Source organism: Hydractinia symbiolongicarpus, chromosome 11 (genome assembly GCF_029227915.1).
Source record: "Hydractinia symbiolongicarpus strain clone_291-10 chromosome 11, HSymV2.1, whole genome shotgun sequence".
NCBI lineage: Eukaryota > Metazoa > Cnidaria > Hydrozoa > Anthoathecata > Hydractiniidae > Hydractinia > Hydractinia symbiolongicarpus.
Window position 1 is genome coordinate 1442317 of NC_079885.1, and position 72089 is coordinate 1514405.

Genomic DNA, 72089 nt, shown 5'->3' on the forward strand with positions numbered 1-72089 from the left:
TTTTCACCACTAAAACGCATGAGACTTGTAGTTTTCAAAAATATTTTCATATTTGATGGGACGCTGAATAAAAGAAGTTTAATCGCCGGCAAACGCAAATCCGCGATTTTCCGTAAATCCCGGACTCGGCCCGTATAGTCAAAAGTATACAAAGAAAGTACCCAGGGAGTAAACTCATTTCCCGAACGATTTTTTAAATTATTTTTTCACCACTAAAACGCATAAGACTTGTAGTTTTTCAAAATGTTTTCATTTTTGATGAGACGCTGATTAAAAGAAGTTTAATCGCCGGCAAACGAAAACCCGCGATTTCCCGTAAATCCCGGGCTTGGCCCGTATAGTCAAAAGTATAAAAAGAAAGTATCCAGGGAGTAAACTCATTTCCCGAACGATTTTTTATATTATTTTTTTACCACTAAACGCATGAGACTTGTAGTTTTCAAAAATATTTTCATATTTGATGGGACGCTGAATAAAAGAAGTTTAATCGCCGGCAAACGAAAATCCGCGATTTTCCGTAAATCCCGGACTCGGCCCGTATAGTCAAAAGTATATAAAGAAAGTACCCAGGGAGTAAACTCATTTCCCGAACGATTTTTTAAATTTATTTTTTCACCACTAAAACGCATGAGACTTGTAGTTTTCAAAAATGTTTTCATTTTTGATGAGACGCTTAATGAAAGAGGTTTAATCGCCGGCAAACGAAATCCTGCGTTTTCCCGTAAATCCGGGGCTTGGCCCGTATAGTCGAATGTATGCAAAGAAAGTACCCTGTGAGTAAACTCATTTCCAGAACGATTTTTTAAATTATTTTTTCACCACTAAAACGCATAAGACTTGTAGTTTTTAAAAATGTTTTCATTTTTGATGAGACTCTGAATAAAAGAAGTTTAATCGCCGGCAAACGAAAACCCGCGATTTCCCGTAAATCCCGGCTTGGCCCGTATAGTCAAAAGTATACAAAGAAAGTACCCAGGGAGTAAACTCATTTCCCGAACGATTTTTTAAATTATTTTTCACCACTAAAACGCATAAGACTTGTAGTTTTTAAAAATGTTTTCATTTTTGATGAGACGCTGAATAAAAGAAGTTTAATCGCCGGCAAACGAAAACCCGCGATTTCCCGTAAATCCCGGGCTTGGCCCGTATAGTCAAAAGTATATAAAAAAAGTACCCAGGGAGTAAACTCATTTCCCGAACGATTTTTTATATTATTTTTTTACCACTAAACGCATGAGACTTGTAGTTTTCAAAAATATTTTCATATTTGATGGGACGCTGAATAAAAGAAGTTTAATCGCCGGCAAACGAAAATCCGCAATTTTCCGTAAATCCCGGACTCGGTCCGTATAGTCAAAAGTATACAAAGAAAGTACCCAGGGAGTAAACTCATTTCCCAAACGATTTTTTAAATTTATTTTTTCACCACTAAAACGCATGAGACTTGTAGTTTTCAAAAATGTTTTCATTTTTGATGAGACGCTTAATGAAAGAGGTTTAATCGCCGGCAAACGAAATCCCGCGTTTTCCCGTAAATCCGGGGCTTGGCCCGTATAGTCGAATGTATACAAAGAAAGTACCCTGTGAGTAAACTCATTTCCAGAACGATTTTTTAAATTATTTTTTCACCACTAAAACGCATAAGACTTGTAGTTTTTAAAAATGTTTTCATTTTTGATGAGACGCTGAATAAAAGAAGTTTAATCGCCGGCAAACGAAAACCCGCGATTTCCCGTAAATCCCGGGCTTGGCCCGTATAGTCAAAAGTATATAAAAAAAGTACCCAGGGAGTAAACTCATTTCCCGAACGATTTTTTATATTATTTTTTTACCACTAAACGCATGAGACTTGTAGTTTTCAAAAATATTTTCATATTTGATGGGACGCTGAATAAAAGAAGTTTAATCGCCGGCAAACGAAAATCCGCAATTTTCCGTAAATCCCGGACTCGGCCCGTATAGTCAAAAGTATACAAAAAAGTACCCAGGGAGTAAACTCATTTCCCAAACGATTTTTTAAATTTATTTTTTCACCACTAAAACGCATGAGACTTGTAGTTTTCAAAAATGTTTTCATTTTTGATGAGACGCTTAATGAAAGAGGCTTAATCGCCGGCAAACGAAATCCCGCGTTGTCCCGTAAATCCGGGGCTTGGCCCGTATAGTCGAATGTATACAAAGAAAGTACCCTGTGAGTAAACTCATTTCCAGAACGATTTTTTAAATTATTTTTTCACCACTAAAACGCATAAAACTTGTAGTTTTTAAAATTGTTTTCATTTTTGATGAGACTCTGAATAAAAGAAGTTTAATCGCCGGCAAACGAAAACCCGCGATTTCCCGTAAATCCCGGCTTGGCCCGTATAGTCAAAAGTATAAAAAGAAAGTACCCAGGGAGTAAACTCATTTCCCGAACGATTTTTTATATTATTTTTTCACCACAAAACGCATGAGACTTGTAGTTTTCAAAAATATTTTCATATTTGATGGGACGCTGAATAAAAGAAGTTTAATCGCCGGCAAACGAAAATCCGCGATTTTCCGTAAATCCCGGACTCGGCCCGTATAGTCAAAAGTATACAAAGAAAGTACCTAGGGAGTAAATTCATTTCCCGAACGATTTTTTAAATTATATTTTCACCACTAAAACGCATGAGACTTGTAGTTTTCAAAAATGTTTTCATTTTTGATGAGACGCTAAATGAAAGAAGTTTAATCGCCACAAACGAAAACCTGCGATTTCCCGTAAATCCCGGACTCGGCCCGTACAGTCAAAAGTATAATAAGAAAGTACCCAGGGTGTAAACTCATTTACAGAACGATTTTTTAAATTATTATTTCACCACTAAAGCCCATGAGACTTGTAGTTTTTAAAAATGTTTTCATTTTTGATGAGACGCTGAATAAAAGAAGTTTAATCGCCGGCAAACGAAAACCCGCCATTTCCCGTAAACCCTGGACTCGGCCCGTATAATCAAAAGTATACAAAGAAAGTACCCATGGAGTAAACTCATTTCCCGAACGATTTTTTAAATTATTTTTTCAGCACTAAAACGCATGAGACTTGTAGTTTTTAAAAATGTTTTCATTTTCGATGAGACGGTGAATAAAAGAAGTTTAATCGCCGGCAAACGAAAACCAGCGATTTCCCGTAAATCCTGGACTCGGCCCGTATAGTCAAAAGTATACAAAGAAAGTACCCAGGGAGTAAACTCATTTCCCGAACGATTTTTTAAATTTTTTTTTCACCACTAAAACGCATGAGACTTGTAGGTTTCAAAAATGTTTTCATTTTTGATGAGACGCTTAATGAAAGAGGTTTAATCGCCGGAAAACGAAAACCCGCGATTTCCCGTAAATCCCGGGCTTGGCTCGTATAGTCGAATGTATACAAAGAAAGTACCCTGTGAGTAAACTCATTTCCAGAACGATTTTTTAAATTATTTTTTCACCACTAAAACGCATAAGACTTGTAGTTTTTAAAAATGTTTTCATTTTTGATGAGACGTTGAATAAAAGAAGTTTAATCGCCGGCAAACGAAAACCCGCGATTTCCCGTAAATCCCGGCTTGGCCCGTATAGTCAAAAGAATACAAAGAAAGTATCTAAGGAATAAACTCATTTCCCGAACGATTTTTTAAATTATTTTTTCACCACTAAAACGCATGAGACTTGTAGTTTTTAAAAATGTTTTCATTTTTGCTGAGACGCTGAATAAAAGAAGTTTAATCGCCGGCAAACGAAAACCCGCGACTTCCCGTAAATCCCGGACTCGGCCCGTATAGTCAAAAGTATACAAAGAAAGTACCCAGGGAGTAAACTCATTTCCCGAACGATTTTTTAAATTATATTTTCACCACTAAAACGCATGAGACTTGTAGTTTTCAAAAATGTTTTCATTTTTGATGAGACGCTAAATGAAAGAAGTTTAATCGCCGCAAACGAAAATCTGCGATTTCCCGTAAATCCCGGACTCAGCCCGTATAGTCAAAAGTATAATAAGAAAGTACCCAGGGTGTAAACTCATTTCCCGAACGATTTTTTAAATTATTATTTCACCACTAAAGCCCATGAGACTTGTAGTTTTTAAAAATGTTTTCATTTTTGATGAGACGCTGAATAAAAGAAGTTTAATCGCCGGCAAACGAAAACCCGCCATTTCCCGTAAACCCTGGACTCGGCCCGTATAATCAAAAGTATACAAAGAAAGTACCCATGGAGTAAACTCATTTCCCGAACGATTTTTTAAATTATTTTTTCAGCACTAAAACGCATGAGACTTGTAGTTTTTAAAAATGTTTTCATTTTCGATGAGACGGTGAATAAAAGAAGTTTAATCGCCGGCAAACGAAAACCTGCGATTTCCCGTAAATACTGGACTCGGCCCGTATAGTCAAAAGTATACAAAGAAAGTACCCAGGGAGTAAACTCATTTGCCAAACGATTTTTTAAATTATTATTTCACCACTAAAACGCATAAGACTTGTAGTTTTTAAAAATGTTTTCATTTTTGATGAGACGCTGAATAAGAGAAGTTTAATCGCCGGCAAACGAAAACCTGCGATTTCCCGTAAATACTGGACTCGGCCCGTATAGTCAAAAGTATACAAAGAAAGTACCCAGGGAGTAAACTCATTTGCCAAACGATTTTTTAAATTATTATTTCACCACTAAAACGCATAAGACTTGTAGTTTTTAAAAATGATTTCATTTTTGATGAGACGCTGAATAAAAGAAGTTTAATCGCCGGCAAACGAAAACCCGCCATTTCCCGTAAACCCTGGACTCGGCCCGTATAATCAAAAGTATACAAAGAAAGTACCCATGGAGTAAACTCATTTCCCGAACGATTTTTTAAATTATTTTTTCAGCACTAAAACGCATGAGACTTGTAGTTTTTAAAAATGTTTTCATTTTCGATGAGACGGTGAATAAAAGAAGTTTAATCGCCGGCAAACGAAAACCTGCGATTTCCCGTAAATACTGGACTCGGCCCGTATAGTCAAAAGTATACAAAGAAAGTACCCAGGGAGTAAACTCATTTGCCAAACGATTTTTTAACTTATTATTTCACCACTAAAACGCATAAGACTTGTAGTTTTTAAAAATGTTTTCATTTTTGATGAGACGCTGAATAAAAGAAGTTTAATCGCCGGCAAACGAAAACCCGCGATTTCCCGTAAATCCCGGGCTTGGCCCGTATAGTCAAAAGTATAACAAGAAAGTACCCAGGGAGTAAACTCATTTCCCGAACGATTTTTTATATTATTTTTTTACCACTAAACGCATGAGACTTGTAGTTTTTAAAAATGTTTTCATTTTTGATGAGACGCTGAATAAAAGAAGTTTAATCGCCGGCAAACGAAAACCTGCGATTTCCCGTAAATCCCGGACTCGGCCCGTATAGTCAAAAGTATACAAAGAAAGTATCCAGGGAATAAACTCTTTTCCCGAACGATTTTTTAAATTATTTTTTCACCACTAAAACGCATGAGACTTGTAGTTTTTAAAAATGTTTTCATTTTTGCTGAGACGCTGAATAAAAGAAGTTTAATCGCCGGGAAACGAAAACCCGCGACTTCCCGTAAATCCCGGACTCGGCCCGTATAGTCAAAAGTATACAAAGAAAGTACCCAGGGAGTAAACTCATTTCCCGAACGATTTTTTAAATTATATTTTCACCACTAAAACGCATGAGACTTGTAGTTTTCAAAAATGTTTTCATTTTTGATGAGACGCTGAATGAAAGAAGTTTAATCGCCGGCAAACGAAAACCTGCGATTTCCCGTAAATCCCGGACTCGGCCCGTATAGTCAAAAGTATAATAAAAAAGTACCCAGGGTGTAAACTCATTTCCGAACGATTTTTTAAATTATTATTTCACCACTAAAGCCCATGAGACTTGTATTTTTTAAAAATGATTTCATTTTTGATGAGACGCTGAATAAAAGAAGTTTAATCGCCGGCAAACGAAAACCCGCCATTTCCCGTAAACCCTGGACTCGGCCCGTATAATCAAAAGTATACAAAGAATGTACCCAGGGAGTAAACTCATTTCCCGAACGATTTTTTAAATTATTTTTTCACCACTAAAACGCATGACACTTGTAGTTTTCAAAATTGTTTTCATTTTTGATGAGACGCTGAATAAAAGACGTTTAATCGCCGGCAAACGAAAACCCGCCATTTCCCGTAAACCCCAGACTCGGCCCGCATAGTCAAAAGTATACAAAGAAAGTACCCATGGAGTAAACTCATTTCCCGAACGATTTTTTAAATTATTTTTTCAGCACTAAAACGCATGAGACTTGTAGTTTTTAAAAATGTTTTCATTTTTGATGAGACGGTGAATAAAAGAAGTTTAATCGCCGGCAAACGAAAACCTGCAATTTCCCGTAAATCCTGGACTCGGCCCGTATAGTCAAAAGTATACAAAGAAAGTACCCAGGGAGTAAACTCATTTCCCAAACGATTTTTTAAATTATTATTTCACCACTAAAGCGCATGAGACTTGTAGTTTTCAAGAATGTTTTCATTTTTGATGAGACGCTGAATAAAAGCAGTTTAATCGCCGGCAAACGAAAACCTGCGATTTCCCGTAAATCCCGGACTCGGCCCGTATAGTCAAAAGTATACAAAGAAAGTACCCAGGGAGTAAACTCATTTCCAGAACGATTTTTTAAATTATTTTTTCATCACTAAAACGCATAAGACTTGTAGTTTTTAAAAATGTTTTCATTTTTGATGAAACGCTGAATAAAAGAAAACCCGCAATTTCCCGTAAATCCCGGCTTGGCCCGTATAGTCAAAAGTATACAAAAAAAGTACCCAGGAAGTAAACTCATTTCCCAAACGATTTTTTAAATTACTTTTTCACCACTAAAACGCATGAGACTTGTAGTTTTTAAAAATGTTTTCATTTTTGATGAAACGCTGAATAAAAGACGTTTAATCGCCGGCAAACGAAAACCTGCGATTTCCTGTAAATCCTGGACTCGGCCCGTATAGTCAAAAGTATACAAAGAAAGTACCCAGGGTGTAAACTCATTTCCCAAACGATTTTTTAAATTAATATTTCACCACTAAAACGCATGAGACTTGTAGTTTTCAAAAATGTTTTCATTTTTGATGAGACGCTGAATAAAAGACGTTTAATCGCCGGCAAACGAAAACCCGCCATTTCCCGTAAACCCCAGACTCGGCCCGCATAGTCAAAAGTATACAAAGAAAGTACCCATGGAGTAAACTCATTTCCCGAACGATTTTTTAAATTATTTTTTCAGCACTAAAACGCATGAGACTTGTAGTTTTTAAAAATGTTTTCATTTTTGATGAGACGGTGAATAAAAGAAGTTTAATGTCCGGCAAACGAAAACCTGCGATTTCCCGTAAATCCTGGACTCGGCCCGTATAGTCAAAAGTATACAAAGAAAGTACCCAGGGAGTAAACTCATTACCCAAACGATTTTTTAAATTATTATTTCACCACTAAAACGCATGAGACTTGTAGTTTTCAAGAATGTTTTCATTTTTGATGAGACTCTGAATAAAAGCAGTTTAATCGCCGGCAAACGAAAACCTGCGATTTCCTGTAAATCCCGGACTCGGCCCGTATAGTCAAAAGTATACAAAGAAAGTACCCAGGGAGTAAACTCATTTCCCGAACGATTTTTTAAATTATTTTTTCACCACTAAAACGCATGACACTTGTAGTTTTCAAAATTGTTTTCATTTTTGATGAGACGCTGAATAAAAGACGTTTAATCGCCGGCAAACGAAAACCTGCAATTTCCCGTAAATCCTGGACTCGGCCCGTATAGTCAAAAGTATACAAAGAAAGTACCCAGGGAGTAAACTCATTTCCCAAACGATTTTTTAAATTATTATTTCACCACTAAAGCGCATGAGACTTGTAGTTTTCAAGAATGTTTTCATTTTTGATGAGACGCTGAATAAAAGCAGTTTAATCGCCGGCAAACGAAAACCTGCGATTTCCCGTAAATCCCGGACTCGGCCCGTATAGTCAAAAGTATACAAAGAAAGTACCGAGGGAGTAAACTCATTTCCAGAATGATTTTTTAAATTATTTTTTCACCACTAAAACGCATAAGACTTGTAGTTTTTAAAAATGTTTTCATTTTTGATGAAACGCTGAATAAAAGAAAACCCGCAATTTCCCGTAAATCCCGGCTTGGCCCGTATAGTCAAAAGTATACAAAGAAAGTACCCAGGAAGTAAACTCATTTCCCAAACGATTTTTTAAATTACTTTTTCATCACTAAAACGCATGAGACTTGTAGTTTTTAAAAATGTTTTTATTTTCGATGAGACGCTGAATAAAAGAAGTTTAATCGCCGGCAAACGAAAACCTGCGATTTCCTGTAAATCCTGGACTCGGCCCGTATAGTCAAAAGTATACAAAGAAAGTACCCAGGGTGTAAACTCATTTCCCAAACGATTTTTTAAATTAATATTTCACCACTAAAACGCATGAGACTTGTAGTTTTCAAAAATGTTTTCATTTTTGATGAGACGCTGAATAAAAGACGTTTAATCGCCGGCAAACGAAAACCCGCCATTTCCCGTAAACCCCAGACTCGGCCCGCATAGTCAAAAGTATACAAAGAAAGTACCCATGGAGTAAACTTATTTCCCGAACGATTTTTTAAATTATTTTTTCAGCACTAAAACGCATGAGACTTGTAGTTTTTAAAAATGTTTTCATTTTTGATGAGACGGTGAATAAAAGAAGTTTAATGGCCGGCAAACGAAAACCTGCGATTTCCCGTAAATCCTGGACTCGGCCCGTATAGTCAAAAGTATACAAAGAAAGTACCCAGGGAGTAAACTCATTACCCAAACGATTTTTTAAATTATTATTTCACCACTAAAACGCATGAGACTTGTATTTTCAAGAATGTTTTCATTTTCGATGAGACGCTGAATAAAAGAAGTTTAATCGCCGGCAAACGAAAACCTGCGATTTCCTGTAAATCCTGGACTCGGCCCGTATAGTCAAAAGTATACAAAGAAAGTACCCAGGGTGTAAACTCATTTCCCAAACGATTTTTTAAATTAATATTTCACCACTAAAACGCATGAGACTTGTAGTTTTCAAAAATGTTTTCATTTTTGATGAGACGCTGAATAAAAGACGTTTAATCACCGGCAAACGAAAACCCGCCATTTCCCGTAAACCCCAGACTCGGCCCGCATAGTCAAAAGTATACAAAGAAAGTACCCATGGCGTAAACTCATTTCCCGAACGATTTTTTAAATTATTTTTTCAGCACTAAAACGCATGAGACTTGTAGTTTTTAAAAATGTTTTCATTTTTGATGAGACGGTGAATAAAAGAAGTTTAATGGCCGGCAAACGAAAACCTGCGACTTCCAGTAAATCCTGGACTCGGCCCGTATAGTCAAAAGTATACAAAGAAAGTACCCAGGGAGTAAACTCATTACCCAAACGATTTTTTAAATTATTATTTCACCACTAAAACGCATGAGACTTGTAGTTTTCAAGAATGTTTTCATTTTTGATGAGACGCTGAATAAAAGCAGTTTAATCGCCGGCAAACGAAAACCTGCGATTTCCTGTAAATCCCGGACTCGGCCCGTATAGTCAAAAGTATACAAAGAAAGTACCCAGGGAGTAAACTCATTTCCCGAACGATTTTTTAAATTATTTTTTCACCACTAAAACGCATGACACTTGTAGTTTTCAAAATTGTTTTCATTTTTGATGAAACGCTGAATAAAAGACGTTTAATCGCCGGCAAACGAAAACCCGCCATTTCCCGTAAACCCCAGACTCGGCCCGCATAGTCAAAAGTATACAAAGAAAGTACCCATGGAGTAAACTCATTTCCCGAACGATTTTTTAAATTATTTTTTCAGCACTAAAACGCATGAGACTTGTAGTTTTTAAAAATGTTTTCATTTTTGATGAGACGGTGAATAAAAGAAGTTTAATCGCCGGCAAACGAAAACCTGCAATTTCCCGTAAATCCTGGACTCGGCCCGTATAGTCAAAAGTATACAAAGAAAGTACCCAGGGAGTAAACTCATTTCCCAAACGATTTTTTAAATTATTATTTCACCACTAAAGCGCATGAGACTTGTAGTTTTCAAGAATGTTTTCATTTTTGATGAGACGCTGAATAAAAGCAGTTTAATCGCCGGCAAACGAAAACCTGCGATTTCCCGTAAATCCCGGACTCGGCCCGTATAGTCAAAAGTATACAAAGAAAGTACCCAGGGAGTAAACTCATTTCCAGAACGATTTTTTAAATTATTTTTTCACCACTAAAACGCATAAGACTTGTAGTTTTTAAAAATGTTTTCATTTTTGATGAAACGCTGAATAAAAGAAAACCAGCAATTTCCCGTAAATCCCGGCTTGGCCCGTATAGTCAAAAGTATACAAAGAATGTACCCAGGAAGTAAACTCATTTCCCAAACGATTTTTTAAATTACTTTTTCACCACTAAAACGCATGAGACTTGTAGTTTTTAAAAATGTTTTCATTTTCGATGAGACGCTGAATAAAAGAAGTTTAATCGCCGGCAAACGAAAACCTGCGATTTCCTGTAAATCCTGGACTCGGCCCGTATAGTCAAAAGTATACAAAGAAAGTACCCAGGGTGTAAACTCATTTCCCAAACGATTTTTTAAATTAATATTTCACCACTAAAACGCATGAGACTTGTAGTTTTTAAAAATGTTTTCATTTTTGATGAGACGCTGAATAAAAGAAGTTTAATCGCCGGCAAACGAAAACCCGCGATTTCCCGTAAATCCCGGGCTTGGCCCGTATAGTCAAAAGTATAAAAAAAAAAGTACCCATGGAGTAAACTCATTTCCCGAACGATTTTTTAAATTATTTTTTCAGCACTAAAACGCATGAGACTTGTAGTTTTTAAAAATGTTTTCATTTTTGATGAGACGGTGAATAAAAGAAGTTTAATGGCCGGCAAACGAAAACCTGCGATTTCCCGTAAATCCTGGACTCGGCCCGTATAGTCAAAAGTATACAAAGAAAGTACCCAGGGAGTAAACTCATTACCCAAACGATTTTTTAAATTATTATTTCACCACTAAAACGCATGAGACTTGTAGTTTTCAAGAATGTTTTCATTTTCGATGAGACGCTGAATAAAAGAAGTTTAATCGCCGGCAAACGAAAACCTGCGATTTCCTGTAAATCCTGGACTCGGCCCGTATAGTCAAAAGTATACAAAGAAAGTACCCAGGGAGTAAACTCATTACCCAAACGATTTTTTAAATTATTATTTCACCACTAAAACGCATGAGACTTGTAGTTTTCAAGAATGTTTTCATTTTCGATGAGACGCTGAATAAAAGAAGTTTAATCGCCGGCAAACGAAAACCTGCGATTTCCTGTAAATCCTGGACTCGGCCCGTATAGTCAAAAGTATACAAAGAAAGTACCCAGGGTGTAAACTCATTTCCCAAACGATTTTTTAAATTAATATTTCACCACTAAAACGCATGAGACTTGTAGTTTTCAAAAATGTTTTCATTTTTGATGAGACGCTGAATAAAAGACGTTTAATCACCGGCAAACGAAAACCCGCCATTTCCCGTAAACCCCAGACTCGGCCCGCATAGTCAAAAGTATACAAAGAAAGTACCCATGGCGTAAACTCATTTCCCGAACGATTTTTTAAATTATTTTTTCAGCACTAAAACGCATGAGACTTGTAGTTTTTAAAAATGTTTTCATTTTTGATGAGACGGTGAATAAAAGAAGTTTAATGGCCGGCAAACGAAAACCTGCGACTTCCAGTAAATCCTGGACTCGGCCCGTATAGTCAAAAGTATACAAAGAAAGTACCCAGGGAGTAAACTCATTACCCAAACGATTTTTTAAATTATTATTTCACCACTAAAACGCATGAGACTTGTAGTTTTCAAGAATGTTTTCATTTTTGATGAGACGCTGAATAAAAGCAGTTTAATCGCCGGCAAACGAAAACCTGCGATTTCCTGTAAATCCCGGACTCGGCCCGTATAGTCAAAAGTATACAAAGAAAGTACCCAGGGAGTAAACTCATTTCCCGAACGATTTTTTAAATTATTTTTTCACCACTAAAACGCATGACACTTGTAGTTTTCAAAATTGTTTTCATTTTTGATGAGACGCTGAATAAAAGACGTTTAATCGCCGGCAAACGAAAACCCGCCATTTCCCGTAAACCCCAGACTCGGCCCGCATAGTCAAAAGTATACAAAGAAAGTACCCATGGAGTAAACTCATTTCCCGAACGATTTTTTAAATTATTTTTTCAGCACTAAAACGCATGAGACTTGTAGTTTTTAAAAATGTTTTCATTTTTGATGAGACGGTGAATAAAAGCAGTTTAATCGCCGGCAAACGAAAACCTGCGATTTCCCGTAAGTCCCGGACTCGGCCCGTATAGTCAAAAGTATACAAAGAAAGTACCCAGGGAGTAAACTCATTTCCAGAACGATTTTTTAAATTATTTTTTCACCACTAAAACGCATAAGACTTGTAGTTTTTAAAAATGTTTTCATTTTTGATGAAACGCTGAATAAAAGAAAACCAGCAATTTCCCGTAAATCCCGGCTTGGCCCGTATAGTCAAAAGTATACAAAGAATGTACCCAGGAAGTAAACTCATTTCCCAAACGATTTTTTAAATTACTTTTTCACCACTAAAACGCATGAGACTTGTAGTTTTTAAAAATGTTTTCATTTTCGATGAGACGCTGAATAAAAGAAGTTTAATCGCCGGCAAACGAAAACCTGCGATTTCCTGTAAATCCTGGACTCGGCCCGTATAGTCAAAAGTATACAAAGAAAGTACCCAGGGTGTAAACTCATTTCCCAAACGATTTTTTAAATTAATATTTCACCACTAAAACGCATGAGACTTGTAGTTTTTAAAAATGTTTTCATTTTTGATGAGACGCTGAATAAAAGAAGTTTAATCGCCGGCAAACGAAAACCCGCGATTTCCCGTAAATCCCGGGCTTGGCCCGTATAGTCAAAAGTATAAAAAAAAAAGTACCCATGGAGTAAACTCATTTCCCGAACGATTTTTTAAATTATTTTTTCAGCACTAAAACGCATGAGACTTGTAGTTTTTAAAAATGTTTTCATTTTTGATGAGACGGTGAATAAAAGAAGTTTAATGGCCGGCAAACGAAAACCTGCGATTTCCCGTAAATCCTGGACTCGGCCCGTATAGTCAAAAGTATGCAAAGAAAGTACCCAGGGAGTAAACTCATTACCCAAACGATTTTTTAAATTATTATTTCACCACTAAAACGCATGAGACTTGTAGTTTTCAAGAATGTTTTCATTTTCGATGAGACGCTGAATAAAAGAAGTTTAATCGCCGGCAAACGAAAACCTGCGATTTCCTGTAAATCCTGGACTCGGCCCGTATAGTCAAAAGTATACAAAGAAAGTACCCAGGGAGTAAACTCATTACCCAAACGATTTTTTAAATTATTATTTCACCACTAAAACGCATGAGACTTGTAGTTTTCAAGAATGTTTTCATTTTCGATGAGACGCTGAATAAAAGAAGTTTAATCGCCGGCAAACGAAAACCTGCGATTTCCTGTAAATCCTGGACTCGGCCCGTATAGTCAAAAGTATACAAAGAAAGTACCCAGGGTGTAAACTCATTTCCCAAACGATTTTTTAAATTAATATTTCACCACTAAAACGCATGAGACTTGTAGTTTTCAAAAATGTTTTCATTTTTGATGAGACGCTGAATAAAAGACGTTTAATCACCGGCAAACGAAAACCCGCCATTTCCCGTAAACCCCAGACTCGGCCCGCATAGTCAAAAGTATACAAAGAAAGTACCCATGGCGTAAACTCATTTCCCGAACGATTTTTTAAATTATTTTTTCAGCACTAAAACGCATGAGACTTGTAGTTTTTAAAAATGTTTTCATTTTTGATGAGACGGTGAATAAAAGAAGTTTAATGGCCGGCAAACGAAAACCTGCGACTTCCAGTAAATCCTGGACTCGGCCCGTATAGTCAAAAGTATACAAAGAAAGTACCCAGGGAGTAAACTCATTACCCAAACGATTTTTTAAATTATTATTTCACCACTAAAACGCATGAGACTTGTAGTTTTCAAGAATGTTTTCATTTTTGATGAGACGCTGAATAAAAGCAGTTTAATCGCCGGCAAACGAAAACCTGCGATTTCCTGTAAATCCCGGACTCGGCCCGTATAGTCAAAAGTATACAAAGAAAGTACCCAGGGAGTAAACTCATTTCCCGAACGATTTTTTAAATTATTTTTTCACCACTAAAACGCATGACACTTGTAGTTTTCAAAATTGTTTTCATTTTTGATGAGACGCTGAATAAAAGACGTTTAATCACCGGCAAACGAAAACCCGCCATTTCCCGTAAACCCCAGACTCGGCCCGCATAGTCAAAAGTATACAAAGAAAGTACCCATGGCGTAAACTCATTTCCCGAACGATTTTTTAAATTATTTTTTCAGCACTAAAACGCATGAGACTTGTAGTTTTTAAAAATGTTTTCATTTTTGATGAGACGGTGAATAAAAGAAGTTTAATGGCCGGCAAACGAAAACCTGCGACTTCCAGTAAATCCTGGACTCGGCCCGTATAGTCAAAAGTATACAAAGAAAGTACCCAGGGAGTAAACTCATTACCCAAACGATTTTTTAAATTATTATTTCACCACTAAAACGCATGAGACTTGTAGTTTTCAAGAATGTTTTCATTTTTGATGAGACGCTGAATAAAAGCAGTTTAATCGCCGGCAAACGAAAACCTGCGATTTCCTGTAAATCCCGGACTCGGCCCGTATAGTCAAAAGTATACAAAGAAAGTACCCAGGGAGTAAACTCATTTCCCGAACGATTTTTTAAATTATTTTTTCACCACTAAAACGCATGACACTTGTAGTTTTCAAAATTGTTTTCATTTTTGATGAGACGCTGAATAAAAGACGTTTAATCGCCGGCAAACGAAAACCCGCCATTTCCCGTAAACCCCAGACTCGGCCCGCATAGTCAAAAGTATACAAAGAAAGTACCCATGGAGTAAACTCATTTCCCGAACGATTTTTTAAATTATTTTTTCAGCACTAAAACGCATGAGATTTGTAGTTTTTAAAAATGTTTTCATTTTTGATGAGACGGTGAATAAAAGAAGTTTAATCGCCGGCAAACGAAAACCTGCAATTTCCCGTAAATCCTGGACTCGGCCCGTATAGTCAAAAGTATACAAAGAAAGTACCCAGGGAGTAAACTCATTTCCCAAACGATTTTTTAAATTATTATTTCACCACTAAAGCGCATGAGACTTGTAGTTTTCAAGAATGTTTTCATTTTTGATGAGACGCTGAATAAAAGCAGTTTAATCGCCGGCAAACGAAAACCTGCGATTTCCCGTAAATCCCGGACTCGGCCCGTATAGTCAAAAGTATACAAAGAAAGTACCCAGGGAGTAAACTCATTTCCAGAACGATTTTTTAAATTATTTTTTCACCACTAAAACGCATAAGACTTGTAGTTTTTAAAAATGTTTTCATTTTTGATGAAACGCTGAATAAAAGAAAACCAGCAATTTCCCGTAAATCCCGGCTTGGCCCGTATAGTCAAAAGTATACAAAGAATGTACCCAGGAAGTAAACTCATTTCCCAAACGATTTTTTAAATTACTTTTTCACCACTAAAACGCATGAGACTTGTAGTTTTTAAAAATGTTTTCATTTTCGATGAGACGCTGAATAAAAGAAGTTTAATCGCCGGCAAACGAAAACCTGCGATTTCCTGTAAATCCTGGACTCGGCCCGTATAGTCAAAAGTATACAAAGAAAGTACCCAGGGTGTAAACTCATTTCCCAAACGATTTTTTAAATTAATATTTCACCACTAAAACGCATGAGACTTGTAGTTTTCAAAAATGTTTTCATTTTTGATGAGACGCTGAATAAAAGACGTTTAATCGCCGGCAAACGAAAACCCGCCATTTCCCGTAAACCCCAGACTCGGCCCGCATAGTCAAAAGTATACAAAGAAAGTACCCATGGAGTAAACTCATTTCCCGAACGATTTTTTAAATTATTTTTTCAGCACTAAAACGCATGAGACTTGTAGTTTTTAAAAATGTTTTCATTTTTGATGAGACGGTGAATAAAAGAAGTTTAATGGCCGGCAAACGAAAACCTGCGATTTCCCCGTAAATCCTGGACTCGGCCCGTATAGTCAAAAGTATACAAAGAAAGTACCCAGGGAGTAAACTCATTACCCAAACGATTTTTTAAATTATTATTTCACCACTAAAACGCATGAGACTTGTAGTTTTCAAGAATGTTTTCATTTTTGATGAGACGCTGAATAAAAGACGTTTAATCGCCGGCAAACGAAAACCCGCCATTTCCCGTAAACCCCAGACTCGGCCCGCATAGTCAAAAGTATACAAAGAAAGTACCCATGGAGTAAACTCATTTCCCGAACGATTTTTTAAATTATTTTTTCAGCACTAAAACGCATGAGACTTGTAGTTTTTAAAAATGTTTTCATTTTTGATGAGACGGTGAATAAAAGAAGTTTAATGGCCGGCAAACGAAAACCTGCGATTTCCCCGTAAATCCTGGACTCGGCCCGTATAGTCAAAAGTATACAAAGAAAGTACCCAGGGAGTAAACTCATTACCCAAACGATTTTTTAAATTATTATTTCACCACTAAAACGCATGAGACTTGTAGTTTTCAAGAATGTTTTCATTTTCGATGAGACGCTGAATAAAAGAAGTTTAATCGCCGGCAAACGAAAACCTGCGATTTCCTGTAAATCCTGGACTCGGCCCGTATAGTCAAAAGTATACAAAGAAAGTACCCAGGGTGTAAACTCATTTCCCAAACGATTTTTTAAATTAATATTTCACCACTAAAACGCATGAGACTTGTAGTTTTCAAAAATGTTTTCATTTTTGATGAGACGCTGAATAAAAGACGTTTAATCACCGGCAAACGAAAACCCGCCATTTCCCGTAAACCCCAGACTCGGCCCGCATAGTCAAAAGTATACAAAGAAAGTACCCATGGCGTAAACTCATTTCCCGAACGATTTTTTAAATTATTTTTTCAGCACTAAAACGCATGAGACTTGTAGTTTTTAAAAATGTTTTCATTTTTGATGAGACGGTGAATAAAAGAAGTTTAATGGCCGGCAAACGAAAACCTGCGACTTCCAGTAAATCCTGGACTCGGCCCGTATAGTCAAAAGTATACAAAGAAAGTACCCAGGGAGTAAACTTATTACCCAAACGATTTTTTAAATTATTATTTCACCACTAAAACGCATGAGACTTGTAGTTTTCAAGAATGTTTTCATTTTTGATGAGACGCTGAATAAAAGCAGTTTAATCGCCGGCAAACGAAAACCTGCGATTTCCTGTAAATCCCGGACTCGGCCCGTATAGTCAAAAGTATACAAAGAAAGTACCCAGGGAGTAAACTCATTTCCCGAACGATTTTTTAAATTATTTTTTCACCACTAAAACGCATGACACTTGTAGTTTTCAAAATTGTTTTCATTTTTGATGAGACGCTGAATAAAAGACGTTTAATCACCGGCAAACGAAAACCCGCCATTTCCCGTAAACCCCAGACTCGGCCCGCATAGTCAAAAGTATACAAAGAAAGTACCCATGGCGTAAACTCATTTCCCGAACGATTTTTTAAATTATTTTTTCAGCACTAAAACGCATGAGACTTGTAGTTTTTAAAAATGTTTTCATTTTTGATGAGACGGTGAATAAAAGAAGTTTAATGGCCGGCAAACGAAAACCTGCGACTTCCAGTAAATCCTGGACTCGGCCCGTATAGTCAAAAGTATACAAAGAAAGTACCCAGGGAGTAAACTCATTACCCAAACGATTTTTTAAATTATTATTTCACCACTAAAACGCATGAGACTTGTAGTTTTCAAGAATGTTTTCATTTTTGATGAGACGCTGAATAAAAGCAGTTTAATCGCCGGCAAACGAAAACCTGCGATTTCCTGTAAATCCCGGACTCGGCCCGTATAGTCAAAAGTATACAAAGAAAGTACCCAGGGAGTAAACTCATTTCCCGAACGATTTTTTAAATTATTTTTTCACCACTAAAACGCATGACACTTGTAGTTTTCAAAATTGTTTTCATTTTTGATGAGACGCTGAATAAAAGACGTTTAATCGCCGGCAAACGAAAACCCGCCATTTCCCGTAAACCCCAGACTCGGCCCGCATAGTCAAAAGTATACAAAGAAAGTACCCATGGAGTAAACTCATTTCCCGAACGTTTTTTTAAATTATTTTTTCAGCACTAAAACGCATGAGATTTGTAGTTTTTAAAAATGTTTTCATTTTTGATGAGACGGTGAATAAAAGAAGTTTAATCGCCGGCAAACGAAAACCTGCAATTTCCCGTAAATCCTGGACTCGGCCCGTATAGTCAAAAGTATACAAAGAAAGTACCCAGGGAGTAAACTCATTTCCCAAACGATTTTTTAAATTATTATTTCACCACTAAAGCGCATAAGACTTGTAGTTTTCAAGAATGTTTTCATTTTTGATGAGACGCTGAATAAAAGCAGTTTAATCGCCGGCAAACGAAAACCTGCGATTTCCCGTAAATCCCGGACTCGGCCCGTATAGTCAAAAGTATACAAAGAAAGTACCCAGGGAGTAAACTCATTTCCAGAACGATTTTTTAAATTATTTTTTCACCACTAAAACGCATAAGACTTGTAGTTTTTAAAAATGTTTTCATTTTTGATGAAACGCTGAATAAAAGAAAACCAGCAATTTCCCGTAAATCCTGGCTTGGCCCGTATAGTCAAAAGTATACAAAGAATGTACCCAGGAAGTAAACTCATTTCCCAAACGATTTTTTAAATTACTTTTTCACCACTAAAACGCATGAGACTTGTAGTTTTTAAAAATGTTTTCATTTTCGATGAGACGCTGAATAAAAGAAGTTTAATCGCCGGCAAACGAAAACCTGCGATTTCCTGTAAATCCTGGACTCGGCCCGTATAGTCAAAAGTATACAAAGAAAGTACCCAGGGTGTAAACTCATTTCCCAAACGATTTTTTAAATTAATATTTCACCACTAAAACGCATGAGACTTGTAGTTTTCAAAAATGTTTTCATTTTTGATGAGACGCTGAATAAAAGACGTTTAATCGCCGGCAAACGAAAACCCGCCATTTCCCGTAAACCCCAGACTCGGCCCGCATAGTCAAAAGTATACAAAGAAAGTACCCATGGAGTAAACTCATTTCCCGAACGATTTTTTAAATTATTTTTTCAGCACTAAAACGCATGAGACTTGTAGTTTTTAAAAATGTTTTCATTTTTGATGAGACGGTGAATAAAAGAAGTTTAATGGCCGGCAAACGAAAACCTGCGATTTCCCCGTAAATCCTGGACTCGGCCCGTATAGTCAAAAGTATACAAAGAAAGTACCCAGGGAGTAAACTCATTACCCAAACGATTTTTTAAATTATTATTTCACCACTAAAACGCATGAGACTTGTAGTTTTCAAGAATGTTTTCATTTTTGATGAGACGCTGAATAAAAGCAGTTTAATCGCCGGCAAACGAAAACCTGCGATTTCCTGTAAATCCCGGACTCGGCCCGTATAGTCAAAAGTATACAAAGAAAGTACCCAGGGAGTAAACTCATTTCCAGAACGATTTTTTAAATTATTTTTTCACCACTAAAACGCATAAGACTTGTATTTTTTAAAAATGTTTTCATTTTTGATGAGACGCTGAATAAAAGAAAACCCGTGATTTCCCGTAAATCCCGGCTTGGCCCGTATAGTCAAAAGTATACAAAGAAAGTACCCAGGGAGTAAACTGATTTCCCGAACGATTTTTTAAATTACTTTTTCACCACTAAAACGCATGAGACTTGTAGTTTTTAAAAATGTTTTCATTTTCGATGAGACGCTGAATAAAAGAAGTTTAATCGCCGGCAAACGAAAACCTGCGATTTCCCGTAAATCCCGGACTCGGCCCGTATAGTCAAAAGTATACAAAGAAAGTACCCAGGGTGTAAACTCATTTCCCGAACGATTTTTTAAATTATTATTTCACCACTAAAGCCCATGAGACTTGTAGTTTTTAAAAATGATTTCATTTTTGATGAGACGCTGAATAAAAGAAGTTTAATCGCCGGCAAACGAAAACCCGCCATTTCCCGTAAACCCTGGACTCGGCCCGTATAATCAAAAGTATACAAAGAATGTACCCAGGGAGTAAACTCATTTCCCGAACGATTTTTTAAATTATTTTTTCACCACTAAAACGCATGACACTTGTAGTTTTCAAAATTGTTTTCATTTTTGATGAGACGCTGAATAAAAGACGTTTAATCGCCGGCAAACGAAAACCCGCCATTTCCCGTAAACCCCAGACTCGGCCCGCATAGTCAAAAGTATACAAAGAAAGTACCCATGGAGTAAACTCATTTCCCGAACGATTTTTTAAATTATTTTTTCAGCACTAAAACGCATGAGACTTGTAGTTTTCAAGAATGTTTTCATTTTTGATGAGACGCTGAATAAAAGCAGTTTAATCGCCGGCAAACGAAAACCTGCGATTTCCCGTAAATCCCGGACTCGGCCCGTATAGTCAAAAGTATACAAAGAAAGTACCCAGGGAGTAAACTCATTTCCAGAACGATTTTTTAAATTATTTTTTCATCACTAAAACGCATAAGACTTGTAGTTTTTAAAAATGTTTTCATTTTTGATGAAACGCTGAATAAAAGAAAACCCGCAATTTCCCGTAAATCCCGGCTTGGCCCGTATAGTCAAAAGTATACAAAGAAAGTACCCAGGAAGTAAACTCATTTCCCAAACGATTTTTTAAATTACTTTTTCACCACTAAAATGCATGAGACTTGTAGTTTTTAAAAATGTTTTCATTTTCGATGAGACGCTGAATAAAAGAAGTTTAATCGCCGGCAAACGAAAACCTGCGATTTCCTGTAAATCCTGGACTCGGCCCGTATAGTCAAAAGTATACAAAGAAAGTACCCAGGGTGTAAACTCATTTCCCAAACGATTTTTTAAATTAATATTTCACCACTAAAACGCATGAGACTTGTAGTTTTCAAAAATGTTTTCATTTTTGATGAGACGCTGAATAAAAGACGTTTAATCGCCGGCAAACGAAAACCCGCCATTTCCCGTAAACCCCAGACTCGGCCCGCATAGTCAAAAGTATACAAAGAAAGTACCCATGGAGTAAACTCATTTCCCGAACGATTTTTTAAATTATTTTTTCAGCACTAAAACGCATGAGACTTGTAGTTTTTAAAAATGTTTTCATTTTTGATGAGACGCTGAATAAAAGCAGTTTAATCGCCGGCAAACGAAAACCTGCGATTTCCTGTAAATCCCGGACTCGGCCCGTATAGTCAAAAGTATACAAAGAAAGTACCCAGGGAGTAAACTCATTTCCAGAACGATTTTTTAAATTATTTTTTCACCACTAAATCGCATAAGACTTGTATTTTTTAAAAATGTTTTCATTTTTGATGAGACGCTGAATAAAAGAAAACCCGCGATTTCCCGTAAATCCCGGCTTGGCCCGTATAGTCAAAAGTATACCAAGAAAGTACCCAGGGAGTAAACTGATTTCCCGAACGATTTTTTAAATTACTTTTTCACCACTAAAACGCATGAGACTTGTAGTTTTTAAAAATGTTTTCATTTTCGATGAGACGCTGAATAAAAGAAGTTTAATCGCCGGCAAACGAAAACGTGCGATTTCCCGTAAATCCCGGACTCGGCCCGTATAGTCAAAAGTATACAAAGAAAGTACCCAGGGTGTAAACTCATTTCCCAAACGATTTTTTAAATTATTATTTCACCACTAAAACGCATGAGACTTGTAGTTTTTAAAAATGTTTTCATTTTCGATGAGACGCTGAATAAAAGAAGTTTAATCGCCGGCAAACGAAAACCCGCCATTTCCCGTAAACCCCAGACTCGGCCCGCATAGTCAAAAGTATACAAAGAAAGAACCCATGGAGTAAACTCATTTCCCGAACGATTTTTTAAATTATTTTTTCAGCACTAAAACGCATGAGACTTGTAGTTTTTAAAAATGTTTTCATTTTTGATGAGACGCTGAATAAAAGCAGTTTAATCGCCGGCAAACGAAAACCTGCGATTTCCTGTAAATCCCGGACTCGGCCCGTATAGTCAAAAGTATACAAAGAAAGTACCCAGGGAGTAAACTCATTTCCAGAACGATTTTTTAAATTATTTTTTCACCACTAAATCGCATAAGACTTGTATTTTTTAAAAATGTTTTCATTTTTGATGAGACGCTGAATAAAAGAAAACCCGCGATTTCCCGTAAATCCCGGCTTGGCCCGTATAGTCAAAAGTATACCAAGAAAGTACCCAGGGAGTAAACTGATTTCCCGAACGATTTTTTAAATTACTTTTTCACCACTAAAACGCATGAGACTTGTAGTTTTTAAAAATGTTTTCATTTTCGATGAGACGCTGAATAAAAGAAGTTTAATCGCCGGCAAACGAAAACGTGCGATTTCCCGTAAATCCCGGACTCGGCCCGTATAGTCAAAAGTATACAAAGAAAGTACCCAGGGTGTAAACTCATTTCCCAAACGATTTTTTAAATTATTATTTCACCACTAAAACGCATGAGACTTGTAGTTTTTAAAAATGTTTTCATTTTCGATGAGACGCTGAATAAAAGAAGTTTAATCGCCGGCAAACGAAAACCTGCGATTTCCCGTAAATCCCGGACTCGGCCCGTATAGTCAAAAGTATACAAAGAAAGTACCCAGGGTGTAAACTCATTTCCCGAACGATTTTTTAAATTATTATTTCACCACTAAAGCCCATGAGACTTGTAGTTTTTAAAAATGATTTCATTTTTGATGAGACGCTGAATAAAAGAAGTTTAATCGCCGGCAAACGAAAACCCGCCATTTCCCGTAAACCCTGGACTCGGCCCGTATAATCAAAAGTATACAAAGAATGTACCCAGGGAGTAAACTCATTTCCCGAACGATTTTTTAAATTATTTTTTCACCACTAAAACGCATGACACTTGTAGTTTTCAAAATTGTTTTCATTTTTGATGAGACGCTGAATAAAAGACGTTTAATCGCCGGCAAACGAAAACCCGCCATTTCCCGTAAACCCCAGACTCGGCCCGCATAGTCAAAAGTATACAAAGAAAGTACCCATGGAGTAAACTCATTTCCCGAACGATTTTTTAAATTATTTTTTCAGCACTAAAACGCATGAGACTTGTAGTTTTCAAGAATGTTTTCATTTTTGATGAGACGCTGAATAAAAGCAGTTTAATCGCCGGCAAACGAAAACCTGCGATTTCCCGTAAATCCCGGACTTGGCCCGTATAGTCAAAAGTATACAAAGAAAGTACCCAGGGAGTAAACTCATTTCCAGAACGATTTTTTAAATTATTTTTTCATCACTAAAACGCATAAGACTTGTAGTTTTTAAAAATGTTTTCATTTTTGATGAAACGCTGAATAAAAGAAAACCCGCAATTTCCCGTAAATCCCGGCTTGGCCCGTATAGTCAAAAGTATACAAAGAAAGTACCCAGGAAGTAAACTCATTTCCCAAACGATTTTTTAAATTACTTTTTCACCACTAAAATGCATGAGACTTGTAGTTTTTAAAAATGTTTTCATTTTCGATGAGACGCTGAATAAAAGAAGTTTAATCGCCGGCAAACGAAAACCTGCGATTTCCTGTAAATCCTGGACTCAACCTGTATAGTCAAAAGTATACAAAGAAAGTACCCAGGGTGTAAACTCATTTCCCAAACGATTTTTTAAATTAATATTTCACCACTAAAACGCATGAGACTTGTAGTTTTCAAAAATGTTTTCATTTTTGATGAGACGCTGAATAAAAGACGTTTAATCGCCGGCAAACGAAAACCCGCCATTTCCCGTAAACCCCAGACTCGGCCCGCATAGTCAAAAGTATACAAAGAAAGTACCCATGGAGTAAACTCATTTCCCGAACGATTTTTTAAATTATTTTTTCAGCACTAAAACGCATGAGACTTGTAGTTTTTAAAAATGTTTTCATTTTTGATGAGACGGTGAATAAAAGAAGTTTAATGGCCGGCAAACGAAAACCTGCGATTTCCCGTAAATCCTGGACTCGGCCCGTATAGTCAAAAGTATACAAAGAAAGTACCCAGGGAGTAAACTCATTTCCCAAACGATTTTTTAAATTATTATTTCACCACTAAAACGCATGAGACTTGTAGTTTTCAAGAATGTTTTCATTTTTGATGAGACGCTGAATAAAAGCAGTTTAATCGCCGGCAAACGAAAACCTGCGATTTCCTGTAAATCCCGGACTCGGCCCGTATAGTCAAAAGTATACAAAGAAAGTACCCAGGGAGTAAACTCATTTCCAGAACGATTTTTTAAATTATTTTTTCACCACTAAAACGCATAAGACTTGTATTTTTTAAAAATGTTTTCATTTTTGATGAGACGCTGAATAAAAGAAAACCCGCGATTTCCCGTAAATCCCGGCTTGGCCCGTATAGTCAAAAGTATACCAAGAAAGTACCCAGGGAGTAAACTGATTTCCCGAACGATTTTCTAAATTACTTTTTCACCACTAAAACGCATGAGACTTGTAGTTTTTAAAAATGTTTTCATTTTCGATGAGACGCTGAATAAAAGAAGTTTAATCGCCGGCAAACGAAAACGTGCGATTTCCCGTAAATCCCGGACTCGGCCCGTATAGTCAAAAGTATACAAAGAAAGTACCCAGGGTGTAAACTCTTTTCCCAAACGATTTTTTAAATTATTATTTCACCACTAAAACGCATGAGACTTGCAGTTTTCAAGAATGTTTTCATTTTTGATGAGACGCTGAATAAAAGAAGTTTTATCGCCGGCAAACGAAAACCTGCGATTTCCCGTAAATCCCGGACTCGGCCCGTTTAGTCAAAAGTATACAAAGAAAGTACCCAGGGAGTAAACTCATTTCCCGAACGATTTTTTAAATTTTTTTTTCACCACTAAAACGCATGAGACTTGTAGTTTTCAAAAATGTTTTCATTTTTGATGAGACGCTTAATGAAAGAGGTTTAATCGCCGGCGAACGAAATCCCGAGTTTTCCCGTAAATCCGGGTCTTGGCCCGTATAGTCGAATGTATAGAAAGAAAGTACCCTGTGAGTAAACTCATTTCCAGAACGATTTTTTAAATTATTTTTTCACCACTAAAACGCATAAGACTTGTAGTGTTTAAAAATGTTTTCATTTTTGATGAGACGCTGAATAAAAGAAGTTTTATCGCCGGCAAACGAAAACCTGCGATTTCCCGTAAATCCCGGACTCGGCCCGTATAGTCAAAAGTAAACAAAGAAAGTACCCAGGGAGTAAACTCATTTCCCGAACGATTTTTTAAATTTTTTTTTCACCACTAAAACGCATGAGACTTGTAGTTTTCAAAAATGTTTTCATTTTTGATGAGACGCTTAATGAAAGAGGTTTAATCGCCGGCAAACGAAATCCCGCGTTTTCCCGTAAATCCGGGGCTTGGCCCGTATAGTCGAATGTATAGAAAGAAAGTACCCTGTGAGTAAACTCATTTCCAGAACGATTTTTTAAATTATTTTTTCACCACTAAAACGCATAAGACTTGTAGTTTTTAAAAATGTTTTCATTCTTGATGAGACGCTGAATAAAAGAAGTTTAATCGCCGGCAAACGAAAACCCGCGATTTCCCGTAAATCCCGGCTTGGCCCGTATAGTCAAAAGTATACAAATAAAGTACCCAGGAAGTAAACTCATTTCCCGAACGATTTTTTAAATTATTTTTTCACCACTAAAACGCAAAAGACTTGTAGTTTTTAAAAATGTTTTCATTTTTGATGAGACGCTGAATAAAAGAAGTTTAATCGCCGGCAAACAAAAACCCGCGATTTCCCGTAAATCCCGGCTTGGCCCGTATAGTCAAAAGTATACAAAGAAAGTATCCAGGGAATAAACTCATTTCCCGAACGATTTTTTAAATTATTTTTTCAGCACTAAAACGCATGAGACTTGTAGTTTTTAAAAATGTTTTCATTTTTGCTGAGACGCTGAATAAAAGAAGTTTAATCGCCGGCAAACGAAAACCCGCGACTTCCCGTAAATCCCGGACTCGGCCCGTATAGTCAAAAGTATACAAAGAAAGTACCCAGGGAGTAAACTCATTTTCCGAACGATTTTTTAAATTATATTTTCACCACTAAAACGCATGAGACTTGTAGTTTTCAAAAATGTTTTCATTTTTGATGAGACGCTGAATGAAAGAAGTTTAATCGCCGGCAAACGAAAACCTGCGATTTTCCGTAAATCCCGGACTCGGCCCGTATAGTCAAAAGTATAATAAGAAAGTACCCAGGGTGTAAACTCATTTCCCGAACGATTTTTTAAATTATTATTTCACCACTAAAGCCCATGAGACTTGTAGTTTTTAAAAATGTTTTCATTTTTGATGAGACGCTGAATAAAAGAAGTTTAATCGCCGGCAAACGAAAACCCGCCATTTCCCGTAAACCCTGGACTCGGACCATATAGTCAAAAGTATACAAAGAAAGTACCCAGGGAGTAAACACATTTCCCGAACGATTTTTTAAATTATATTTTCACCACTAAAACGCATGAGACTTGTAGTTTTCAAAAATGTTTTCATTTTTGATGAGACGCTGAATGAAAGAAGTTTAATCGCCGGCAAACGAAAACCTGCGATTTCCCGTAAATCCTGGACTCGGCCCGTATAGTCAAAAGTATATTAAGAAAGTACCCAGGGTGTAAACTCATTTCCCGAACGATTTTTTAAATTATTATTTCACCACTAAAGCCCATGAGACTTGTAGTTTTTAAAAATATTTTCATTTTTGATGAGACGCTGAATAAAAGAAGTTTAATCGCCGGCACACGAAAACCCGCCATTTCCCGTAAACCTCAGACTCGGCCCGCATAGTCAAAAGTATACAAAGAAAGTACCCATGGAGTAAACTCATTTCCCGAACGATTTTTTAAATTATTTTTTCAGCACTATAACGCATGAGACTTGTAGTTTTTAAAAATGTTTTCATTTTTGATGAGACGGTGAATAAAAGAAGTTTAATCGCCGGCAAACGAAAACCTGCGATTTCCCGTAAATCCTGGACTCGGCCCGTATAGTCAAAAGTATACAAAGAAAGTACCCAGGGAGTACACTCATTTCCCAAACGATTTTTTAAATTATTATTTCACCACTAAAACGCATGAGACTTGTAGTTTTCAAGAATGTTTTCATTTTTGATGAGACGCTGAATAAAAGCAGTTTCATCGCCGGCAAACGAAAACCTGCGATTTCCCGTAAATCCCGGACTCGGCCCGTATAGTCAAAAGTATACAAAGAAAGTACCCAGGGAGTAAACTCATTTCCAGAAAGATTTTTTAAATTATTTTTTCACCACTAAAACGCATAAGACTTGTAGTTTTTAAAAATGTTTTCATTTTTGATGAGACGCTGATAAAAAGAAAACCCGCGATTTCCCGTAAATCCCGGCTTGGCCCGTATAGTCAAAAGTATACAAAGAAAGTACCCACGAAGTAAACTCATTTCCCGAACGATTTTTTAAATTACTTTTTCACCACTAAAACGCATGAGACTTGTAGTTTTTAAAAATGTTTTCATTTTCGATGAGACGCTGAATAAAAGAAGTTTAATCGCCGGCAAACGAAAACCTGCGATTTCTTGTAAATCCTGGACTCGGCCCGTATAGTCAAAAGTATACAAAGAAAGTACCCAGGGTGTAAACTCATTTCCCAAACGATTTTTTAAATTATTATTTCACCACTAAAACGCATGAGACTTGTAGTTTTTAAAAATGTTTTCATTTTTGATGAGACGCTGAATAAAAGAAGTTTAATCGCCGGCAAACGAAAACCCGCCATTTCCCGTAAACCTTGGACTCGGTCCGTATAATCAAAAGTATACAAAGAAAGTACCCAGGGAGTAAACTCATTTCCCGAACGATTTTTTAAATTATTTTTTCAGCACTAAAACGCATGAGACTTGTAGTTTTTAAAAATGTTTTCATTTTTGATGAGACGGTGAATAAAGGAAGTTTAATCGCCGGCAAACGAAAACCTGCGATTTCCCGTAAATCCTGGACTCGCCCCGTATAGTCAAAAGTATACAGAGAAAGTACCCAGGGAGTAAACTCATTTCCCAAACGATTTTTTAAATTATTATTTCACCACTAAAACGCACGAGACTTGTAGTTTTCAAGAATGTTTTCATTTTTGATGAGACGCTGAATAAAAGCAGTTTAATCGTCGGCAAACGAAAACCCGCGATTTCCTGTAAATCCCGGACTCGGCCCGTATAGTCAAAAGTATACAAAGAAAGTACCCAGGGAGTAAACTCATTTCCAGAACGATTTTTTAAATTATTTTTTCACCACTAAAACGCATAAGACTTGTAGTTTTTAAAAATGTTTTCATTTTTGATGAGACGCTGAATAAAAGAAGTTTAATCGCCGGTAAACGAAAACCTGCGATTTCCCGTAAATCCTGGACTCGGCCCGTATAGTCAAAAGTATACAAAGAAAGTACCAAGGGTGTAAACTCATTTCCCAAACGATTTTTTAAATTATTATTTCACCACTAAAACGCATGAGACTTGTAGTTTTCAAGAATGTTTTCATTTTTGATGAGACGCTGAATAAAAGCAGGTTAATCGACGGCAAACGAAAACCTGCGATTTCCCGTAAATCCCGGACTCGGCCCGTATAGTCAAAAGTATAAAAAGAAAGTACCCAGGGAGTAAACTCATTTCCCGAACGATTTTTTAAATTTTTTTTTCACCACTAAAACGCATGAGACTTGTAGTTTTCAAAAATGTTTTCATTTTTGATGAGACGCTTAATGAAAGAGGTTTAATCGCCGGAAAACGAAAACCCGCGATTTCCCGTAAATCCCGGGCTTGGCCCGTATAGTCGAATGTATACAAAGAAAGTACCCTGTGAGTAAACTCATTTCCAGAACGATTTTTTAAATTATTTTTTCACCACTAAAACGCATAAGACTTGTAGTTTTTAAAAATATTTTCATTTTTGATGAGACGCTGAATAAAAGAAGTTTAATCGCCGGGAAACGAAAACCCGGGATTTCCCGTAAATCCCGGGCTTGGCCCGTATAGTCAAAAGTATAAAAAGAAAGTACCCAAGAGTAAACTGATTTCCCGAACGATTTTTTATATTATTTTTTACCACTAAACGCATGAGACTTGTAGTTTTCAAAAATATTTTCATATTTGATTGGACGCTGAATAAAAGAAGTTTAATCGCCGGCAAACAAAAATCCGCGATTTCCCGTAAATCCCGGACTCGGCCCGTATAGTCAAAAGTATACAAAGAAAGTACCCAGGGAGTAAACTCATTTCCCGAACGATCTTTCAAATTTATTTTTTCACCACTAAAACGCATGAGACTTGTAGTTTTTAAAAATGTTTTCATTTTTGATGAGACGCTTAATGAAAGAGGTTTAATCGCCGGCAAACGAAATCCCGCGTTTTCCCGTAAATCCGGGGCTTGGCCCGTATAGTCGAATGTATACAAAGAAAGTACCCTGTGAGTAAACTCATTTCCAGAACGATTTTTTAAATTATTTTTTCACCACTAAAACGCATAAGACTTGTAGTTTTTAAAAATGTTTTCATTTTCGATGAGACGCTGAATAAAAGAAGTTTAATCACCGGCAAACGAAAACCTGCGATTTCCCGTAAATCCTGGACTCGGCCCGTATAGTCAAAAGTATACAAAGAAAGTACCCAGGGTGTAAACTCATTTCCCAAACGATTTTTTAAATTATTATTTCACCACTAAAACGCATGAGACTTGTAGTTTTTAAAAATGTTTTCATTTTTGATGAGACGCTGAATAAAAGAAGTTTAATCGCCGGCAAACAAAAACCCGCCATTTCCCGTAAACCCTGGACTCGGCCCGTATAATCAAAAGTATACAAAGAAAGTACCCAGGGAGTAAACTCATTTCCCGAACGATTTTTTAAATTATTTTTTCAGCACTAAAACGCATGAGACTTGTAGTTTTTAAAAATGTTTTCATTTTTGATGAGACGGTGAATAAAAGAAGTTTATTCGCCGGCAAACGAAAACCTGCGATTTCCCGTAAATCCTGGACTCGGCCTGTATAGTCAAAAGTATACAGAGAAAGTACCCAGGGAGTAAACTCATTTCCCAAACGATTTTTTAAATTATTATTTCACCACTAAAACGCATGAGACTTGTAGTTTTCAAGAATGTTTTCATTTTTGATGAGACGCTGAATAAAAGCAGTTTAATCGCCGGCAAACGAAAGCCTGCGATTTCCTGTAAATCCCGGACTCGGCCCGTATAGTCAAAAGTATACAAAGAAAGTACCCAGGGAGTAAACTCATTTCCCGAACGATTTTTTAAATTTTATTTTCACCACTAAAACGCATGAGACTTGTAGTTTTCAAAAATGTTTTCATTTTTGATGAGACGCTGAATAAAAGCAGTTTAATCGCCGGCAAACGAAAACCTGCGATTTCCTGTAAATCCCGGACTCGGCCCGTATAGTCAAAAGTATACAAAGAAAGTACCCAGGGAGTAAACTCATTTCCCGAACGATTTTTTAAATTTTTTTTTCACCACTAAAACGCATGAGACTTGTAGTTTTTAAAAATGTTTTCATTTTTGATGAGACGCTCAATAAAAGAAAACCCGCGATTTCCCGTAAATCCCGGCTTGGCCCGTATAGTCAAAAGTATACAAAGAAAGTACCCAGGGAGTAAACTCAGTTCCCGAACGATTTTTTAAATTATTATTTCACCACTAAAACGCATGAGACTTGTAGTTTTCAAGAATGTTTTCATTTTTGATGAGACGCTGAATAAAAGCAGTTTAATCGCCGGCAAACGAAAACGTGCGATTTTCCGTAAATCCCGGACTCGGCCCGTATAGTCAAAAGTATACAAAGAAAGTACCCAGGGAGTAAACTCATTTTCTGAACGATTTTTTAAATTTTTTTTTCACCACTAAAACGCATGAGACTTGTAGTTTTCAAAAATGTTTTCATTTTTGATGAGACGCTTAATGAAAGAGGTTTAATCGCCGGAAAACGAAAACCCGCTATTTCCCGTAAATCCCGGGCTTGGCCCGTATAGTCGAATGTATACAAAGAAAGTACCCTGTGAGTAAACTCATTTCCAGAACGATTTTTTAAATTATTTTTTCACCACTAAAACGCATAAGACTTGTAGTTTTTAAAAATATTTTCATTTTTGATGAGACGCTAAATAAAAGAAGTTTAATCGCCGGGAAACGAAAACCCGCGATTTCCCGTAAATCCCGGGCTTGGCCCGTATAGTCAAAAGTATAAAAAGAAAGTACCCAAGGAGTAAACTCATTTCCCGAACGATTTTTTATATTATTTTTTTACCACTAAACGCATGAGACTTGTAGTTTTCAAAGATATTTTCATATTTGATTGGACGCTGAATAAAAGAAGTTTAATCGCCGGCAAACGAAAATCCGCGATTTCCCGTAAATCCCGGGCTCGGCCCGTATAGTCAAAAGTATACAAAGAAAGTACCCAGGGAGTAAACTCATTTCCGGAAAGATCTTTTAAATTTATTTTTTCACCACTAAAACGCATGAGACTTGTAGATTTCAAAAATGTTTTCATTTTTGATGAGACGCTTAATGAAAGAGGTTTAATCGCCGGCAAACGAAATCCTGCGTTTTCCCGTAAATCCGGGGCTTGGCCCGTACAGTCGAATGTATACAAAGAAAGTACCCTGTGAGTAAACTCATTTCCACAACGATTTTTTAAATTATTTTTTCACCACTAAAACGCATAAGACTTGTAGTTTTTAAAAATGTTTTCATTTTTGATGAGACGCTGAATAAAAGAAGTTTAATCGCCGGGAAACGAAAACCCGCGATTTCCCGTAAATCCCGGCTTGGCCCGTATAGTCAAAAGTATACAAAGAATGTACCCAGGGAGTAAACTCATTTCCCGAACGAGTTTTTAAATTATTTTTTCACCACTAAAACGCATAAGACTTGTAGTTTTAAAAATGTTTTCATTTTTGATGAGACGCTGAATAAAAGAAGTTTAATCGCCGGCAAACGAAAACCCGCGATTTCCCGTAAATCCCGGCTTGGCCCGTATAGTCAAAAGTATACAAAGAAAGTACCCTGTGAGTAAACTCATTTCCAGAACGATTTTTTAAATTATTTTTTCACCACTAAAACGCATAAGACTTGTAGTTTTTAAAAATATTTTCATTTTTGATGAGACGCGAAATAAAAAAAGTTTAATCGCCGGGAAACGAAAACCCGCGATTTCCCGTAAATCCCGGGCTTGGCCCGTATAGTCAAAAGTATAAAAAGAAAGTACCCAAGGAGTAAACTCATTTCCCGAACGATTTTTTATATTATTTTTTTACCACTAAACGCATGAGACTTGTAGTTTTCAAAAATATTTTCATATTTGATTGGACGCTGAATAAAAGAAGTTTAATCGCCGGGAAACGAAAATCCGCGATTTCCCGTAAATCCCGGACTCGGCCCGTATAGTCAAAAGTATACAAAGAAAGTACCCAGGGAGTAAACTCATTTCCCTAACGATCTTTTAAATTTATTTTTTCACCACTAAAACGCATGAGACTTGTAGATTTCAGAAATGTTTTCATTTTTGATGAGACGCTTAATGAAAGAGGTTTAATCGCCGGCAAACGAAATCCCGCGTTTTCCCGTAAATCCGGGGCTTGGCCCGTATAGTCGAATGTATACAAAGAAAGTACCCTGTGAGTAAACTCATTTCCAGAACGATTTTTTAAATTATTTTTTCACCACTAAAACGCATAAGACTTGTAGTTTTTAAAAATGTTTTCATTTTTGATGAGACGCTGAATAAAAGAAGTTTAATCGCCGGCAAACGAAAACCCGCGATTTCCCGTAAATCCCGGCTTGGCCCGTATAGTCAAAAGTATACAAAGAATGTACCCAGGGAGTAAACTCATTTCCCGAACGTTTTTTTAAATTATTTTTTCACCACTAAAACGCATAAGACTTGTAGTTTTTAAAAATGTTTTCATTTTTGATGATACGCTGAATAAAAGAAGTTTAATCGCCGGCAAACGAAAACCCGCGATTTCCCGTAAATCCCGGCTTGGCCCGTATAGTCAAAAGTATACAAAGAAAGTATCCAGGGAATAAGCTCATTTCCCGAACGATTTTTTAAATTATTTTTTCACCACTAAAACGCATGAGACTTGTAGTTTTCAAGAATGTTTTCATTTTTGATGAGACGCTGAATAAAAGCAGTTTAATCGCCGGCAAACGAAAACCTGCGATTTCCTGTAAATCCCGGACTCGGCCCGTATAGTCAAAAGTATACAAAGAAAGTACCCAGGGAGTAAACTCATTTCCCGAACGATTTTTTAAATTATTTTTTCACCACTAAAACGCATGACACTTGTAGTTTTCAAAATTGTTTTCATTTTTGATGAGACGCTGAATAAAAGACGTTTAATCACCGGCAAACGAAAACCCGCCATTTCCCGTAAACCCCAGACTCGGCCCGCATAGTCAAAAGTATACAAAGAAAGTACCCATGGCGTAAACTCATTTCCCGAACGATTTTTTAAATTATTTTTTCAGCACTAAAACGCATGAGACTTGTAGTTTTTAAAAATGTTTTCATTTTTGATGAGACGGTGAATAAAAGAAGTTTAATGGCCGGCAAACGAAAACCTGCGACTTCCAGTAAATCCTGGACTCGGCCCGTATAGTCAAAAGTATACAAAGAAAGTACCCAGGGAGTAAACTCATTACCCAAACGATTTTTTAAATTATTATTTCACCACTAAAACGCATGAGACTTGTAGTTTTCAAGAATGTTTTCATTTTTGATGAGACGCTGAATAAAAGCAGTTTAATCGCCGGCAAACGAAAACCTGCGATTTCCTGTAAATCCCGGACTCGGCCCGTATAGTCAAAAGTATACAAAGAAAGTACCCAGGGAGTAAACTCATTTCCCGAACGATTTTTTAAATTATTTTTTCACCACTAAAACGCATGACACTTGTAGTTTTCAAAATTGTTTTCATTTTTGATGAGACGCTGAATAAAAGACGTTTAATCGCCGGCAAACGAAAACCCGCCATTTCCCGTAAACCCCAGACTCGGCCCGCATAGTCAAAAGTATACAAAGAAAGTACCCATGGAGTAAACTCATTTCCCGAACGATTTTTTAAATTATTTTTTCAGCACTAAAACGCATGAGATTTGTAGTTTTTAAAAATGTTTTCATTTTTGATGAGACGGTGAATAAAAGAAGTTTAATCGCCGGCAAACGAAAACCTGCAATTTCCCGTAAATCCTGGACTCGGCCCGTATAGTCAAAAGTATACAAAGAAAGTACCCAGGGAGTAAACTCATTTCCCAAACGATTTTTTAAATTATTATTTCACCACTAAAGCGCATAAGACTTGTAGTTTTCAAGAATGTTTTCATTTTTGATGAGACGCTGAATAAAAGCAGTTTAATCGCCGGCAAACGAAAACCTGCGATTTCCCGTAAATCCCGGACTCGGCCCGTATAGTCAAAAGTATACAAAGAAAGTACCCAGGGAGTAAACTCATTTCCAGAACGATTTTTTAAATTATTTTTTCACCACTAAAACGCATAAGACTTGTAGTTTTTAAAAATGTTTTCATTTTTGATGAAACGCTGAATAAAAGAAAACCAGCAATTTCCCGTAAATCCCGGCTTGGCCCGTATAGTCAAAAGTATACAAAGAATGTACCCAGGAAGTAAACTCATTTCCCAAACGATTTTTTAAATTACTTTTTCACCACTAAAACGCATGAGACTTGTAGTTTTTAAAAATGTTTTCATTTTCGATGAGACGCTGAATAAAAGAAGTTTAATCGCCGGCAAACGAAAACCTGCGATTTCCTGTAAATCCTGGACTCGGCCCGTATAGTCAAAAGTATACAAAGAAAGTACCCAGGGTGTAAACTCATTTCCCAAACGATTTTTTAAATTAATATTTCACCACTAAAACGCATGAGACTTGTAGTTTTCAAAAATGTTTTCATTTTTGATGAGACGCTGAATAAAAGACGTTTAATCGCCGGCAAACGAAAACCCGCCATTTCCCGTAAACCCCAGACTCGGCCCGCATAGTCAAAAGTATACAAAGAAAGTACCCATGGAGTAAACTCATTTCCCGAACGATTTTTTAAATTATTTTTTCAGCACTAAAACGCATGAGACTTGTAGTTTTTAAAAATGTTTTCATTTTTGATGAGACGGTGAATAAAAGAAGTTTAATGGCCGGCAAACGAAAACCTGCGATTTCCCCGTAAATCCTGGACTCGGCCCGTATAGTCAAAAGTATACAAAGAAAGTACCCAGGGAGTAAACTCATTACCCAAACGATTTTTTAAATTATTATTTCACCACTAAAACGCATGAGACTTGTAGTTTTCAAGAATGTTTTCATTTTTGATGAGACGCTGAATAAAAGCAGTTTAATCGCCGGCAAACGAAAACCTGCGATTTCCTGTAAATCCCGGACTCGGCCCGTATAGTCAAAAGTATACAAAGAAAGTACCCAGGGAGTAAACTCATTTCCAGAACGATTTTTTAAATTATTTTTTCACCACTAAAACGCATAAGACTTGTATTTTTTAAAAATGTTTTCATTTTTGATGAGACGCTGAATAAAAGAAAACCCGTGATTTCCCGTAAATCCCGGCTTGGCCCGTATAGTCAAAAGTATACAAAGAAAGTACCCAGGGAGTAAACTGATTTCCCGAACGATTTTTTAAATTACTTTTTCACCACTAAAACGCATGAGACTTGTAGTTTTTAAAAATGTTTTCATTTTCGATGAGACGCTGAATAAAAGAAGTTTAATCGCCGGCAAACGAAAACCTGCGATTTCCCGTAAATCCCGGACTCGGCCCGTATAGTCAAAAGTATACAAAGAAAGTACCCAGGGTGTAAACTCATTTCCCGAACGATTTTTTAAATTATTATTTCACCACTAAAGCCCATGAGACTTGTAGTTTTTAAAAATGATTTCATTTTTGATGAGACGCTGAATAAAAGAAGTTTAATCGCCGGCAAACGAAAACCCGCCATTTCCCGTAAACCCTGGACTCGGCCCGTATAATCAAAAGTATACAAAGAATGTACCCAGGGAGTAAACTCATTTCCCGAACGATTTTTTAAATTATTTTTTCACCACTAAAACGCATGACACTTGTAGTTTTCAAAATTGTTTTCATTTTTGATGAGACGCTGAATAAAAGACGTTTAATCGCCGGCAAACGAAAACCCGCCATTTCCCGTAAACCCCAGACTCGGCCCGCATAGTCAAAAGTATACAAAGAAAGTACCCATGGAGTAAACTCATTTCCCGAACGATTTTTTAAATTATTTTTTCAGCACTAAAACGCATGAGACTTTTAGTTTTCAAGAATGTTTTCATTTTTGATGAGACGCTGAATAAAAGCAGTTTAATCGCCGGCAAACGAAAACCTGCGATTTCCCGTAAATTCCGGACTCGGCCCGTATAGTCAAAAGTATACAAAGAAAGTACCCAGGGAGTAAACTCATTTCCAGAACGATTTTTTAAATTATTTTTTCATCACTAAAACGCATAAGACTTGTAGTTTTTAAAAATGTTTTCATTTTTGATGAAACGCTGAATAAAAGAAAACCCGCAATTTCCCGTAAATCCCGGCTTGGCCCGTATAGTCAAAAGTATACAAAGAAAGTACCCAGGAAGTAAACTCATTTCCCAAACGATTTTTTAAATTACTTTTTCACCACTAAAATGCATGAGACTTGTAGTTTTTAAAAATGTTTTCATTTTCGATGAGACGCTGAATAAAAGAAGTTTAATCGCCGGCAAACGAAAACCTGCGATTTCCTGTAAATCCTGGACTCGGCCCGTATAGTCAAAAGTATACAAAGAAAGTACCCAGGGTGTAAACTCATTTCCCAAACGATTTTTTAAATTAATATTTCACCACTAAAACGCATGAGACTTGTAGTTTTCAAAAATGTTTTCATTTTTGATGAGACGCTGAATAAAAGACGTTTAATCGCCGGCAAACGAAAACCCGCCATTTCCCGTAAACCCCAGACTCGGCCCGCATAGTCAAAAGTATACAAAGAAAGTACCCATGGAGTAAACTCATTTCCCGAACGATTTTTTAAATTATTTTTTCAGCACTAAAACGCATGAGACTTGTAGTTTTTAAAAATGTTTTCATTTTTGATGAGACGCTGAATAAAAGCAGTTTAATCGCCGGCAAACGAAAACCTGCGATTTCCTGTAAATCCCGGACTCGGCCCGTATAGTCAAAAGTATACAAAGAAAGTACCCAGGGAGTAAACTCATTTCCAGAACGATTTTTTAAATTATTTTTTCACCACTAAATCGCATAAGACTTGTATTTTTTAAAAATGTTTTCATTTTTGATGAGACGCTGAATAAAAGAAAACCCGCGATTTCCCGTAAATCCCGGCTTGGCCCGTATAGTCAAAAGTATACCAAGAAAGTACCCAGGGAGTAAACTGATTTCCCGAACGATTTTTTAAATTACTTTTTCACCACTAAAACGCATGAGACTTGTAGTTTTTAAAAATGTTTTCATTTTCGATGAGACGCTGAATAAAAGAAGTTTAATCGCCGGCAAACGAAAACGTGCGATTTCCCGTAAATCCCGGACTCGGCCCGTATAGTCAAAAGTATACAAAGAAAGTACCCAGGGTGTAAACTCATTTCCCAAACGATTTTTTAAATTATTATTTCACCACTAAAACGCATGAGACTTGTAGTTTTTAAAAATGTTTTCATTTTCGATGAGACGCTGAATAAAAGAAGTTTAATCGCCGGCAAACGAAAACCCGCCATTTCCCGTAAACCCCAGACTCGGCCCGCATAGTCAAAAGTATACAAAGAAAGTACCCATGGAGTAAACTCATTTCCCGAACGATTTTTTAAATTATTTTTTCAGCACTAAAACGCATGAGACTTGTAGTTTTTAAAAATGTTTTCATTTTTGATGAGACGCTGAATAAAAGCAGTTTAATCGCCGGCAAACGAAAACCTGCGATTTCCTGTAAATCCCGGACTCGGCCCGTATAGTCAAAAGTATACAAAGAAAGTACCCAGGGAGTAAACTCATTTCCAGAACGATTTTTTAAATTATTTTTTCACCACTAAATCGCATAAGACTTGTATTTTTTAAAAATGTTTTCATTTTTGATGAGACGCTGAATAAAAGAAAACCCGCGATTTCCCGTAAATCCCGGCTTGGCCCGTATAGTCAAAAGTATACCAAGAAAGTACCCAGGGAGTAAACTGATTTCCCGAACGATTTTTTAAATTACTTTTTCACCACTAAAACGCATGAGACTTGTAGTTTTTAAAAATGTTTTCATTTTCGATGAGACGCTGAATAAAAGAAGTTTAATCGCCGGCAAACGAAAACGTGCGATTTCCCGTAAATCCCGGACTCGGCCCGTATAGTCAAAAGTATACAAAGAAAGTACCCAGGGTGTAAACTCATTTCCCAAACGATTTTTTAAATTATTATTTCACCACTAAAACGCATGAGACTTGTAGTTTTTAAAAATGTTTTCATTTTCGATGAGACGCTGAATAAAAGAAGTTTAATCGCCGGCAAACGAAAACCTGCGATTTCCCGTAAATCCCGGACTCGGCCCGTATAGTCAAAAGTATACAAAGAAAGTACCCAGGGTGTAAACTCATTTCCCGAACGATTTTTTAAATTATTATTTCACCACTAAAGCCCATGAGACTTGTAGTTTTTAAAAATGATTTCATTTTTGATGAGACGCTGAATAAAAGAAGTTTAATCGCCGGCAAACGAAAACCCGCCATTTCCCGTAAACCCTGGACTCGGCCCGTATAATCAAAAGTATACAAAGAATGTACCCAGGGAGTAAACTCATTTCCCGAACGATTTTTTAAATTATTTTTTCACCACTAAAACGCATGACACTTGTAGTTTTCAAAATTGTTTTCATTTTTGATGAGACGCTGAATAAAAGACGTTTAATCGCCGGCAAACGAAAACCCGCCATTTCCCGTAAACCCCAGACTCGGCCCGCATAGTCAAAAGTATACAAAGAAAGTACCCATGGAGTAAACTCATTTCCCGAACGATTTTTTAAATTATTTTTTCAGCACTAAAACGCATGAGACTTGTAGTTTTCAAGAATGTTTTCATTTTTGATGAGACGCTGAATAAAAGCAGTTTAATCGCCGGCAAACGAAAACCTGCGATTTCCCGTAAATCCCGGACTTGGCCCGTATAGTCAAAAGTATACAAAGAAAGTACCCAGGGAGTAAACTCATTTCCAGAACGATTTTTTAAATTATTTTTTCATCACTAAAACGCATAAGACTTGTAGTTTTTAAAAATGTTTTCATTTTTGATGAAACGCTGAATAAAAGAAAACCCGCAATTTCCCGTAAATCCCGGCTTGGCCCGTATAGTCAAAAGTATACAAAGAAAGTACCCAGGAAGTAAACTCATTTCCCAAACGATTTTTTAAATTACTTTTTCACCACTAAAATGCATGAGACTTGTAGTTTTTAAAAATGTTTTCATTTTCGATGAGACGCTGAATAAAAGAAGTTTAATCGCCGGCAAACGAAAACCTGCGATTTCCTGTAAATCCTGGACTCGGCCTGTATAGTCAAAAGTATACAAAGAAAGTACCCAGGGTGTAAACTCATTTCCCAAACGATTTTTTAAATTAATATTTCACCACTAAAACGCATGAGACTTGTAGTTTTCAAAAATGTTTTCATTTTTGATGAGACGCTGAATAAAAGACGTTTAATCGCCGGCAAACGAAAACCCGCCATTTCCCGTAAACCCCAGACTCGGCCCGCATAGTCAAAAGTATACAAAGAAAGTACCCATGGAGTAAACTCATTTCCCGAACGATTTTTTAAATTATTTTTTCAGCACTAAAACGCATGAGACTTGTAGTTTTTAAAAATGTTTTCATTTTTGATGAGACGGTGAATAAAAGAAGTTTAATGGCCGGCAAACGAAAACCTGCGATTTCCCGTAAATCCTGGACTCGGCCCGTATAGTCAAAAGTATACAAAGAAAGTACCCAGGGAGTAAACTCATTTCCCAAACGATTTTTTAAATTATTATTTCACCACTAAAACGCATGAGACTTGTAGTTTTCAAGAATGTTTTCATTTTTGATGAGACGCTGAATAAAAGCAGTTTAATCGCCGGCAAACGAAAACCTGCGATTTCCTGTAAATCCCGGACTCGGCCCGTATAGTCAAAAGTATACAAAGAAAGTACCCAGGGAGTAAACTCATTTCCAGAACGATTTTTTAAATTATTTTTTCACCACTAAAACGCATAAGACTTGTATTTTTTAAAAATGTTTTCATTTTTGATGAGACGCTGAATAAAAGAAAACCCGCGATTTCCCGTAAATCCCGGCTTGGCCCGTATAGTCAAAAGTATACCAAGAAAGTACCCAGGGAGTAAACTGATTTCCCGAACGATTTTCTAAATTACTTTTTCACCACTAAAACGCATGAGACTTGTAGTTTTTAAAAATGTTTTCATTTTCGATGAGACGCTGAATAAAAGAAGTTTAATCGCCGGCAAACGAAAACGTGCGATTTCCCGTAAATCCCGGACTCGGCCCGTATAGTCAAAAGTATACAAAGAAAGTACCCAGGGTGTAAACTCATTTCCCAAACGATTTTTTAAATTATTATTTCACCACTAAAACGCATGAGACTTGCAGTTTTCAAGAATGTTTTCATTTTTGATGAGACGCTGAATAAAAGAAGTTTTATCGCCGGCAAACGAAAACCTGCGATTTCCCGTAAATCCCGGACTCGGCCCGTTTAGTCAAAAGTATACAAAGAAAGTACCCAGGGAGTAAACTCATTTCCCGAACGATTTTTTAAATTTTTTTTTCACCACTAAAACGCATGAGACTTGTAGTTTTCAAAAATGTTTTCATTTTTGATGAGACGCTTAATGAAAGAGGTTTAATCGCCGGCGAACGAAATCCCGAGTTTTCCCGTAAATCCGGGTCTTGGCCCGTATAGTCGAATGTATAGAAAGAAAGTACCCTGTGAGTAAACTCATTTCCAGAACGATTTTTTAAATTATTTTTTCACCACTAAAACGCATAAGACTTGTAGTGTTTAAAAATGTTTTCATTTTTGATGAGACGCTGAATAAAAGAAGTTTTATCGCCGGCAAACGAAAACCTGCGATTTCCCGTAAATCCCGGACTCGGCCCGTATAGTCAAAAGTAAACAAAGAAAGTACCCAGGGAGTAAACTCATTTCCCGAACGATTTTTTAAATTTTTTTTTCACCACTAAAACGCATGAGACTTGTAGTTTTCAAAAATGTTTTCATTTTTGATGAGACGCTTAATGAAAGAGGTTTAATCGCCGGCAAACGAAATCCCGCGTTTTCCCGTAAATCCGGGGCTTGGCCCGTATAGTCGAATGTATAGAAAGAAAGTACCCTGTGAGTAAACTCATTTCCAGAACGATTTTTTAAATTATTTTTTCACCACTAAAACGCATAAGACTTGTAGTTTTTAAAAATGTTTTCATTCTTGATGAGACGCTGAATAAAAGAAGTTTAATCGCCGGCAAACGAAAACCCGCGATTTCCCGTAAATCCCGGCTTGGCCCGTATAGTCAAAAGTATACAAATAAAGTACCCAGGAAGTAAACTCATTTCCCGAACGATTTTTTAAATTATTTTTTCACCACTAAAACGCAAAAGACTTGTAGTTTTTAAAAATGTTTTCATTTTTGATGAGACGCTGAATAAAAGAAGTTTAATCGCCGGCAAACAAAAACCCGCGATTTCCCGTAAATCCCGGCTTGGCCCGTATAGTCAAAAGTATACAAAGAAAGTATCCAGGGAATAAACTCATTTCCCGAACGATTTTTTAAATTATTTTTTCAGCACTAAAACGCATGAGACTTGTAGTTTTTAAAAATGTTTTCATTTTTGCTGAGACGCTGAATAAAAGAAGTTTAATCGCCGGCAAACGAAAACCCGCGACTTCCCGTAAATCCCGGACTCGGCCCGTATAGTCAAAAGTATACAAAGAAAGTACCCAGGGAGTAAACTCATTTTCCGAACGATTTTTTAAATTATATTTTCACCACTAAAACGCATGAGACTTGTAGTTTTCAAAAATGTTTTCATTTTTGATGAGACGCTGAATGAAAGAAGTTTAATCGCCGGCAAACGAAAACCTGCGATTTTCCGTAAATCCCGGACTCGGCCCGTATAGTCAAAAGTATAATAAGAAAGTACCCAGGGTGTAAACTCATTTCCCGAACGATTTTTTAAATTATTATTTCACCACTAAAGCCCATGAGACTTGTAGTTTTTAAAAATGTTTTCATTTTTGATGAGACGCTGAATAAAAGAAGTTTAATCGCCGGCAAACGAAAACCCGCCATTTCCCGTAAACCCTGGACTCGGACCATATAGTCAAAAGTATACAAAGAAAGTACCCAGGGAGTAAACACATTTCCCGAACGATTTTTTAAATTATATTTTCACCACTAAAACGCATGAGACTTGTAGTTTTCAAAAATGTTTTCATTTTTGATGAGACGCTGAATGAAAGAAGTTTAATCGCCGGCAAACGAAAACCTGCGATTTCCCGTAAATCCTGGACTCGGCCCGTATAGTCAAAAGTATATTAAGAAAGTACCCAGGGTGTAAACTCATTTCCCGAACGATTTTTTAAATTATTATTTCACCACTAAAGCCCATGAGACTTGTAGTTTTTAAAAATATTTTCATTTTTGATGAGACGCTGAATAAAAGAAGTTTAATCGCCGGCACACGAAAACCCGCCATTTCCCGTAAACCTCAGACTCGGCCCGCATAGTCAAAAGTATACAAAGAAAGTACCCATGGAGTAAACTCATTTCCCGAACGATTTTTTAAATTATTTTTTCAGCACTATAACGCATGAGACTTGTAGTTTTTAAAAATGTTTTCATTTTTGATGAGACGGTGAATAAAAGAAGTTTAATCGCCGGCAAACGAAAACCTGCGATTTCCCGTAAATCCTGGACTCGGCCCGTATAGTCAAAAGTATACAAAGAAAGTACCCAGGGAGTACACTCATTTCCCAAACGATTTTTTAAATTATTATTTCACCACTAAAACGCATGAGACTTGTAGTTTTCAAGAATGTTTTCATTTTTGATGAGACGCTGAATAAAAGCAGTTTCATCGCCGGCAAACGAAAACCTGCGATTTCCCGTAAATCCCGGACTCGGCCCGTATAGTCAAAAGTATACAAAGAAAGTACCCAGGGAGTAAACTCATTTCCAGAAAGATTTTTTAAATTATTTTTTCACCACTAAAACGCATAAGACTTGTAGTTTTTAAAAATGTTTTCATTTTTGATGAGACGCTGATAAAAAGAAAACCCGCGATTTCCCGTAAATCCCGGCTTGGCCCGTATAGTCAAAAGTATACAAAGAAAGTACCCACGAAGTAAACTCATTTCCCGAACGATTTTTTAAATTACTTTTTCACCACTAAAACGCATGAGACTTGTAGTTTTTAAAAATGTTTTCATTTTCGATGAGACGCTGAATAAAAGAAGTTTAATCGCCGGCAAACGAAAACCTGCGATTTCTTGTAAATCCTGGACTCGGCCCGTATAGTCAAAAGTATACAAAGAAAGTACCCAGGGTGTAAACTCATTTCCCAAACGATTTTTTAAATTATTATTTCACCACTAAAACGCATGAGACTTGTAGTTTTTAAAAATGTTTTCATTTTTGATGAGACGCTGAATAAAAGAAGTTTAATCGCCGGCAAACGAAAACCCGCCATTTCCCGTAAACCCTGGACTCGGTCCGTATAATCAAAAGTATACAAAGAAAGTACCCAGGGAGTAAACTCATTTCCCGAACGATTTTTTAAATTATTTTTTCAGCACTAAAACGCATGAGACTTGTAGTTTTTAAAAATGTTTTCATTTTTGATGAGACGGTGAATAAAGGAAGTTTAATCGCCGGCAAACGAAAACCTGCGATTTCCCGTAAATCCTGGACTCGTCCCGTATAGTCAAAAGTATACAGAGAAAGTACCCAGGGAGTAAACTCATTTCCCAAACGATTTTTTAAATTATTATTTCACCACTAAAACGCACGAGACTTGTAGTTTTCAAGAATGTTTTCATTTTTGATGAGACGCTGAATAAAAGCAGTTTAATCGTCGGCAAACGAAAACCCGCGATTTCCTGTAAATCCCGGACTCGGCCCGTATAGTCAAAAGTATACAAAGAAAGTACCCAGGGAGTAAACTCATTTCCAGAACGATTTTTTAAATTATTTTTTCACCACTAAAACGCATAAGACTTGTAGTTTTTAAAAATGTTTTCATTTTTGATGAGACGCTGAATAAAAGAAGTTTAATCGCCGGTAAACGAAAACCTGCGATTTCCCGTAAATCCTGGACTCGGCCCGTATAGTCAAAAGTATACAAAGAAAGTACCAAGGGTGTAAACTCATTTCCCAAACGATTTTTTAAATTATTATTTCACCACTAAAACGCATGAGACTTGTAGTTTTCAAGAATGTTTTCATTTTTGATGAGACGCTGAATAAAAGCAGGTTAATCGACGGCAAACGAAAACCTGCGATTTCCCGTAAATCCCGGACTCGGCCCGTATAGTCAAAAGTATAAAAAGAAAGTACCCAGGGAGTAAACTCATTTCCCGAACGATTTTTTAAATTTTTTTTTCACCACTAAAACGCATGAGACTTGTAGTTTTCAAAAATGTTTTCATTTTTGATGAGACGCTTAATGAAAGAGGTTTAATCGCCGGAAAACGAAAACCCGCGATTTCCCGTAAATCCCGGGCTTGGCCCGTATAGTCGAATGTATACAAAGAAAGTACCCTGTGAGTAAACTCATTTCCAGAACGATTTTTTAAATTATTTTTTCACCACTAAAACGCATAAGACTTGTAGTTTTTAAAAATATTTTCATTTTTAATGAGACGCTGAATGAAAGAAGTTTAATCGCCGGCAAACGAAAACCTGCGATTTTCCGTAAATCCCGGACTCGGCCCGTATAGTCAAAAGTATAATAAGAAAGTACCCAGGGTGTAAACTCATTTCCCGAACGATTTTTTAAATTATTATTTCACCACTAAAGCCCATGAGACTTGTAGTTTTTAAAAATGTTTTCATTTTTGATGAGACGCTGAATAAAAGAAGTTTAATCGCCGGCAAACGAAAACCCGCCATTTCCCGTAAACCCTGGACTCGGACCATATAGTCAAAAGTATACAAAGAAAGTACCCAGGGAGTAAACACATTTCCCGAACGATTTTTTAAATTATATTTTCACCACTAAAACGCATGAGACTTGTAGTTTTCAAAAATGTTTTCATTTTTGATGAGACGCTGAATGAAAGAAGTTTAATCGCCGGCAAACGAAAACCTGCGATTTCCCGTAAATCCTGGACTCGGCCCGTATAGTCAAAAGTATATTAAGAAAGTACCCAGGGTGTAAACTCATTTCCCGAACGATTTTTTAAATTATTATTTCACCACTAAAGCCCATGAGACTTGTAGTTTTTAAAAATATTTTCATTTTTGATGAGACGCTGAATAAAAGAAGTTTAATCGCCGGCACACGAAAACCCGCCATTTCCCGTAAACCTCAGACTCGGCCCGCATAGTCAAAAGTATACAAAGAAAGTACCCATGGAGTAAACTCATTTCCCGAACGATTTTTTAAATTATTTTTTCAGCACTATAACGCATGAGACTTGTAGTTTTTAAAAATGTTTTCATTTTTGATGAGACGGTGAATAAAAGAAGTTTAATCGCCGGCAAACGAAAACCTGCGATTTCCCGTAAATCCTGGACTCGGCCCGTATAGTCAAAAGTATACAAAGAAAGTACCCAGGGAGTACACTCATTTCCCAAACGATTTTTTAAATTATTATTTCACCACTAAAACGCATGAGACTTGTAGTTTTCAAGAATGTTTTCATTTTTGATGAGACGCTGAATAAAAGCAGTTTCATCGCCGGCAAACGAAAACCTGCGATTTCCCGTAAATCCCGGACTCGGCCCGTATAGTCAAAAGTATACAAAGAAAGTACCCAGGGAGTAAACTCATTTCCAGAAAGATTTTTTAAATTATTTTTTCACCACTAAAACGCATAAGACTTGTAGTTTTTAAAAATGTTTTCATTTTTGATGAGACGCTGATAAAAAGAAAACCCGCGATTTCCCGTAAATCCCGGCTTGGCCCGTATAGTCAAAAGTATACAAAGAAAGTACCCACGAAGTAAACTCATTTCCCGAACGATTTTTTAAATTACTTTTTCACCACTAAAACGCATGAGACTTGTAGTTTTTAAAAATGTTTTCATTTTCGATGAGACGCTGAATAAAAGAAGTTTAATCGCCGGCAAACGAAAACCTGCGATTTCTTGTAAATCCTGGACTCGGCCCGTATAGTCAAAAGTATACAAAGAAAGTACCCAGGGTGTAAACTCATTTCCCAAACGATTTTTTAAATTATTATTTCACCACTAAAACGCATGAGACTTGTAGTTTTTAAAAATGTTTTCATTTTTGATGAGACGCTGAATAAAAGAAGTTTAATCGCCGGCAAACGAAAACCCGCCATTTCCCGTAAACCCTGGACTCGGTCCGTATAATCAAAAGTATACAAAGAAAGTACCCAGGGAGTAAACTCATTTCCCGAACGATTTTTTAAATTATTTTTTCAGCACTAAAACGCATGAGACTTGTAGTTTTTAAAAATGTTTTCATTTTTGATGAGACGGTGAATAAAGGAAGTTTAATCGCCGGCAAACGAAAACCTGCGATTTCCCGTAAATCCTGGACTCGTCCCGTATAGTCAAAAGTATACAGAGAAAGTACCCAGGGAGTAAACTCATTTCCCAAACGATTTTTTAAATTATTATTTCACCACTAAAACGCACGAGACTTGTAGTTTTCAAGAATGTTTTCATTTTTGATGAGACGCTGAATAAAAGCAGTTTAATCGTCGGCAAACGAAAACCCGCGATTTCCTGTAAATCCCGGACTCGGCCCGTATAGTCAAAAGTATACAAAGAAAGTACCCAGGGAGTAAACTCATTTCCAGAACGATTTTTTAAATTATTTTTTCACCACTAAAACGCATAAGACTTGTAGTTTTTAAAAATGTTTTCATTTTTGATGAGACGCTGAATAAAAGAAGTTTAATCGCCGGTAAACGAAAACCTGCGATTTCCCGTAAATCCTGGACTCGGCCCGTATAGTCAAAAGTATACAAAGAAAGTACCAAGGGTGTAAACTCATTTCCCAAACGATTTTTTAAATTATTATTTCACCACTAAAACGCATGAGACTTGTAGTTTTCAAGAATGTTTTCATTTTTGATGAGACGCTGAATAAAAGCAGGTTAATCGACGGCAAACGAAAACCTGCGATTTCCCGTAAATCCCGGACTCGGCCCGTATAGTCAAAAGTATAAAAAGAAAGTACCCAGGGAGTAAACTCATTTCCCGAACGATTTTTTAAATTTTTTTTTCACCACTAAAACGCATGAGACTTGTAGTTTTCAAAAATGTTTTCATTTTTGATGAGACGCTTAATGAAAGAGGTTTAATCGCCGGAAAACGAAAACCCGCGATTTCCCGTAAATCCCGGGCTTGGCCCGTATAGTCGAATGTATACAAAGAAAGTACCCTGTGAGTAAACTCATTTCCAGAACGATTTTTTAAATTATTTTTTCACCACTAAAACGCATAAGACTTGTAGTTTTTAAAAATATTTTCATTTTTGATGAGACGCTGAATAAAAGAAGTTTAATCGCCGGGAAACGAAAACCCGGGATTTCCCGTAAATCCCGGGCTTGGCCCGTATAGTCAAAAGTATAAAAAGAAAGTACCCAAGAGTAAACTGATTTCCCGAACGATTTTTTATATTATTTTTTACCACTAAACGCATGAGACTTGTAGTTTTCAAAAATATTTTCATATTTGATTGGACGCTGAATAAAAGAAGTTTAATCGCCGGCAAACAAAAATCCGCGATTTCCCGTAAATCCCGGACTCGGCCCGTATAGTCAAAAGTATACAAAGAAAGTACCCAGGGAGTAAACTCATTTCCCGAACGATCTTTCAAATTTATTTTTTCACCACTAAAACGCATGAGACTTGTAGTTTTTAAAAATGTTTTCATTTTTGATGAGACGCTTAATGAAAGAGGTTTAATCGCCGGCAAACGAAATCCCGCGTTTTCCCGTAAATCCGGGGCTTGGCCCGTATAGTCGAATGTATACAAAGAAAGTACCCTGTGAGTAAACTCATTTCCAGAACGATTTTTTAAATTATTTTTTCACCACTAAAACGCATAAGACTTGTAGTTTTTAAAAATGTTTTCATTTTCGATGAGACGCTGAATAAAAGAAGTTTAATCACCGGCAAACGAAAACCTGCGATTTCCCGTAAATCCTGGACTCGGCCCGTATAGTCAAAAGTATACAAAGAAAGTACCCAGGGTGTAAACTCATTTCCCAAACGATTTTTTAAATTATTATTTCACCACTAAAACGCATGAGACTTGTAGTTTTTAAAAATGTTTTCATTTTTGATGAGACGCTGAATAAAAGAAGTTTAATCGCCGGCAAACAAAAACCCGCCATTTCCCGTAAACCCTGGACTCGGCCCGTATAATCAAAAGTATACAAAGAAAGTACCCAGGGAGTAAACTCATTTCCCGAACGATTTTTTAAATTATTTTTTCAGCACTAAAACGCATGAGACTTGTAGTTTTTAAAAATGTTTTCATTTTTGATGAGACGGTGAATAAAAGAAGTTTATTCGCCGGCAAACGAAAACCTGCGATTTCCCGTAAATCCTGGACTCGGCCTGTATAGTCAAAAGTATACAGAGAAAGTACCCAGGGAGTAAACTCATTTCCCAAACGATTTTTTAAATTATTATTTCACCACTAAAACGCATGAGACTTGTAGTTTTCAAGAATGTTTTCATTTTTGATGAGACGCTGAATAAAAGCAGTTTAATCGCCGGCAAACGAAAGCCTGCGATTTCCTGTAAATCCCGGACTCGGCCCGTATAGTCAAAAGTATACAAAGAAAGTACCCAGGGAGTAAACTCATTTCCCGAACGATTTTTTAAATTTTATTTTCACCACTAAAACGCATGAGACTTGTAGTTTTCAAAAATGTTTTCATTTTTGATGAGACGCTGAATAAAAGCAGTTTAATCGCCGGCAAACGAAAACCTGCGATTTCCTGTAAATCCCGGACTCGGCCCGTATAGTCAAAAGTATACAAAGAAAGTACCCAGGGAGTAAACTCATTTCCCGAACGATTTTTTAAATTTTTTTTTCACCACTAAAACGCATGAGACTTGTAGTTTTTAAAAATGTTTTCATTTTTGATGAGACGCTCAATAAAAGAAAACCCGCGATTTCCCGTAAATCCCGGCTTGGCCCGTATAGTCAAAAGTATACAAAGAAAGTACCCAGGGAGTAAACTCAGTTCCCGAACGATTTTTTAAATTATTATTTCACCACTAAAACGCATGAGACTTGTAGTTTTCAAGAATGTTTTCATTTTTGATGAGACGCTGAATAAAAGCAGTTTAATCGCCGGCAAACGAAAACGTGCGATTTTCCGTAAATCCCGGACTCGGCCCGTATAGTCAAAAGTATACAAAGAAAGTACCCAGGGAGTAAACTCATTTCCTGAACGATTTTTTAAATTTTTTTTTCACCACTAAAACGCATGAGACTTGTAGTTTTCAAAAATGTTTTCATTTTTGATGAGACGCTTAATGAAAGAGGTTTAATCGCCGGAAAACGAAAACCCGCTATTTCCCGTAAATCCCGGGCTTGGCCCGTATAGTCGAATGTATACAAAGAAAGTACCCTGTGAGTAAACTCATTTCCAGAACGATTTTTTAAATTATTTTTTCACCACTAAAACGCATAAGACTTGTAGTTTTTAAAAATATTTTCATTTTTGATGAGACGCTAAATAAAAGAAGTTTAATCGCCGGGAAACGAAAACCCGCGATTTCCCGTAAATCCCGGGCTTGGCCCGTATAGTCAAAAGTATAAAAAGAAAGTACCCAAGGAGTAAACTCATTTCCCGAACGATTTTTTATATTATTTTTTTACCACTAAACGCATGAGACTTGTAGTTTTCAAAGATATTTTCATATTTGATTGGACGCTGAATAAAAGAAGTTTAATCGCCGGCAAACGAAAATCCGCGATTTCCCGTAAATCCCGGACTCGGCCCGTATAGTCAAAAGTATACAAAGAAAGTACCCAGGGAGTAAACTCATTTCCGGAAAGATCTTTTAAATTTATTTTTTCACCACTAAAACGCATGAGACTTGTAGATTTCAAAAATGTTTTCATTTTTGATGAGACGCTTAATGAAAGAGGTTTAATCGCCGGCAAACGAAATCCTGCGTTTTCCCGTAAATCCGGGGCTTGGCCCGTACAGTCGAATGTATACAAAGAAAGTACCCTGTGAGTAAACTCATTTCCACAACGATTTTTTAAATTATTTTTTCACCACTAAAACGCATAAGACTTGTAGTTTTTAAAAATGTTTTCATTTTTGATGAGACGCTGAATAAAAGAAGTTTAATCGCCGGGAAACGAAAACCCGCGATTTCCCGTAAATCCCGGCTTGGCCCGTATAGTCAAAAGTATACAAAGAATGTACCCAGGGAGTAAACTCATTTCCCGAACGAGTTTTTAAATTATTTTTTCACCACTAAAACGCATAAGACTTGTAGTTTTAAAAATGTTTTCATTTTTGATGAGACGCTGAATAAAAGAAGTTTAATCGCCGGCAAACGAAAACCCGCGATTTCCCGTAAATCCCGGCTTGGCCCGTATAGTCAAAAGTATACAAAGAAAGTACCCTGTGAGTAAACTCATTTCCAGAACGATTTTTTAAATTATTTTTTCACCACTAAAACGCATAAGACTTGTAGTTTTTAAAAATATTTTCATTTTTGATGAGACGCGAAATAAAAAAAGTTTAATCGCCGGGAAACGAAAACCCGCGATTTCCCGTAAATCCCGGGCTTGGCCCGTATAGTCAAAAGTATAAAAAGAAAGTACCCAAGGAGTAAACTCATTTCCCGAACGATTTTTTATATTATTTTTTTACCACTAAACGCATGAGACTTGTAGTTTTCAAAAATATTTTCATATTTGATTGGACGCTGAATAAAAGAAGTTTAATCGCCGGGAAACGAAAATCCGCGATTTCCCGTAAATCCCGGACTCGGCCCGTATAGTCAAAAGTATACAAAGAAAGTACCCAGGGAGTAAACTCATTTCCCTAACGATCTTTTAAATTTATTTTTTCACCACTAAAACGCATGAGACTTGTAGATTTCAGAAATGTTTTCATTTTTGATGAGACGCTTAATGAAAGAGGTTTAATCGCCGGCAAACGAAATCCCGCGTTTTCCCGTAAATCCGGGGCTTGGCCCGTATAGTCGAATGTATACAAAGAAAGTACCCTGTGAGTAAACTCATTTCCAGAACGATTTTTTAAATTATTTTTTCACCACTAAAACGCATAAGACTTGTAGTTTTTAAAAATGTTTTCATTTTTGATGAGACGCTGAATAAAAGAAGTTTAATCGCCGGCAAACGAAAACCCGCGATTTCCCGTAAATCCCGGCTTGGCCCGTATAGTCAAAAGTATACAAAGAATGTACCCAGGGAGTAAACTCATTTCCCGAACGTTTTTTTAAATTATTTTTTCACCACTAAAACGCATAAGACTTGTAGTTTTTAAAAATGTTTTCATTTTTGATGAGACGCTGAATAAAAGAAGTTTAATCGCCGGCAAACGAAAACCCGCGATTTCCCGTAAATCCCGGCTTGGCCCGTATAGTCAAAAGTATACAAAGAAAGTATCCAGGGAATAAGCTCATTTCCCGAACGATTTTTTAAATTATTTTTTCACCACTAAAACGCATGAGACTTGTAGTTTTTAAAAATGTTTTCATTTTTGCTGAGACGCTGAATAAAAGAAGTTTAATCGCCGGCAAACGAAAACCCGCGACTTCCCGTAAATCCCGGACTCGGCCCGTATAGTTAAAAGTATACAAAGAAAGTACCCAGGGAGTAAACTCATTTCCCGAACGATTTTTTAAATTATATTTTCACCACTAAAACGCATGAGACTTGTAGTTTTCAAAAATGTTTTCATTTTTGATGAGACGCTGAATGAAAGAAGTTTAATCGCCGGCAAACGAAAACCTGCGATTTCCCGTAAATCCCGGACTCGGCCCGTATAGTCTAAAGTATAATAAGAAAGGACCCAGGGTGTAAACTCATTTCCCGAACGATTTTTTAAATTATTATTTCACCACTAAAGCCCATGAGACTTGTAGTTTTTAAAAATGTTTTCTTTCATGATGAGACGCTGAATAAAAGAAGTTTAATCGCCGGCAAACGAAAACCCGCCATTTCCCGTAAACCCTGGACTCGGCCCGTATAATCAAAAGTATACAAAAAAAGTACCCAGGGAGCAAACTCATTTCCCGAACGATTTTTTAAATTATTTTTTCACCACTAAAACGCGGGACACTTGTAGTTTTTAAAAATGTTTTCATTTTTGATGAGACGCTGAATAAAAGAAGTTTAATCGCCGGCAAACGAAACCCGCCATTTCCCGTAAATCCCGGCTTGGCCCGTATAGTCAAAAGTATACAAAGAAAGTATCCAGGGAATAAGCTCATTTCCCGAACGATTTTTTAAATTATTTTTTCACCACTAAAACGCATGAGACTTGTAGTTTTTAAAAATGTTTTCATTTTTGCTGAGACGCTGAATAAAAGAAGTTTAATCGCCGGCAAACGAAAACCCGCGACTTCCCGTAAATCCCGGACTCGGCCCGTATAGTCAAAAGTATACAAAGAAAGTACCCAGGGAGTAAACTCATTTCCCGAACGATTTTTTAAATTATATTTTCACCACTTAAACGCATGAGACTTGTAGTTTTCAAAAATGTTTTCATTTTTGATGAGACGCTGAATGAAAGAAGTTTAATCGCCGGCAAACGAAAACCTGCGATTTCCCGTAAATCCCGGACTCGGCCCGTATAGTCTAAAGTATAATAAGAAAGTACCCAGGGTGTAAACTCATTTCCCGAACGATTTTTTAAATTATTATTTCACTACTAAAGCCCATGAGACTTGTAGTTTTTAAAAATGTTTTCATTCTTGATGAGACGCTGAATAAAAGAAGTTTAATCGCCGGCTAACGAAAACCCGCCATTTCCCGTAAACCCTGGACTCGGCCCGTATAATCAAAAGTATACAAAGAAAGTACCCAGGGAGTAAACTCATTTCGCGAACGATTTTTTAAATTATTTTTTCACCACTAAAACGCATGACACTTGTAGTTTTCAAAAATGTTTTCATTTTTGATGAGACGCTGAATAAAAGACGTTTAATCGCCGGCAAACGAAAACCCGCCATTTCCCGTAAATTCCAGACTCGGCCCGCATAGTCAAAAGTATACAAAGAAAGTACCCAAGGAGTAATCTCATTTCCCGAACGATTTCTTAAATTATTTTTTCAGCACTAAAACGCCGGGGCTTGGCCCGTATAGTAGAATGTATACAAAGAAAGTACCCTGTGAGTAAACTCATTTCCAGAACGGTTTTTTAAATTTTTTTTTCACCACTAAAACGCATAAGACTTGTAGTTTTTTAAAATGTTTTCATTTTTGATGAGACGCTGAATTAAAGAAGTTTAATCGCCGGCAAACGAAAACCCGCGATTTCCCGTAAATCCCGGCTTGGCCCGTATAGTCAAAAGTATACAAAAAAAGTACCCAGGGAGTAAAATCATTTCCCGAACGATTTTTTATATTATTTTTTTACCACTAAACGCATGAGACCTGTAGTTTTCAAAAAAATTTTCATATTTGATGGGACGCTGAATAAAAGAAGTTTAATCGCCGGCAAACGAAAATCCGCGATTTCCCGTAAATCCCGGACTCGGCCCGTATAGTCAAAAGTATACAAAGAAAGTACCCAGGGAGTAAACTCATTTCCCGAACGATTTTTTAAATTTATTTTTTCACCACTAAAACGCATGAGACTTGTAGTTTTCAAAAATGTTTTCATTTTTGATGAGACGCTTAATGAAAGGGATTTAATCGCCGGCAAACGAAATCCCGCGTTTTCCCGTAAGTCCGGGGCTTGGCCTGTATAGTCGAATGTATACAAAGAAAGTACCCTGTGAGTAAACTCATTTCCAGAACGATTTTTTAAATTATTTTTTCACCACTAAAACGCATAAGACTTGTAGTTTTTAAAAATGTTTTCATTTTTGATGAGACGCTGAATAAAAGAAGTTTAATCGCCGCCAAACGAAAACCCGCGATTTCCCGTAAATCCCGGCTTGGCCCGTATAGTCAAAAGTATACAAAGAAAGTACCCAGGGAGTAAACTCAATTCCCGAACGATTTTTTAAATTATTTTTTCACCACAAAAACGCATAAGACTTGTAGTTTTTAAAAATGTTTTCATTTTTGCTGAGACGCTGAATAAAAGAAGTTTAATCGCCGGCAAACGAAAACCCGCGACTTCCCGTAAATCCCGGACTCGGCCCGTATAGTCAAAAGTATACAAAGAAAGTACCCAGGGTGTAAACTCATTTCCCGAACGATTTTTTAAATTATTATTTCACCACTAAAGTCCATGAGACTTGTAGTTTTTAAAAATGTTTTCATTTTTGATGAGACGCAGAATAAAAGAAGTTTAATCGCCGGCAAACGAAAACCCGCCATTTCCCGTAAACCCTGGACTCGGCCCGTATAATCAAAAGTATACAAAGAAAGTACCCAGGGAGTAAACTCATTTCCCGAACGATTTTTTATATTATTTTTTTACCACTAAACGCATGAGACTTGTAGTTTTCAAAAATATTTTCATATTTGATTAGACGCTGAATAAAAGAAGTTTAATCGCCGGGAAACGAAAACCCGCGATTTCCCGTAAATCCCGGGCTTGGCCCGTATAGTCAAAAGTATAAAAAGAAAGTACCCAAGGAGTAAACTCATTTCCCGAACGATTTTTTATATTATTTTTTTACCACTAAACGCATGAGACTTGTAGTTTTCAAAAATATTTTCATATTTGATTGGACGCTGAATAAAAGAAGTTTAATCGCCGGCAAACGAAAATCCGCGATTTCCCGTAAATCCCGGACTCGGCCCGTATAGTCAAAAGTATACAAAGAAAGTACCCAGGGAGTAAACTCATTTCCCGAACGATCTTCTAAATTTATTTTTTCACCACTAAAACGCATGAGACTTGTAGATTTCAAAAATGTTTTCATTTTTGATGAGACGCTGAATAAAAGAGGTTTAATCGCCGGCAAACGAAATCCCGCGATTTCCCGTAAATCCCGGCTTGGCCCGTATAGTCAAAAGTATAAAAAGAAAGTACCCAAGGAGTAAACTCATTTCCCGAACGATTTTTTATATTATTTTTTTACCACTAAACGCATGAGACCTGTAGTTTTCAAAAAATTTTTCATATTTGATGGGACGCTGAATAAAAGAAGTTTAATCGCCGGCAAACGAAAATCCGCGATTTCCCGTAAATCCCGGACTCGGCCCGTATAGTCAGAAGTATACAAAGAAAGTACCCAGGGAGTAAACTCATTTCCCGAACGATTTTTTAAATTTATTTTTTCACCACTAAAACGCATGAGACTTGTAGTTTTCAAAAATGTTTTCATTTTTGATGAGACGCTTAATGAAAGGGATTTAATCGCCGGCAAACGAAATCCCGCGTTGTCCCGTAAGTCCGGGGCTTGGCCCGTATAGTCGAATGTATACAAAGAAAGTACCCTGTGAGTAAACTCATTTCCAGAACGATTTTTTAAATTATTTTTTCACCACTAAAACGCGTAAGACTTGTAGTTTTTAAAAATGTTTTCATTTTTGATGAGACGCTGAATAAAAGAAGTTTAATCGCCGCCAAACGAAAACCCGCGATTACCCGTAAATCCCGGCTTGGCCCGTATAGTCAAAAGTATACAAAGAAAGTACCCAGGGAGTAAACTCATTTCCCGAACGATTTTTTAAATTATTTTTCACCACTAAAACGCATGACACTTGCAGTTTTCAAAAATGTTTTCATTTTTGATGAGACGCTGAATGAAAGAAGTTTAATCGCCGGCAAACGAAATCCCGCGTTTTCCCGTAAATCCGGGGCTTGGCCCGTATAGTCGAATGTATACAAAGAAAGTACCCTGTGAGTAAACTCATTTCCAGAACGATTTTTTAAATTATTTTTTCACCACTAAAACGCATAAGACTTGTAGTTTTTAAAAATGTTTTTATTTTTGATGAGACGCTGAATAAAAGAAGTTTAATCGCCGGCAAACGAAAACCCGCGATTTCCCGTAAATCCCGGCTTGGCCTGTATAGTCAAAAGTATACAAAGAATGTACCCAGGGAGTAAACTCATTTCCCGAACGATTTTTTAAATTATTTTTTCACCACTAAAACGCATAAGACTTGTAGTTTTTAAAAATGTTTTCATTTTTGATGAGACGCTGAATAAAAGAAGTTTAATCGCCGGCAAACGAAAACCCGCGATTTCCCGTAAATCCCGGCTTGGCCCGTATAGTCAAAAGTATACAAAGAAAGTACCCTGTGAGTAAATTCATTTCCAGAACGATTTTTTAAATTATTTTTTCACCACTAAAACGCATAAGACTTGTAGTTTTTAAAAATATTTTCATTTTCGATGAGACGCTGAATAAAAGAAGTTTAATCACCGGCAAACGAAAACCTGCGATTTCCCGTAAATCCTGGACTCGGCCCGTATAGTCAAAAGTATACAAAGAAAGTACCCAGGGTGTAAACTCATTTCCCAAACGATTTTTTAAATTATTATTTCACCACTAAAACGCATGAGACTTGTAGTTTTTAAAAATGTTTTCATTTTTGATGAGACGCTGAATAAAAGAAGTTTAATCGCCGGCAAACAAAAACCCGCCATTTCCCGTAAACCCTGGACTCGGCCCGTATAATCAAAAGTATACAAAGAAAGTACCCAGGGAGTAAACTCATTTCCCGAACGATTTTTTAAATTATTTTTTCAGCACTAAAACGCATGAGACTTGTAGTTTTTAAAAATGTTTTCATTTTTGATGAGACGGTGAATAAAAGAAGTTTATTCGCCGGCAAACGAAAACCTGCGATTTCCCGTAAATCCTGGACTCGGCCTGTATAGTCAAAAGTATACAGAGAAAGTACCCAGGGAGTAAACTCATTTCCCAAACGATTTTTTAAATTATTATTTCACCACTAAAACGCATGAGACTTGTAGTTTTCAAGAATGTTTTCATTTTTGATGAGACGCTGAATAAAAGCAGTTTAATCGCCGGCAAACGAAAGCCTGCGATTTCCTGTAAATCCCGGACTCGGCCCGTATAGTCAAAAGTATACAAAGAAAGTACCCAGGGAGTAAACTCATTTCCCGAACGATTTTTTAAATTTTATTTTCACCACTAAAACGCATGAGACTTGTAGTTTTCAAAAATGTTTTCATTTTTGATGAGACGCTGAATAAAAGCAGTTTAATCGCCGGCAAACGAAAACCTGCGATTTCCTGTAAATCCCGGACTCGGCCCGTATAGTCAAAAGTATACAAAGAAAGTACCCAGGGAGTAAACTCATTTCCCGAACGATTTTTTAAATTTTTTTTTCACCACTAAAACGCATGAGACTTGTAGTTTTTAAAAATGTTTTCATTTTTGATGAGACGCTCAATAAAAGAAAACCCGCGATTTCCCGTAAATCCCGGCTTGGCCCGTATAGTCAAAAGTATACAAAGAAAGTACCCAGGGAGTAAACTCAGTTCCCGAACGATTTTTTAAATTATTATTTCACCACTAAAACGCATGAGACTTGTAGTTTTCAAGAATGTTTTCATTTTTGATGAGACGCTGAATAAAAGCAGTTTAATCGCCGGCAAACGAAAACGTGCGATTTTCCGTAAATCCCGGACTCGGCCCGTATAGTCAAAAGTATACAAAGAAAGTACCCAGGGAGTAAACTCATTTCCTGAACGATTTTTTAAATTTTTTTTTCACCACTAAAACGCATGAGACTTGTAGTTTTCAAAAATGTTTTCATTTTTGATGAGACGCTTAATGAAAGAGGTTTAATCGCCGGAAAACGAAAACCCGCTATTTCCCGTAAATCCCGGGCTTGGCCCGTATAGTCGAATGTATACAAAGAAAGTACCCTGTGAGTAAACTCATTTCCAGAACGATTTTTTAAATTATTTTTTCACCACTAAAACGCATAAGACTTGTAGTTTTTAAAAATATTTTCATTTTTGATGAGACGCTAAATAAAAGAAGTTTAATCGCCGGGAAACGAAAACCCGCGATTTCCCGTAAATCCCGGGCTTGGCCCGTATAGTCAAAAGTATAAAAAGAAAGTACCCAAGGAGTAAACTTATTTCCCGAACGATTTTTTATATTATTTTTTTACCACTAAACGCATGAGACTTGTAGTTTTCAAAGATATTTTCATATTTGATTGGACGCTGAATAAAAGAAGTTTAATCGCCGGCAAACGAAAATCCGCGATTTCCCGTAAATCCCGGACTCGGCCCGTATAGTCAAAAGTATACAAAGAAAGTACCCAGGGAGTAAACTCATTTCCGGAAAGATCTTTTAAATTTATTTTTTCACCACTAAAACGCATGAGACTTGTAGATTTCAAAAATGTTTTCATTTTTGATGAGACGCTTAATGAAAGAGGTTTAATCGCCGGCAAACGAAATCCTGCGTTTTCCCGTAAATCCGGGGCTTGGCCCGTACAGTCGAATGTATACAAAGAAAGTACCCTGTGAGTAAACTCATTTCCACAACGATTTTTTAAATTATTTTTTCACCACTAAAACGCATAAGACTTGTAGTTTTTAAAAATGTTTTCATTTTTGATGAGACGCTGAATAAAAGAAGTTTAATCGCCGGGAAACGAAAACCCGCGATTTCCCGTAAATCCCGGCTTGGCCCGTATAGTCAAAAGTATACAAAGAATGTACCCAGGGAGTAAACTCATTTCCCGAACGAGTTTTTAAATTATTTTTTCACCACTAAAACGCATAAGACTTGTAGTTTTAAAAATGTTTTCATTTTTGATGAGACGCTGAATAAAAGAAGTTTAATCGCCGGCAAACGAAAACCCGCGATTTCCCGTAAATCCCGGCTTGGCCCGTATAGTCAAAAGTATACAAAGAAAGTACCCTGTGAGTAAACTCATTTCCAGAACGATTTTTTAAATTATTTTTTCACCACTAAAACGCATAAGACTTGTAGTTTTTAAAAATATTTTCATTTTTGATGAGACGCGAAATAAAAAAAGTTTAATCGCCGGGAAACGAAAACCCGCGATTTCCCGTAAATCCCGGGCTTGGCCCGTATAGTCAAAAGTATAAAAAGAAAGTACCCAAGGAGTAAACTCATTTCCCGAACGATTTTTTATATTATTTTTTTACCACTAAACGCATGAGACTTGTAGTTTTCAAAAATATTTTCATATTTGATTGGACGCTGAATAAAAGAAGTTTAATCGCCGGGAAACGAAAATCCGCGATTTCCCGTAAATCCCGGACTCGGCCCGTATAGTCAAAAGTATACAAAGAAAGTACCCAGGGAGTAAACTCATTTCCCTAACGATCTTTTAAATTTATTTTTTCACCACTAAAACGCATGAGACTTGTAGATTTCAGAAATGTTTTCATTTTTGATGAGACGCTTAATGAAAGAGGTTTAATCGCCGGCAAACGAAATCCCGCGTTTTCCCGTAAATCCGGGGCTTGGCCCGTATAGTCGAATGTATACAAAGAAAGTACCCTGTGAGTAAACTCATTTCCAGAACGATTTTTTAAATTATTTTTTCACCACTAAAACGCATAAGACTTGTAGTTTTTAAAAATGTTTTCATTTTTGATGAGACGCTGAATAAAAGAAGTTTAATCGCCGGCAAACGAAAACCCGCGATTTCCCGTAAATCCCGGCTTGGCCCGTATAGTCAAAAGTATACAAAGAATGTACCCAGGGAGTAAACTCATTTCCCGAACGTTTTTTTAAATTATTTTTTCACCACTAAAACGCATAAGACTTGTAGTTTTTAAAAATGTTTTCATTTTTGATGAGACGCTGAATAAAAGAAGTTTAATCGCCGGCAAACGAAAACCCGCGATTTCCCGTAAATCCCGGCTTGGCCCGTATAGTCAAAAGTATACAAAGAAAGTATCCAGGGAATAAGCTCATTTCCCGAACGATTTTTTAAATTATTTTTTCACCACTAAAACGCATGAGACTTGTAGTTTTTAAAAATGTTTTCATTTTTGCTGAGACGCTGAATAAAAGAAGTTTAATCGCCGGCAAACGAAAACCCGCGACTTCCCGTAAATCCCGGACTCGGCCCGTATAGTTAAAAGTATACAAAGAAAGTACCCAGGGAGTAAACTCATTTCCCGAACGATTTTTTAAATTATATTTTCACCACTAAAACGCATGAGACTTGTAGTTTTCAAAAATGTTTTCATTTTTGATGAGACGCTGAATGAAAGAAGTTTAATCGCCGGCAAACGAAAACCTGCGATTTCCCGTAAATCCCGGACTCGGCCCGTATAGTCTAAAGTATAATAAGAAAGGACCCAGGGTGTAAACTCATTTCCCGAACGATTTTTTAAATTATTATTTCACCACTAAAGCCCATGAGACTTGTAGTTTTTAAAAATGTTTTCTTTCATGATGAGACGCTGAATAAAAGAAGTTTAATCGCCGGCAAACGAAAACCCGCCATTTCCCGTAAACCCTGGACTCGGCCCGTATAATCAAAAGTATACAAAAAAAGTACCCAGGGAGCAAACTCATTTCCCGAACGATTTTTTAAATTATTTTTTCACCACTAAAACGCGGGACACTTGTAGTTTTTAAAAATGTTTTCATTTTTGATGAGACGCTGAATAAAAGAAGTTTAATCGCCGGCAAACGAAACCCGCCATTTCCCGTAAATCCCGGCTTGGCCCGTATAGTCAAAAGTATACAAAGAAAGTATCCAGGGAATAAGCTCATTTCCCGAACGATTTTTTAAATTATTTTTTCACCACTAAAACGCATGAGACTTGTAGTTTTTAAAAATGTTTTCATTTTTGCTGAGACGCTGAATAAAAGAAGTTTAATCGCCGGCAAACGAAAACCCGCGACTTCCCGTAAATCCCGGACTCGGCCCGTATAGTCAAAAGTATACAAAGAAAGTACCCAGGGAGTAAACTCATTTCCCGAACGATTTTTTAAATTATATTTTCACCACTTAAACGCATGAGACTTGTAGTTTTCAAAAATGTTTTCATTTTTGATGAGACGCTGAATGAAAGAAGTTTAATCGCCGGCAAACGAAAACCTGCGATTTCCCGTAAATCCCGGACTCGGCCCGTATAGTCTAAAGTATAATAAGAAAGTACCCAGGGTGTAAACTCATTTCCCGAACGATTTTTTAAATTATTATTTCACTACTAAAGCCCATGAGACTTGTAGTTTTTAAAAATGTTTTCATTCTTGATGAGACGCTGAATAAAAGAAGTTTAATCGCCGGCTAACGAAAACCCGCCATTTCCCGTAAACCCTGGACTCGGCCCGTATAATCAAAAGTATACAAAGAAAGTACCCAGGGAGTAAACTCATTTCGCGAACGATTTTTTAAATTATTTTTTCACCACTAAAACGCATGACACTTGTAGTTTTCAAAAATGTTTTCATTTTTGATGAGACGCTGAATAAAAGACGTTTAATCGCCGGCAAACGAAAACCCGCCATTTCCCGTAAATTCCAGACTCGGCCCGCATAGTCAAAAGTATACAAAGAAAGTACCCAAGGAGTAATCTCATTTCCCGAACGATTTCTTAAATTATTTTTTCAGCACTAAAACGCCGGGGCTTGGCCCGTATAGTAGAATGTATACAAAGAAAGTACCCTGTGAGTAAACTCATTTCCAGAACGGTTTTTTAAATTTTTTTTTCACCACTAAAACGCATAAGACTTGTAGTTTTTTAAAATGTTTTCATTTTTGATGAGACGCTGAATTAAAGAAGTTTAATCGCCGGCAAACGAAAACCCGCGATTTCCCGTAAATCCCGGCTTGGCCCGTATAGTCAAAAGTATACAAAAAAAGTACCCAGGGAGTAAAATCATTTCCCGAACGATTTTTTATATTATTTTTTTACCACTAAACGCATGAGACCTGTAGTTTTCAAAAAAATTTTCATATTTGATGGGACGCTGAATAAAAGAAGTTTAATCGCCGGCAAACGAAAATCCGCGATTTCCCGTAAATCCCGGACTCGGCCCGTATAGTCAAAAGTATACAAAGAAAGTACCCAGGGAGTAAACTCATTTCCCGAACGATTTTTTAAATTTATTTTTTCACCACTAAAACGCATGAGACTTGTAGTTTTCAAAAATGTTTTCATTTTTGATGAGACGCTTAATGAAAGGGATTTAATCGCCGGCAAACGAAATCCCGCGTTTTCCCGTAAGTCCGGGGCTTGGCCTGTATAGTCGAATGTATACAAAGAAAGTACCCTGTGAGTAAACTCATTTCCAGAACGATTTTTTAAATTATTTTTTCACCACTAAAACGCATAAGACTTGTAGTTTTTAAAAATGTTTTCATTTTTGATGAGACGCTGAATAAAAGAAGTTTAATCGCCGCCAAACGAAAACCCGCGATTTCCCGTAAATCCCGGCTTGGCCCGTATAGTCAAAAGTATACAAAGAAAGTACCCAGGGAGTAAACTCAATTCCCGAACGATTTTTTAAATTATTTTTTCACCACAAAAACGCATAAGACTTGTAGTTTTTAAAAATGTTTTCATTTTTGCTGAGACGCTGAATAAAAGAAGTTTAATCGCCGGCAAACGAAAACCCGCGACTTCCCGTAAATCCCGGACTCGGCCCGTATAGTCAAAAGTATACAAAGAAAGTACCCAGGGTGTAAACTCATTTCCCGAACGATTTTTTAAATTATTATTTCACCACTAAAGTCCATGAGACTTGTAGTTTTTAAAAATGTTTTCATTTTTGATGAGACGCAGAATAAAAGAAGTTTAATCGCCGGCAAACGAAAACCCGCCATTTCCCGTAAACCCTGGACTCGGCCCGTATAATCAAAAGTATACAAAGAAAGTACCCAGGGAGTAAACTCATTTCCCGAACGATTTTTTATATTATTTTTTTACCACTAAACGCATGAGACTTGTAGTTTTCAAAAATATTTTCATATTTGATTAGACGCTGAATAAAAGAAGTTTAATCGCCGGGAAACGAAAACCCGCGATTTCCCGTAAATCCCGGGCTTGGCCCGTATAGTCAAAAGTATAAAAAGAAAGTACCCAAGGAGTAAACTCATTTCCCGAACGATTTTTTATATTATTTTTTTACCACTAAACGCATGAGACTTGTAGTTTTCAAAAATATTTTCATATTTGATTGGACGCTGAATAAAAGAAGTTTAATCGCCGGCAAACGAAAATCCGCGATTTCCCGTAAATCCCGGACTCGGCCCGTATAGTCAAAAGTATACAAAGAAAGTACCCAGGGAGTAAACTCATTTCCCGAACGATCTTCTAAATTTATTTTTTCACCACTAAAACGCATGAGACTTGTAGATTTCAAAAATGTTTTCATTTTTGATGAGACGCTGAATAAAAGAGGTTTAATCGCCGGCAAACGAAATCCCGCGATTTCCCGTAAATCCCGGCTTGGCCCGTATAGTCAAAAGTATAAAAAGAAAGTACCCAAGGAGTAAACTCATTTCCCGAACGATTTTTTATATTATTTTTTTACCACTAAACGCATGAGACCTGTAGTTTTCAAAAAATTTTTCATATTTGATGGGACGCTGAATAAAAGAAGTTTAATCGCCGGCAAACGAAAATCCGCGATTTCCCGTAAATCCCGGACTCGGCCCGTATAGTCAGAAGTATACAAAGAAAGTACCCAGGGAGTAAACTCATTTCCCGAACGATTTTTTAAATTTATTTTTTCACCACTAAAACGCATGAGACTTGTAGTTTTCAAAAATGTTTTCATTTTTGATGAGACGCTTAATGAAAGGGATTTAATCGCCGGCAAACGAAATCCCGCGTTGTCCCGTAAGTCCGGGGCTTGGCCCGTATAGTCGAATGTATACAAAGAAAGTACCCTGTGAGTAAACTCATTTCCAGAACGATTTTTTAAATTATTTTTTCACCACTAAAACGCGTAAGACTTGTAGTTTTTAAAAATGTTTTCATTTTTGATGAGACGCTGAATAAAAGAAGTTTAATCGCCGCCAAACGAAAACCCGCGATTACCCGTAAATCCCGGCTTGGCCCGTATAGTCAAAAGTATACAAAGAAAGTACCCAGGGAGTAAACTCATTTCCCGAACGATTTTTTAAATTATTTTTCACCACTAAAACGCATGACACTTGCAGTTTTCAAAAATGTTTTCATTTTTGATGAGACGCTGAATGAAAGAAGTTTAATCGCCGGCAAACGAAATCCCGCGTTTTCCCGTAAATCCGGGGCTTGGCCCGTATAGTCGAATGTATACAAAGAAAGTACCCTGTGAGTAAACTCATTTCCAGAACGATTTTTTAAATTATTTTTTCACCACTAAAACGCATAAGACTTGTAGTTTTTAAAAATGTTTTTATTTTTGATGAGACGCTGAATAAAAGAAGTTTAATCGCCGGCAAACGAAAACCCGCGATTTCCCGTAAATCCCGGCTTGGCCTGTATAGTCAAAAGTATACAAAGAATGTACCCAGGGAGTAAACTCATTTCCCGAACGATTTTTTAAATTATTTTTTCACCACTAAAACGCATAAGACTTGTAGTTTTTAAAAATGTTTTCATTTTTGATGAGACGCTGAATAAAAGAAGTTTAATCGCCGGCAAACGAAAACCCGCGATTTCCCGTAAATCCCGGCTTGGCCCGTATAGTCAAAAGTATACAAAGAAAGTACCCTGTGAGTAAATTCATTTCCAGAACGATTTTTTAAATTATTTTTTCACCACTAAAACGCATAAGACTTGTAGTTTTTAAAAATATTTTCATTTTTGATGAGACGCTAAATAAAAGAAGTTTAATCGCCGGGAAACGAAAACCCGCGATTTCCCGTAAATCCCGGGCTTGGCCCGTATAGTCAAAAGTATAAAAAGAAAGTACCCAAGGAGTAAACTCATTTCCCGAACGATTTTTTATATTATTTTTTTACCACTAAACGCATGAGACTTGTAGTTTTCAAAAATATTTTCATATTTGATTGGACGCTGAATAAAAGAAGTTTAATCGCCGGCAAACGAAAATCCGCGATTTCCCGTAAATCCCGGACTCGGCCCGTATAGTCAAAAGTATACAAAGAAAGTACCCAGGGAGTAAACTCATTTCCCGAACGATCTTTTAAATTTATTTTTTCACCACTAAAACGCATGAGACTTGTAGATTTCAAAAATGTTTTCATTTTTGATGAGACGCTGAATAAAAGAGGTTTAATCGCCGGCAAACGAAATCCCGCGATTTCCCGTAAATCCCGGCTTGGCCCGTATAGTCAAAAGTATACAAAGAAAGTACCCAGGGAGTAAACTCATTTCCCGAACGATTTTTTATATTATTTTTTTACCACTAAACGCATGAGACCTGTAGTTTTCAAAAAATTTTTCATATTTGATGGGACGCTGAATAAAAGAAGTTTAATCGCCGGCAAACGAAAATCCGCGATTTCCCGTAAATCCCGGACTCGGCCCGTATAGTCAGAAGTATACAAAGAAAGTACCCAGGGAGTAAACTCATTTCCCGAACGATTTTTTAAATTTATTTTTTCACCACTAAAACGCATGAGACTTGTAGTTTTCAAAAATGTTTTCATTTTTGATGAGACGCTTAATGAAAGGGATTTAATCGCCGGCAAACGAAATCCCGCGTTTTCCCGTAAGTCCGGGGCTTGGCCCGTATAGTCGAATGTATACAAAGAAAGTACCCTGTGAGTAAACTCATTTCCAGAACGATTTTTTAAATTATTTTTTCACCACTAAAACGCGTAAGACTTGTAGTTTTTAAAAATGTTTTCATTTTTGATGAGACGCTGAATAAAAGAAGTTTAATCGCCGCCAAACGAAAACCCGCGATTACCCGTAAATCCCGGCTTGGCCCGTATAGTCAAAAGTATACAAAGAAAGTACCCAGGGAGTAAACTCAATTCCCGAACGATTTTTTAAATTATTTTTTCACCACAAAAACGCATAAGACTTGTAGTTTTTAAAAATGTTTTCATTTTTGCTGAGACGCTGAATAAAAGAAGTTTAATCGCCGGCAAACGAAAACCCGCGACTTCCCGTAAATCCCGGACTCGGCCCGTATAGTCAAAAGTATACAAAGAAAGTACCCAAGGTGTAAACTCAATTCCCGAACGATTTTTTAAATTATTATTTCACCACTAAAGTCCATGAGACTTGTAGTTTTTAAAAATGTTTTCATTTTTGATGAGACGCTGAATAAAAGAGGTTTAATCGCCGGCAAACGAAATCCCGCGATTTCCCGTAAATCCCGGCTTGGCCCGTATAGTCAAAAGTATACAAAGAAAGTACCCAGGGAGTAAACTCATTTCCCGAACGATTTTTTATATTATTTTTTTACCACTAAACGCATGAGACCTGTAGTTTTCAAAAAATTTTTCATATTTGATGGGACGCTGAATAAAAGAAGTTTAATCGCCGGCAAACGAAAATCCGCGATTTCCCGTAAATCCCGGACTCGGCCCGTATAGTCAGAAGTATACAAAGAAAGTACCCAGGGAGTAAACTCATTTCCCGAACGATTTTTTAAATTTATTTTTTCACCACTAAAACGCATGAGACTTGTAGTTTTCAAAAATGTTTTCATTTTTGATGAGACGCTTAATGAAAGGGATTTAATCGCCGGCAAACGAAATCCCGCGTTTTCCCGTAAGTCCGGGGCTTGGCCCGTATAGTCGAATGTATACAAAGAAAGTACCCTGTGAGTAAACTCATTTCCAGAGCGATTTTTTAAATTATTTTTTCACCACTAAAACGCGTAAGACTTGTAGTTTTTAAAAATGTTTTCATTTTTGATGAGACGCTGAATAAAAGAAGTTTAATCGCCGCCAAACGAAAACCCGCGATTACCCGTAAATCCCGGCTTGGCCCGTATAGTCAAAAGTATACAAAGAAAGTACCCAGGGAGTAAACTCAATTCCCGAACGATTTTTTAAATTATTTTTTCACCACAAAAACGCATAAGACTTGTAGTTTTTAAAAATGTTTTCATTTTTGCTGAGACGCTGAATAAAAGAAGTTTAATCGCCGGCAAACGAAAACCCGCGGCTTCCCGTAAATCCCGGACACGGCCCGTATAGTCAAAAGTATACAAAGAAAGTACCCAAGGTGTAAACTCATTTCCCGAACGATTTTTTAAATTATTATTTCACCACTAAAGTCCATGAGACTTGTAGTTTTTAAAAATGTTTTCATTTTTGATGAGACGCTGAATAAAAGAAGTTTAATCGCCGGCAAACGAAAACCCGCCATTTCCCGTAAACCCTGGACTCGGCCCGTATAATCAAAAGTATACAAAAAAGTACCCAGGGAGTAAACTCATTTCCCGAACGATTTTTTAAATTATTTTTCACCACTAAAACGCATGACACTTGCAGTTTTCAAAAATGTTTTCATTTTTGATGAGACGCTGAATGAAAGAAGTTTAATCGCCGGCAAACGAAATCCCGCGTTTTCCCGTAAATCCGGGGCTTGGCCCGTATAGTCAAAAGTATACAAAGAATGTACCCAGGGAGTAAACTCATTTCCCGAACGATTTTTTAAATTATTTTTTCACCACTAAAACGCATAAGACTTGTAGTTTTTAAAAATGTTTTCATTTTTGATGAGACGCTGAATAAAAGAAGTTTAATCGCCGGCAAACGATAACCCGCGATTTCCCGTAAATCCCGGCTTGGCCCGTATTGTCAAAAGTATACAAAGAATGTACCCAGGGAGTAAACTCATTTCCCGAACGATTTTTTAAATTATTTTTTCACCACTAAAACACATAAGACTTGTAGTTTTTAAAAATGTTTTCATTTTTGCTGAGACGCTGAATAAAAGAAGTTTAATCGCCGGCAAACGAAAACCCGCGACTTCCCGTAAATCCCGGACTCGGCCCGTATAGTCAAAAGTATACAAAGAAAGTACCCAGGGAGTAAACTCATTTCCCGAACGATTTTTTAAATTATATTTTCACCACTAAAACGCATGAGACTTATAGTTTTCAAAAATGTTTTTATTTTTGATGAGACGCTGAATGAAAGAAGTTTAATCGCCGGCAAACGAAAACCTGCGATTTCCCGTAAATCCCGGACACGGCCCGTATAGTCTAAAGTATAATAAGAAAGTACCCAGGGTGTAAACTCATTTCCCGAACGAATTTTTAAATTATTATTTCACCACTAAAGCCCATGAGACTTGTAGTTTTTAAAAATGTTTTCATTCTTGATGAGACGCTGAATAAAAGAAGTTTAATCGCCGGCAAACGAAAACCCGCCATTTCCCGTAAACCCTATACTCGGCCCGTTTAATCAAAAGTATACAAAGAAAGTACCCAGGGAGTAAACTCATTTCCCGAACGATTTTTTAAATTATTTTTTCACCACTAAAACGCATGACACTTGTAGTTTTCAAAAATTTTTTCATTTTTGATGAGACGCTGAATAAAAGACGTTTAATCGCCGGCAAACGAAAACCCGCCATTTCCCGTAAACCCCAGACTCGGCCCGCATAGTCAAAAGTATACAAAGAAAGTACCCATGGAGTAATCTCATTTCCCGAACGATTTTTTAAATTATTTTTTCAGCACTAAAACGCATGAGACTTGTTGTTTTTAAAAATGTTTTCATTTTTGATGAGACGGTGAATAAAAGAAGTTTAATCGCCGGCAAACGAAAACCTGCGATTTCCCGTAAATCCTGGACTCGGCCCGTATAGTCAAAAGTATAAAAAGAAAGTACCCAGGGAGTAAACTCATTTCCCGAACGATTTTTTAAATTTATTTTTTCACCACTAAAACGCATGAGACTTGTAGTTTTCAAAAATGTTTTCATTTTTGATGAGACGCTTAATGAAAGGGATTTAATCGCCGGCAAACGAAATCCCGCGTTTTCCCGTAAGTCCGGGGCTTGGCCCGTATAGTCGAATGTATACAAAGAAAGTACCCTGTGAGTAAACTCATTTCCAGAACGATTTTTTAAATTATTTTTTCACCACTAAAACGCATAAGACTTGTAGTTTTTAAAAATGTTTTCATTTTTGATGAGACGCTGAATAAAAGAAGTTTAATCGCCGGTAAACGAAAACCCGCGATTTCCCGTAAATCCCGGCTTGGCCCGTATAGTCAAAAGTATACAAAGAAAGTACCCAGGGAGTAAACTCATTTCCCGAACGATTTTTTATATTATTTTTTTACCACTAAACGCATGAGACCTGTAGTTTTCAAAAAAATTTTCATATTTGATGGGACGCTGAATAAAAGAAGTTTAATCGCCGGCAAACGAAAATCCGCGATTTCCCGTAAATCCCGGACTCGGCCCGTATAGTCAAAAGTATACAAAGAAAGTACCCAGGGAGTAAACTCATTTCCCGAACGATTTTTTAAATTTATTTTTTCACCACTAAAACGCATGAGACTTGTAGTTTTCAAAAATGTTTTCATTTTTGATGAGACGCTTAATGAAAGGGATTTAATCGCCGGCAAACGAAATCGCGCGTTTTCCCGTAAGTCCGGGGCTTGGCCCGTATAGTCGAATGTATACAAAGAAAGTACCCTGTGAGTAAACTCATTTCCAGAACGATTTTTTAAATTATTTTTTCACCACTAAAACGCATAAGACTTGTAGTTTTTAAAAATGTTTTCATTTTTGATGAGACACTGAATAAAAGAAGTTTAATCACCGGCAAACGAAAACCCGCGATTTCTTGTAAATCCCGGGCTTGGCCCGTATAGTCAAAAGTATACAAAGAAAGTACCCAGGGAGTAAACTCAATTCCCGAACGATTTTTTAAATTATTTTTTCACCACAAAAACGCATAAGACTTGTAGTTTTTAAAAATGTTTTCATTTTTGCTGAGACGCTGAATAAAAGAAGTTTAATCGCCGGCAAACGAAAACCCGCGACTTCCCGTAAATTCCGGACTCGGCCCGTATAGTCAAAAGTACACAAAGAAAGTACCCAGGGTGTAAACTCATTTCACGAACGATTTTTTAAATTATTATTTCACCACTAAAGTCCATGAGACTTGTAGTTTTTAAAAATGTTTTCATTTTCGATGAGACGCTGAATAAAAGAAGTTTAATCGCCGGCAAACGAAAACCCGCAATTTCCCGTAAACCCTGGACTCGGCCCGTATAATCAAAAGTATACAAAGAAAGTACCCAGGGAGTAAACTCATTTCCCGAACGATTTTTTAAATTATTTTTTCACCACTAAAACGCATGACACTTGCAGTTTTCAAAAATGTTTTCATTTTTGATGAGACGCTGAATGAAAGAAGTTTAATCGCCGGCAAACGAAAACCTGCGATTTCCCGTAAATCCCGGACTCGGCCCGTATAGTCAAAAGTATAATAAGAAAGTACCCAGGGTGTAAACTCATTTCCCGAACGATTTTTTAAATTATTATTTCACCACTAAAGTCCATGAGACTTGTAGTTTTTAAAAATGTTTTCATTTTTGATGAGACGCTGAATAAAAGAAGTTTAATCGCCGGCAAACGAAAACCCGCCATTTCCCGTAAACCCTGGACTCGGCCCGTATAATCAAAAGTATACAAAGAAAGTACCCAGGGTGTAAACTCATTTCCCGAACGATTTTTTAAATTATTTTTTCACCACTAAAACGCATGACACTTGCAGTTTTCAAAAATGTTTTCATTTTTGATGAGACGCTGAATGAAAGAAGTTTAATCGCCGGCAAACGAAAACCTGCGATTTCCCGTAAATCCCGGACTCGGCCCGTATAGTCAAAAGTATAATAAGAAAGTACCCAGGGTGTAAACTCATTTCCCGAACGATTTTTTAAATTATTATTTCACCACTAAAGCCCATGAGACTTGTAGTTTTTAAAAATGTTTTCATTTTTGATGAGACGCTGAATAAAAGAAGTTTAATCGCCGGCAAACGAAAACCCGCCATTTCCCGTAAACCCTGGACTCGGCCCGTATAATCAAAAGTATACAAAGAAAGTACCCAGGGAGTAAACTCATTTCCCGAACGATTTTTTAAATTATTTTTTCACCACTAAAACGCATGACACTTGCAGTTTTCAAAAATGTTTTCATTTTTGATGAGACGCTGAATAAAAGACGTTTAATCGCCGGCAAACGAAAACCCGCCATTTCCCGTAAACCCAAGACTCGGCTGCATAGTCAAAAGTATACAAAGAAAGTACCCATGGAGTAAACTCATTTCTCGAACGATTTTTTAAATTATTTTTTCACCACTAAAACGCGTGACACTTGTAGTTTTTAAAAATGTTTTCATTTTTGATGAGACGCTGAATAAAAGAAGTTTAATCGCCGGCATACGAAAACCTGCGATTTCCCGTAAATCCCGGACTCGGCCCGTATAGTCAAAAGTATAATAAGAAAGTACCCAGGGCGTAAACTCATTTCCCGAACGATTTTTTAAATTATTATTTCACCACTAAAGCCCAT